The sequence below is a fragment of the Nicotiana tabacum genome, chromosome 23 (assembly GCF_000715075.1).
Source record: "Nicotiana tabacum cultivar K326 chromosome 23, ASM71507v2, whole genome shotgun sequence".
NCBI classification, from domain to species: domain Eukaryota; kingdom Viridiplantae; phylum Streptophyta; class Magnoliopsida; order Solanales; family Solanaceae; genus Nicotiana; species Nicotiana tabacum.
The window spans coordinates 139,464,596-139,536,684 of record NC_134102.1 but is presented as its reverse complement, the minus strand read 5'-3'; the positions used below and the strand labels follow the sequence as shown (position 1 = coordinate 139,536,684).

At 37.4% G+C, this 72,089-nt stretch overlaps 2 protein-coding genes, 1 long non-coding RNA gene and 1 pseudogene across 5 annotated transcripts; 2 read left to right on the top strand and 2 right to left on the bottom strand.

The window, feature by feature from the left end:
* The first annotated feature begins 10,816 nt into the window (after positions 1–10,816).
* LOC107760680 (RING-H2 finger protein ATL20) lies at positions 10,817–15,642 on the top strand. Its single transcript, XM_016578765.2, has 3 exons — positions 10,817–11,396; positions 11,950–12,272; positions 14,912–15,642. The coding sequence occupies exons 1-3, from the start codon at positions 11,008–11,010 to the stop codon at positions 15,364–15,366; spliced, it is 1,167 nt and encodes a 388-aa protein (XP_016434251.1). The 5' UTR covers positions 10,817–11,007; the 3' UTR covers positions 15,367–15,642.
* Positions 15,643–19,136: 3,494 nt separating this feature from the next.
* On the bottom strand, positions 19,137–21,745 carry LOC107760679 (uncharacterized). 2 transcript variants are annotated; one of them, XR_001642435.2, is made up of 3 exons: positions 21,083–21,529; positions 20,866–20,963; positions 19,137–20,534 (listed from the first exon to the last, which is right to left on the bottom strand). It is a non-coding gene; the product is annotated as an uncharacterized LOC107760679 (long non-coding RNA). The 2 variants fall into 2 exon arrangements; XR_012706074.1 differs by having other exon boundaries at positions 19,137–20,963; positions 21,083–21,745.
* Positions 21,746–30,423: 8,678 nt separating this feature from the next.
* On the top strand, positions 30,424–46,052 carry LOC107804881 (mitochondrial inner membrane protein OXA1-like). Of its 2 annotated transcripts, none has more exons than XM_016628821.2 (10): positions 30,424–30,547; positions 31,636–32,136; positions 32,990–33,080; positions 36,699–36,746; positions 37,320–37,378; positions 38,535–38,610; positions 38,709–38,840; positions 39,419–39,526; positions 45,235–45,289; positions 45,433–46,052. In XM_016628821.2, the coding sequence occupies exons 2-10, from the start codon at positions 31,652–31,654 to the stop codon at positions 45,726–45,728; spliced, it is 1,350 nt and encodes a 449-aa protein (XP_016484307.2). In that variant the 5' UTR covers positions 30,424–30,547; positions 31,636–31,651; the 3' UTR covers positions 45,729–46,052. The 2 variants fall into 2 exon arrangements, with proteins under 2 accessions (XP_016484307.2, XP_016484308.2); XM_016628822.2 differs by having other exon boundaries at positions 30,431–30,547; positions 31,640–32,136.
* Positions 46,053–53,799: 7,747 nt separating this feature from the next.
* Positions 53,800–59,178, bottom strand: LOC142177406 (uncharacterized; annotated as a pseudogene).
* Between the last annotated feature and the right edge of the window lie 12,911 nt (positions 59,179–72,089).

Sequence of the window (72,089 nt, the reverse complement as noted above, 5' to 3'; positions counted from 1 at the left end):
CAATAAATTGCTAGATAATCCTTAACTTGGTAACATACTTTACTTCCCCTCAGGAATTTATGCTATCGAGCGAAGGACGATCTAACAATCCTCTAGTGGTTTGCGCTCGTGAATGGTCGGTTAAACTTTGCTCAATATCAAACTTAACTTCCTGGTGGGAATTTGTTATAGAGCAAAAGATTATCTAACTGTCCCCGAGTGGATCTTTGCTTGTGTGCCTTGCTATTAAAGGTCTTATTATTGTTGTCTTCGTAGTATGCTTTTTGTTACTGCGCCATTAAAAACCTTGCAAGAAAAAAATAATTGGGACAAAAACTGAACAAAGGGAAAAAGAGTGTAACACATACTTTCCGCTCGGATAATGTTTATTAGTAATAATATCTTTTGAGGTGCGCCACGTTCCAGTTGCTGGGCAACTTTTCTCCATTTTGGTTATCCAATTCATATGAACCTTTTTCGGTGACAACTGAAACCTGGTAGGGGCCTTCCCACATTGGGCCTAACTTCCGTGCGTTGGTCTCCCTTGTGTTTTGAGTTACTTTTCTTAGGACCAAGTCTCCTACTTTGAAATAACGGAGGTTGGCTCTTCGATTATAATACCGCTCTATTCTCTACTTTTGGGCTGCCATTCTTATATGAGCCAAGACCTTGCGTTCATCGAGTAGCTCCAAGTTGACTAACATTGCTTCGTTGTTTGATTCTTCTTATTCTTGGAAATATCTCAAGGTGTGTTCACCTACTTCTACCGAGATTAAAGCTTCTGCAGCGTACACAAGGAAAATGGAGTTTCTCCTGTGCTCGATTTGGCCGTTGTTCGGTATGCCCATAGAACTCTGGATAATTCCTCAGGCCAATTACCTTTTGCCGCTTCCAACCTTTTCTTGAGGTTTTGAATAATTACTTTGTTCGTTGACTCCGCTTGACCGTTTGCTCTCGGATAATAGGGTGAAGATGTGATCTTCTTTATTTTTAAATCTTCGAGGAACTTTGTAACTTTGGCACCGATAAATTATGGCCCATTATCACATGCTATCTCTTTTGGTATTCCAAACTTGCAAATTATATTTTCCCACAAGAAATCCACCACTTCGCGCTCGCCGATCTTCTGATAAGGACCTGCTTCCACTCACTTAGAAAAATAGTCAGTCAAAATTAAAAGAAATCTTACCTTTCCGGGAGCTGGTGGTCGTGGTCCGACGATGTCCATCCCCCATTTCATGAACGGCCACGGGGACATAATCGAATGTAAGGGCTTTGCCGGTTGATGCACCAGTGGTGCGTAGCGTTGACACTTATCATATTTTTGTACGAAGTATTTGGTATCTTGTTCCATGCGGGGCCAATAATATCCTGCCCTTACCAACTTCAGCACTAAGGAACCTGCGCCCGAATGGTTGCCGCATATCCCTTCGTGAACCTCTCTCATGACATAGTTAGCTTCGGATTCCCCTAAGCATCGAGCCAGCGGACCTTGGAAAGATTTTCTATACAATTGACCTCTCTTGAAGCTATATCGTGCTGCTTTGGCTCGCAGCGCACATGATGCTTTGGGGTCTTCGAGTAGCTTTTCGTGCTCGAGATAACCGATAATTTCATTTCTCCAGTCCCAGAACAAATTAATAATCGCATTTACCTTATAGTAATCATCTGTATCCAGGACTGAGTTCATCAGTTGTACTACCATCCCAGATTTTGATCCCTTTATTCCCGTCGATGATCCAAGGTTAGCCAATGCGTATGCTTCTGTGTTATCTTCCTTCGGGATATGAGTAATCGACCACTCCCGAAATCGCGCCAATAGAGCATGTAACTTTACCACGTATTGTTGCATGCGCTCCTCTTTGGTTTTGAAGATCCCGTAGACCTGATTTACCACCAGTTGTGAGTTGATTTTTATTTTGATGACCTCGGAGTCAAGTCCCCGGGCCAATTCGAGCCATGCAATCAAAGCTTCATATTCTGCTTCATTGTTAGTTAAATAGGACGTTCTAGTGGCTAGCCTTAGGATTTCCCCCGAAGGCGTGATTAAGACTATACCAAGCCCGTACCCTTTAATATTGGAAGCTCCGCCCGTAAATAAGGTCCAAACCCATTATGTTGATTCCGACACCATTACTGCCTCATTGGTTGCTACAGACAGTAATCCTAGACTGAAATCGACCATGAAGTCAGCCAAGACTTCGACTTAATTGCAGTCCTTGGTTTATATTAACTCGCTAGTTCGATGACCCATTTGGCCAATCTACCCGAGAGCTCAGGTTTATGGAGGATGTTTCGCAAAGGGAAAATGGTCACCACGACTATCATGAGGCATTGGAAGTAGGGCCTCAACTTTCGAGCGACGACCACGAGATCTAAGGCCAGTTTCTCCAAATGTGCGTAGCGAGTTTCTGCTCCCGTTAAAATTTTACTAACATAATAAGTGGGAGATTGCATACATTCGTCCTTACGGACTAACACCGCACTTACCGCGACTTTCGAGGCCGCGAGGTAGACTAACAATGTTTCACCTTCTTTTGGTTTTGAAAGTAATTGAGGGCTTGACAAGTAGGTTTTCAAATACCTCAAAGCCTGCTGGCACTCCGGGGTCCATTCGAAATTATTTTTCTTTTTGATCAGTGCGAAGAAATGATGACATTTTTCTGATGACCGGAAAATAAACCTGTTCAAAGCTGCCAATCTCCATGTGAGCCTTTGGACTTCCTTCATGTTTGACAATTGGTCCCGGATGTCTTATATGGCCTTAATCTTATCGGGGTTTACCTCAATTCCCCTTTGCGATACCAGAAATCCCAGAAACTTCCCAGAGCTGACCCCGAACGCGCATTTCTCGGGGTTAAGTTTCATATTATGCTTCCTTAGGATGTCAAAAGTTTCTTGTAGATACTTAAGGTGATCAACTGTATTCAAAGACTTAACGAGCATATCTTCTATATAAACTTCCATAGTTTTTCCTATTTTATTTTCAACCATCTTGTTCACGAGCCATTGATAAGTGGCTCTAGTATTTTTCAAGCCGAAGGGCATCACATTGTAGCGATATGTACCAAAATTTGTTATAAACAAAGTTTTTTCCTAGTCCTCCGGGTTCATCTTAATTTGGTTGTACCCGAAATAAGCATCGAGGAAACTCATTAACTCGTGCCCGGCCGTGGAATCAATCATTTGATTGATGTTTGGCAGTGGGAACGAGTCCTCTAGGCATGCCTTATTAAGATCTTTATAATCTACACACATGCGAAATTTATTGCTCTTCTTAGGAACTACTACTACATTGGCTAACAAGTCTGGATATTTTACCTCTCGAATCGAACTGATATTAAGTAAGCGGGTTACCTCTTCTTTGACGAATTTATTCATGGATTCGGCGATAGGGAGTTTCTTTTGTCTTACCGGAGGTATGGTGGGATCCAAACTTAACTTGTGTACGACTACCTTTGTCGGGATACCTGTCACATCCTCATCCGATCATGCAAAACAATCGGCATTAGATTTAAGGAATTTAATAAAGTCAGACCTGAGATCCGGGTGTAGTCCTGTCCCCAAGTGGAACTTTCTTTCTAGGAATTCTTCTAACAATGCAACTTGCTCAAGCTCTTCTGCTCTGGATTTCGTTGCATCTGTCTCTTCTAGAACCTGGAAATATCTCGGCACTTGAAAATATTCTGACACCTCTGCCCCCGGGCTAACTTCATCTACTTCTGGAGCAGGTGCCGGTTCCTGTAATTGCTATGCCGCGCGTTCCTTTCCTTTGCTAATGGAGACCAAAATTGCATTCATCTCCCTTGCCGCCGGTTGGTCACCCCTTATCTACTTAATTCCTTCGGGAAACTTCAGGAATTGATGATATGTTGATGGTACAACTTTCATCTCATGCAACCATGGCCTTCCCAGAATGACATTATATCCCATATCACCATCTACCACTTTAAAAAGAGTTATTTTCATTACTCATTCGACGTTTGTGAGTAATAAAATTTCTCTTCGAGTTGTCACGTTCGCGAGGTTGAATCCAGCGAGGAGCTTTGTGACTGGAATAATGCTTCTGGTGAGTTTAGATCGCTCCAATACTCTTCATTGTATGATATTAGCCGAACTTCCTGGATCCACTAGAACATATTTAATCTTAAAATCTAGCACATTTAAAGAAATTACCAGTGCGTCATTATGTAGTAGCAGCAATCCATATGCGTCTTCCTCCGTAAAAGTGATATCATCTTCTCGGAGCCTTTTGCTATGAGTTATTGACACTTTTGTCTTTTTTGCTGCCGAAAAGGTGACCTCGTTGATCTCGTTTCCTCCGAAGATCATATTGATCGTTTGGCGCGAGGGATTTTCTTCTTCTTTCGAGGGTTCTGCATCATCCCGGTTACAACCATAATTGTTCTTAGCCTGGACACTCAAGAATTCTCTGAGGTGACCATTCTTCAATAATATTGCCACTTCTTCACTGAGGTGTCGCCAATCCCCCGTCCGATGGCCATTTGTCTCATGGTATTCACACTATAATTTGGAATCCCTCTAGCTAGGATAGATCTCATTGGTTTCACGGACCATGCTTCTTTGATATTTCTCATGGCTGACACCAACTCCATTATACCGACGTTGAAGTTGTATTCCGATAACTTGGGGTAAGAAGGATCCCTTGACCCTGACGCTTCTTTATCCTACAATGATCTATTGTTCCGACCGCGATCAGTCTTTCTATCCACGGCGACCTGTCCACTATCCGAAAGCCTCTGTTGCGGCCTTCAGTCCGTTCGTAGGGCCAAAACCAGCCCCTCGAAGTCCGTCTGTCCATGTCGTAATCATCTTTTGATTTTTCTCTGTTATTCTCACGTCCTTTGGTCGACGATGGAAAACCAACCTGATCATCTTCGATCCTTATCTTAGACTCGTACCAGTTATGGACACCCGCCCAAGTCATTGCTTGAAACTCAAGCAGGCTTTCCTTCATTTTTCGGAAAGCGTCTGAACTTCTCGGATTCAATCCCTTGGTGAATGCTTCAGCCGCCTATTTATCCGGGACAACTGGGAGCAACATTCTCTCCTTCTAGAGTTGGGTAACGAGTACTCGTAGTAACGTGCTCCTGAGGGTTTGAAGTTCTATCATACTTTGGCACATCGTACATTTTGAACCGCTTCGGGATTAATTTTGGTGCTGCACTTGGCTTGTATGGCAATTGAGTATACTTCTTTGAGTCCGGACTTTTAGCACTGGTGGCGCGCCCAGGATTTGGTCCATGCGGGCGTTCACTTCCCTCATAAGCCGTAAAGTTCATTTTTGAAAGGATCGTTCTCGTTATTTAGGCCGGATCCGCCCCTCCAGTCCGATCGGAGCCAACTTTGCCTCTAGGAGTATTGTTGTCGACCCTCTGCGTTGTTTGATTCGCGGGAGCATCGAGAGGAATCAGATCTCGTCTATTCACATTAGTCGAAGCCCTCGACAGTGCCTGGTTCAACTCCGGCATAACCTTATCCTGTCGCATGAGATGGTCTAGAATGATCACTTGCTGCTCTTGCAAGACCCTTACCGCGTCAATGACTTGCTCATCTTCTGCATCATCGGGAGTTGTCTCTCGAACATGTCGAAGATACTGCCTGTCATGCACCGGTGTATCGTCATTCCCCTCATTGTGGGTGTCACTGATTGAGTCCTCAAAATGAGACCGGTCCCCTCGAATCTCGGGATTGTGCGTGTTGTTAACAGTGTTATCTGTCATTTGTTATGATTTTTTCTAGGACAAAATAATCAAATTACGTTAGTAAAAAAGACAAGGATCAATTTAATCGCACGACTGTCTAGGCCCCACGGTGGGCGCCAAACTGTTTACCCGTAAAATGGTACAGTTGAATTTATACGTGATTTTTAGACAAGTGAATTAAATTGATCCTGAAATAATAAAATAATTGAAAATTTATGTAATACTTAGCGTTGAGATGGAGGCGAAATAACAGAAATAGCAGTTTCGGGAATAAGATTTACGGGCACAACAATAATGAAATCAAAAAGCAAGAAGATAAGTTTATTAAGCTTTGAATAGAATGTTGCACGAGTTTGTCCGAAAAATTCCCTTTTACAATGATAACTGAGCTCACTATTTATAGCTACGTTTAGAGAAGGGGGTCCTAGGATCGTACCCCTCTTTAATGTCAATTATGAGTGTCATTGATGAAGATGTAAGTGTGAACATTAATGCCAAATTTTCTGTAACGGGTAATCGTTCTTAATGCCACAGAATATTCTTTATTAAATGCTAGCGGGTAAAGAGTATTCATCACATCTTTATGATCGTTATTCTTTCTGGTGACAAACGGAATAATTGTCTTCGATCTTAGCCATCCCCCCATCTTGGATTCCACGTGTCCCTCTATTGGGTGGCCACGTGTCATAGCATATTTTACCTTATACGATTAGCCAAACAAAGTGTGTGTGTGTGTGTGTGTGTGTGTATATATATATATATATATATATATATATATATATATATATATATATATATATATATATATATATATATGATATGCATGTACTTACTTTATTTGAGCACAATCACGCTTTGTCCACTAACCTCATTGATGATTGCGGGTTAATGATTCACTATTTGGATGAGCACATAATCTAGCACTCGTAGATGGAGCAAAATCATATAGCAGATAGTTTAGCAAAACATGAAGCTCACATGCCCCTCGGAGGCAGCTTGGAACTTTTTGATGCACCACATCTCTTTGTCAGAAGTAGATCTAGAATTTTTATAACATGGGTGTATCACTAAAGAAAGGAGGGAAAAAAAGTATTAAGTGTGATTTATTTCCTGCTCCTCTAGGTAAATAATTCAGCATTTAACCAAGTGCATCATTTAGTCTCTTTGGAACATGGGTGCCCGTAGATAATATTAGACCAATTCTAAAGAATATGTACATAAATTACCTAATTTGGCAAAAAAATTATGAGTTCACATGCCCCATATATTTGCCTATAAATCCTCGACTGCTTTTTCTCACTTAGATGTAACAAGTTGACTATGTGGAGATTACCATAACAAGACTCGTTAATGCTTGTTTTTTTTTTGACAACACTCCCCTATTCCCTCCGTAAATCCACCAAAAGTACTAGTTCCTCCGTAGTTTTGTAGACATCTTTTGTTGTAATGAGCACCATAGGGGCGTAGACATATGTACTAATATCCAAAACTTAGTTGACTTATAGTATGTTTGGTCCAATGTCAAAAATATTTTTTTTAAATGTGTTTTTTTTTCTTTTCAAAGTTAAAGTGTTTTAACTTTTAGAGGACAAAAAAAATACTTTTGAGTAGAAGCATAGAAAAATAGTTTTTCCAAAAATATTTTTTGGGAAAAATACACTTATATGTACTTTTTAAAAGTTTGGCCAAGCACTAATTGCTACCCAGAATTATTTTTCAAATTAATTAGTCAAACACAAACTGTTTTCACTAAAAATATTTCTGAAAAAAATACTTTAAAAAAAAATATTTCTCAAAATAAACTAATTTTTGAGCTTGGCCAAACTCTCTATTAGTCACTATGGTGCCTATTGAACAACTGTGAAACCATGTACTACTTTGTTAACTTGATGCAATATTTCTTTCGCTTTATGACCCCAAAAATTATGATAGCATAAGCTTTTCAATAGTTAGTTCAAAATCCAAACTAAATGCAGTTGCAAATTTAATCAACAATAGACCTATTAGTCTTTTTATATTAGGTTAAGCAAAAAAACATTACTTATACATGGTGGTTGCATGAAAATCACACCAGAATGTGTATTATCTATAGTTATAATTAAGTGATAAATGACAGACACATATTATGAGCACATATTATGTACTTATCAATTCCCGATTAATCAGAAATTGATGTGTAGACGAGATTCTTGCGCAACGCTTCACAGCTTGCTTGGATGGTTGATATACACCGTTTCACAATATATCGTATCGTATCGTATTATATTGTACTGTATCGTTTGATGAATATAATGTTAGGATAGATTGTATCGTTTGTTGTTGTTTTATGATATCACACAACAGTAATATAAAGAATTAACATGCAATATTATAAAGAAAAATTATGATACGGGGTAAATTTATTATATAAAAAAAAGGGTAAATGATAAAATAAAATTATTTAAATGAAGGGTGAGATGAGAGAAAAAGACAAGATAAGGACGCAACCACACCAAATCGGTTGTTACATAAAGTGACACATTTCGTTATTACGTAACGACGTATTTAACGATAAGATACAATAAAATTTAAGTAACAACCAAAACAAACATCTTATTTAAAGTAACAATATGATACAATACAATAGGTAACAACCATCCAAACAAGCTTTGTAAGGAAATTATTAGATTGATAATTATAGAATTGCTCTTTTTTCACATCTTCTTCTTCAATAGAAACAACTCTTGACTAGGAAAGTAACTAGAATTAGCAAGAGAATTTGAAAAGGGAACTTGACCATTGACCAATAATTCCTCTTATTCCTTTTCTTTTCTTTCAAATTCTTAATCGCTGGAAATGTTTAGTCGTCTTGAGTAATTAGACCTTCACTAACTTGACCAACACACATAAAGACCAAATAACGAGCTATTAGAGGATTAAAGACCTTTGAGTAGTCAGAAAAATTTAAACAAGGCAATTAATATCGCATAATTTAATTAGGGGGAATTGAAGTTTTCAACTGGTCAATTAATGAAAATACATAAAAATAAAAATAAAAATCTTGGTCGATTTTATTTGATAATTATAGTCTCACCTAATAAAATTTTTATTTGCACTCGATGTTTACTTTTGACGATCCATTCAACTATCGTCACATCCATCATTAGAGCCTTAGAGGAATAAAGCTTTTATATATAGAGAGATGTTTGTGTTAATATTAAAATAATGTAACATATATGAGAAGTAAATAGTGAGAAGTTATGGTGTTAACACTAAAAATCTGGATCCAGCTTGCACTTTTTCCAACCTAAAACACGCTTCAGTAGTTAAATTTTCACCATCAATTAACATTACGTTGCAGTTGCAATGCAATAGCACAATAAACAAGTGCTTTCATACATATTGACAATTTGTTTTAATGGATATACAACTTTTTTGTCATTTTCCCTTTTTCTTTATTTTTTCCTTTTTTCTCTTAAACAAATAAACTTTTTTTAACAAAGGAATAGAAAAGGGAAGCATCCTTGACGAGATTTAAATTTACAATTAAGTAGAAAAAAAAAATGACAACCAGGTGGCCACGACTCTAATAGGTTTATTTAACCCTCTAAAATGATAGTGCATATCCATATTTTATTCGAAAAAAATGTATCCACCCAACCAAGATAATTAATATAATTTAGTATAAAAATCGGGTGTTAATAAAATATTTCCTATTCAATTTCGTAAAAGTTATACTAATTCCACTTAGTCGTAATGACATCTAACCCAACTCACTAGGTAAGACAAATAACAGCCAACACAACTCTAATGAAGATCATAAATAATCAATAAATAAAATAGTCGAGTTTCCATACAATAACTCAAGGATTGGTAATAAAAGTCATGAGCGACTAAAATTTAGATTTATAAATGCAATCCAGCAACCATTTCAACTAGATACCATTAAGAGAGCAAGAGAGGAGGAGCAAATGAAATTCTTTCGGAGTTCTTCCCCGCTGACGTCTAAGCTCTCAGGGACTCGGATTAGTCAACATGAATGAAATATAAGAAAGCTGGTAGCTCGAGCGAAGAGCGGAGCCTAACCCTATAGCTATAGGCTATATAATATTCTATTTTCTCTGCTTTGAATAGTTAGAATCAAACTCATTGCTCATTAGCGGCATATTTTCCATTTTCCCGGATATAAAAATTAGGTCACTAGCAATTATGGAATGAACTAACTTTTTATTCAATAGAAAGACTTCCTTGCAATATGTTCAACTTCAAACACCTACCCTTTATATATTTTCTTTCTTAGCCATCGTAATCCTTGTCGATGTGTAAATGATTTGACTATTAAAACAAGATTTCGGACCCTCTCAATTTAATTAATAAAATAAGATGGCTATGGTTTATTTATATAGTATTCTATTTTGCATAATGGTTGAGCCCCGTGCATGACTCCCCACCTAATTCAATTTGTCTTTAACCTACACATTTCTTATAACATTTTAGAAAATGACTATTAGTAAAGTACAAGATCTAAATATCTATAGAATTAGGAAAATTATACTTTTATATATTGTAAGTTTTAATGCCACTATACAACGAGCATAATAAGAACTTCGAAGAATAATCTTCTTCTTTGTAAAAAAAAAAAAAGAGAGGAAAAAGTAGTTACTAATAAAACTCGTGAAATAGTTAAATTTGAAAAGTATTGTTTTCCTACATAATTAACACGAAAGACAAGAAGACTCAACCGAATATTAACAATTAAGAAGTTAATATGTATGGTTGTATTATATATATTAAGTCCCCGTTTGTCCATAAAAAAATTTCTCTTTTTCAAATTTTTTTTTCTTTCAAAAATGGGTTTGTCTGTGAAATTTTGAAAGTTTTTTTGGAACTTTTTCAAAAATGAGTTTTTCAAACATTTTTCACCACTCATAAAACTACAATATTTTTTCAAGTAAAATGCATGTCCAAACATAATTTAAAATTTTAATTTTTTTTTCAACTTAATTTCAAATACTATTTTTTTTCAAAATTTTTAATTTTTATGTCAAAATGCCTACTAATTATTAACTTGTGCCGACCACTAGAGTTACAATGTCTATATTAATTTATTTCCAACTGAGTTTTAGTGCTTGTAATTTCAGTTCATTGCAGTTGACTTCATACTACAAATTTGGACAATCAGAATTCATCTAGAAACTCAAAAAACCCAACATTTTAAACATTAAAATTTCCAATTTATCACAGAATTCAAATCCCCCTCAGCTTAATTCTCCTCTCAAATACCCATATTCTCACTTTCCAATTTCTCATTTTTGTAAAGAAAATGGAAACCACAGAGCTTAACCTGAAGATTAATCTCATAATCTTCTTTTTCTTCCTTAATCTTTTTCCAGTTTACTCTGTTGATGTTTGCAACCCAACTGTATGTTCAGAAGTGGGTATGGGACCGGAAATCCGGTTTCCTTTCCGGCTAAAAAACCGGCAACCGGACCGGTGTGGGTACCCCGGTTTTGATCTTTCATGTAATGAGAGAGGCCAAACAATTATAACACTTCCTTTTTCAGGTGATTTTCTAGTTATAGATATTGATTACACTGCACAATCTATTATACTTTATGATCCAGATTTCTGCCTTGTGAAAAGACTCATCGATTTCAATATTACGAATTCTCCCTTCAGAGCTGCTCATCAAAGAAATTACACAATTGTCAGGTAATTACAAATCTAGCACTTCTCAACTGTTTAATTGAATTTATTACTTTCAGCTCGTATAATTTTTTTAAAAAAAAAAAGAAGTTTCTTCTATAACAAGGAGAGGGGGATAAATGAGAACTGATCCACACCTATTGTATTTGTGCACGAGAGTAGATGCAGATCCAAGATTTAAAGTTTATAGGTTCAGAATACTATTGAAACGAGTTAACATTTGAGTTACTGAGTACGGAATTTAATAATTCTACATATTTAGTAGATTTTTTAACGCATACAATCAAAGCTACTAACTAGGTTAAGTCGAATCCAGTAACTTTAATGGTGCATCTAGCCCGTGTGACAGAATTTTGCTGGTATCACTAGATTGTAAGCTTTGATTAAGCTCATACAATAAACAAATATTATAATTTACTTTAAATTTTGTAATAATTACCGGGTTCAGTTGCATATTTTGAGAATTTTCTTTTTCTTTTTATTACAAAAATATAGATAAATATCAATGCATTTAGTTCAAACTATTGACTTTAGATTCTGAATTGGCGTATGTTGTTAGGTGTACTTCGGATGATTGGCTAAATTACCCAAATTATCAGGTGGCGATTCGGTTATCTTGCCGGGGATTTTCGAGCAGAAATCAGGCGATTTTAGCTATGCCACCAAATATGTATGCACAAGGAAAGCCACCAGGTTGCAAGTTAATGTCAAAGGTTTCAGTTCCTTTGCAATTGGAAGATAACTTTTGGTCTCCAATGGAGGGTCTTTTGCTAACTTGGAGTGAACCCAGTTGTAGGATTTGTGAAAATCAAGGGAAACTTTGTGGGTTTAAAAGTGATACTGGATCTGATATTGCTTGTTCTAATCCTCCCTCTTCTAAAGGTATGTTTTTCAGTCATTTTTCTGTTACTCCTATTAGTATGTTCTTGGTGGATCAGTTTGTGCAATGTGGGCATTGTACTCTGTGTTAGAATGTTTGTACGTTATGCAAATGTGTGTGTGTGTGTGTGTGTTTATTCATCATTTAAGGTAGGGAGAAATTACAGGGAACACTCTCTCTCCGTTCCAGTTTATGTGAACTTATTTTCTTTTTTATTCGTTCCAAAAAGAATGACTCATTTCTAAATTTGAAAATACTTTAGCTTAAACTTCCGATTCTACCCTTAATGAGAAACTTTTATAACTACACAAATACTATGGACCTCTTTTTGACTTTTTTAGGACCACAAATTCTAAAAGTTTTCATTTTTTCTTAAAATTCGTACCCAGTCAAATAGGTTCAAATAAATTTCTTAAAATTCGTACCCAGTCAAATTGGTTCAAATAAATTGAAACAGATACGAATCTGAATTAATCAATGAGTGAATATCGAATATCAAATACAGTAGTAGTTATAAAAAAGGGTTATTCATCATTAATGTAAGTCCGGTTTTTGTCTCTTTTAACCCCTTTAAAAAATTAATTTTTTTAATAATGTTTGTACGTTATGCAAATCTGTGTGAGTGTGTGTAGGTTATTGGTCATTTTAAGTTATGGAGAAATTCCCAGTAGGGAGTTCCCCTCTAGGAACCTTACTCAACACAAATCTAAATTAATAGCTAGTGAATAGCAAATATTAGATAGTTATAAAAAAAGTTATTCATTATATGTAAGATCAATTTCTTTCTTTCTTTGAACCACTTTAAATATTGAATTTTAATAAACTTTGAAAAGATATAAGAAAGTGTTGAAAAGGGTACCAGAGAATTTCAATAAAGGAGGTGTTGGAATCAATTATTTATGAAGATATGCAAATACTTTATCATTTTGCTTTGATTTTGATTTCCTTTTTTTAACAAAAGCTCTTTCTAAAAAATTTAAATTGATTCTTGTTGGGGTTGTTGAACTTACATATGTGTTAGTATGTCACTTGTCCAGTGTCCCTATCAATAGTGTTGCATGGTCCATGTGCTTGTCATGTTACATCATCTATACTATTTTATAGTTGAGGAAAGGAAATATTAAGCAATTTGACAATTTTGGCTGTGGGGTCAAATAATTGTAGCTTACCTAATGAAAGTCGTAACTTGCTTTTGGCTGTTTATTGATCGAGATTGAGTCATGTATGAGGCTCTGATTTCACAAAGTTAAAAGTCTTAGCCATCCATATGCCACCGCACATAATATGTTATTTCTGGAAACCCCATTGACCCCTCAAAGCTACCATAAAATTCAGTTCCTACTACTAGGGGCGGTGGACGAGTGAGGATTGGCCGGGGAGAGTCGTCTCAAATATTGATACTATTTTATAAATAAGCCAATAAAAAAAAGACAAGTAGAAGCCAGTGAAAGTGAAAGAGGAGTAAGCAGGGTACGACGAAGCCCTAGGCCGACTCAACATTATTTGTGGCCTAAAGCGAAACTTAGAGGAAGCTTTAATCTTTTATTTTGATATATATATATATATATATTTAATAGATTTTATTTTCTAATTATTTGAAATGCAAATTTATTCATAATTCCCTTTTTAATTTATAATATAATCAATCCATTTTATCTCACTTGACACATTATTGAAGATTTATCAATTTTAATTTTTAAAAACTTTGCAAAGACAGTTGTCACAGAAGGTATTAACATTATTTTAAATAATATAGGCATTTGAAAAAGAATTAATTTATTTTATCCCTTAATACTTTTAGTTTGAATTAGTCTAAGCCAACACTCTCATAATGACTATTTTCTTTTAAGAAACTTTCACGCTCAAGGCATTGTTTTTTTAGATTCTAATCATTTACTGATCTTAAAGTTTCACCACTAAATAGAATTCTTTTTTTAATATTCTCTGAATTTGTTAAAATATATTTTGAAGTGAAAAATGGTTGTATAAGAAGTAGAAATAATTAACTTAAAAAGATTTTTGAGATTTTGTCATTTTATTGTCAATATTATGGGCAAATTATTTTTAAACATGTTCTCGTTATTAAGGCATTGTGTTTTATATTCTTCTCAGATGCAATCAAATATAACAGTAACACTTTTAGTTTTGATTAATCTTCACTAAATCTACTAATTTCAATAAAATATCTCTTATTTGTGAAGTTTTGAGACCAAATAATCCATTTTGAATTTTTTATTTATAGAAAAAATCCACTATCCTATTACTTATAAGATTGGGGGCCCCAAAATATGAGGCCTAAAGCCGTCGCCTCACTTGCCTAGAGGGTGAGCCGGCCGTGTCTGCTACTTCCAACCAACACAAGTTTAGATAAATTTAGGTAGATCCTAAATCTTTTGTATTTACCAGAATTTGAACTCAGATCTCCCATCATTTTTCAGCCTTTTCTTTGAAAGCTAAGCCACTTCCTTTAATAGATTTCTTTACTTCAATGGCCATCTCAAATAAAGTGAGGTAGATATACAAGATTCATATAATTAATCGTAACTAATTTGGATTAACGTTTAGGTAATAACTTGAATATTGGATCCTTCGACCGTTGGGAAAACTCATGGTTTAACAATCGTTAGTATTCTTTGTGCAGGATTACCCAGGGGTGCCAAATATGGCATTATAATTGGAGTTGGAGTACCAGGTTTTGTATGCTTATTAGGATTAATAAGCTTTGCTTTTGGTAAGATCAAGGTTTATGCCCTCCGCCGTGATTTGAACTCTGATCTCCCTACCACCATTAATCTACAATTAGCAATCGCGACGACAGGTCTTAACAAGGCAACCATTGATTCCTATCCCAAGATCGTGCTCGGGGAAAGCAAGCGCCTTCCTAACCCCAACGATGGCACATGTCCGATATGTCTATCAGATTACCAGCCTAAAGAAACCTTAAGAACCATACCAGAATGCAACCATTATTATCATGCTCAATGCATAGATGAATGGCTTAAGCTCAATGCTACTTGCCCCTTATGTCGAAATACGCCAGATGGTTCTTTACATCCTTGCTCATCATCAACTTCTTTGGTCTCATCTTCTCCATAGATCTCACAAAACTCTATTTTAATGTCTTTCATTGGGAATTTTTGTTGTATATAAGTTGTGATCTCGGTATTGTAAATGGAAAGAAAATAAAGCTTGTAGGATAGAATTCTTTTTTGGCATTGTTTGTTTAGAAAAGGAAGGGAAAGGAAAGGACAATTACGTTTTACAAACGAAGTGCTAGTATACATATCGCTTGTCCTCCTAAGTATAGGGTTGAAACTCGATATAGAAATGGATGATTATGTTCTCTACAGTAAAAAATCCACTTGTTGCTCCTTTTTTTCTCCTTGTTCTTAACTCGTAGTATTTGCTTAATAGTGGTACATAGTTTCTACATAAAAAGCAATGCCTTGACCTCAATAGCTGTCCCGAAACAGTCTAACTGGATTGTTAGGAAAATAATCGAAGCAATGAAATGGTTTCCAAATGTGGATGCTCGAGCAGAACTACAACACTATTATATAAGAAATGCGAGACGACTTCAAAGCCACAAAAGAGAAATAGCTCATAGAATCAGAGAAATTGTACTACAACTACATATTAGAGGACAACAAAATCGCCATTGGAGCAAGTTGTTAAGTAGTTTAAATTGTTTTCCTATCTTGATGTAATACGATACAAGGCTTAGTTTGTCTTCATAGATAGATAGATAGGTAAGAAATAGTTGTCTTTTGGAGCGCTAGTTCGAGAGTCAAAAAGAACTAGCTGATGTACATTATTATACCTGGTTGAATAAAAAATTAATTCAGTTTGACCAAAAAAAAAAAGTATTCGCTTAATAGTTATAATTACAAGCGCACAATTTTGTAATCCTTAATTACACTTCTTATTGACTTATTTACTAGTAAGTAGTAATTACAAGCGAAGGTACATTGTATTCTTTATAAATAACTATAAAAGCAGTTCCTAATTAGCATTACACGCTAAAAAATTAAAATATCTATACTTGAAGTTTCTTAACCAATCGATTTCAAATTGATAAAACTAGTTTCCTTAATAAAGGACAATATGACCAATTTTTGCAGTTATATCGGATTTAGATTACTTATTTTGAAAATAAACTAGTATCTGGGCACGCGCGCGCGTGTATTCTATATTAATGAACATAATTTTTTTAAAATTAAATAAATATTGTTAAAGAATATTTTTGTGTTATAAATTAAAAGTTAAAGGAAAAAATTCAAGTTCCTGAAAATGGTAAATTTTAATCTTATTTAGCTAACAAAGAAACCATCCCCAATAGAAATCCTCGAAAATAGATGTAATGAAATTAATCCATCATGTGTTATATCGTTAGTACGTAGATCATCTTATGTACAAATTTCTTTCATTCTATGCTCCATGTGTATGTTGGCTCAAAAGTCGACAAAATTTCTATACATGTTCGATAACACAAAAAGATAAAAGAAGAAAATACGTACACACACAAAAATACAATCTTGACGTACAAGTTTCAACAAATACGAAGCAAAAAAGTATGAGTTGTGCAATGAAAATAATGTTAAAAATAACGAAAAAATAAAGAGAAACATGCACGGTGCTATAGTTCTTTTGCACGGTGCTATATGAGATAAAAACATATAATGCACTACCCCCGACCATCCTTCTTGTCTCCTCTATTATAGACGTACTTATGACACAAATTTTGACCATTTGCAAAATTGTTATTTCTTTACTGTACACTATATATATATATATATATATATATATATATTGTAGCAGAAAGAAGAGGATGTCGACCAAGGGCATAATGATCATTTCAAATATATTAGTGCATTGTTTGCTTGTATACTAGGCTCAAAAATTTGGTTGTGGGTTTTTAATAACAAGAAAAGCCAAAACTAACGTGGTCATAAGCTATTAAATTTTTTAGATGGACCCACTTTCCATTCAACCATCACTATCTTCATTAAATTGATTACTTGATTGTTATTATTATTTTTTCAATAAGTACTTTTAACTAGAAAAATTATCTTTTTGGTAATTTTATAATTCAAATGTTCATTTGATTAAAATTACTATGGTAACATACATTTATATATGACAATTCTATTATCTCCTTAAGAAATATTATTTCATTTATTTTATTTATTAACTATTTCAGGTAAAGAAGATTTTATTAAAAAATATTTTAATGATAATTTATGTAGATTTACATTCAGATGTTCTCATATTATTATCAATTGATATCATTTTATACAAAGTTCTCATTAAATTGTAATTTCAATTGGAATACTTTAAAAAATTAGGGAAAAAATATTTAAGAATAAAATATAGTTTCAAGTCCCCTTTTTTGCTATAGAATATTGAAATTTGTTCAAATTGTATATAAGTATCCCCTCTCTAAAATGTGATTTGAGAATATCTGAAGTAAAACTTAAGACAATTAATTTATGAATTTTTTTTCTTTTAAAAATTATTATATATTAGGAAGTATGAGAAGTATCGTCATGCAGGATCATACTTCTCCCTCTATGATGGAAGTTAGTTGGGTACTTCCTCTATTCAATAATAATTCAACATTATATAAATTTCAAAATACATAAATATATAATTAATTATTTTAAACAAATCTCAACAAATAACTATTGTGATGAAAATTGTATTATACCCTAAATAGTATCTCAATCATATCAAATGAAACTAAAAAAAACTGCAATATTTTAATTTAAGGTCAATTTGATTAGTATTTAGAGGGATCGAGAGATTAATTTATTTTTAATATTATGTCATTAAACTAGAACAAAATACAAATTTTCTTGAAAAAATTCTTAATAATAAAAATCACGATTATTATTTCAAAGAACCAAAAAATACCTTTTCATCAACTATTTGGGAATAAAAATTAATATGTTTTATTATTCAAATTTTGATTAGTATAAAAAGAAAAAGTAATACATTAACACAACTGAAAATACTAAAAGAATAAAACTATATATCATTCAATTTAAACAATGAGAAAAATACATCACGACTTATTTTTCAACTGACTTTTTAATCATTATTTTATAGTAATTAATTTTAAATTTGGTGGTGCAAAAATATTTTAAAATAAAAAAGTGTAGACCCTATGTAAAAATAATTTAAATTGTACTTGAATTATTATCTAATCATTGTATAATAAAGTATCAAACTTCGACAAGTATTACAAAGTGATTGGTACAGTAATACGATTTCAGGGGAAAAAAATGCACATAATGTAAAAGATAAATAACAATACAGGTAATCGTGGTTCTAGACGTTATTACACAAAAGCCTATTCTCTTTCTTCTTTCCCTAAAGGCGTAGAAAGTGTGTGTGTATATATATATATATATATATATATATATATATATATATATATATATATATATATATATGGGACGTAGCCTCTACAAAATGCCTTCATCCAGTATTTTAGAATAAATTCCACCTCTAATTTTTTTTCCTGTGTTGTTGGCTAGTAACTGTCAAATAAAAGCATGAATGGATATTGGAGGAGAAGATAAGGACAACTGAAGGTTGCGGGTCCAACATATTAAGCCTTCTGCTTGGAATACTGCTTCATTTATAGATAAGAAATTGGACTATCATAACCAGTAGTTTTTTGACACATCATACAAAATAGTAAGATGGTACAATATCTGCACATAAAAAGAATGTACAAAGCTACCAATATCCAGTACCACAAGTAACGATTACAACCAGGTAGTTACCATGTCTGGAAAATTAAAATGTGCTTGCAAATGTGCCAAGTAAATAATGTAGAATTGACCAAAAAATGATTAAACTTCAGGAAATGCAGGATTATTTTTAATAATCTGTACTAACACCCTTATGAAAGACAATAAGGGTAATGCAGTATGCGTTTACCACTACATTAGATGAACAAGCGAGGGCTAATTTTTACATCAACAAATATCCATCATACAAGAAACTTAAAAGAAAGAGTTATTAGGAAGGACTGGACAGTCCGTGTCTATCCACCAGTCCCAACAAAACGGCACCAGCTACTTAGAGAAAGCATCAACGAACAACAAACAGAGATGTAACAAGCTAATGTATATGATCTTCTCATTTAAGATGCATCATCAGATAACCCAAAGGACAGTAACAACCAGCTTCTTTCTTTAGCATGCTCCACATAAAACGTGAATTTATCCTTTGCATTCGGAATGTCAAGAGCCAGATCATCAAGCCCATCCTTGATCCTCCGAAAGCCTTTAGTCATCTGGTTGATGGTGATAAGCCGCACACTTGCAGCAAATCCAGTATCCTCTCATTCTTCTTCTCGATTGCCATAACCAAAGCTTTCTTCACTACCTCATGATTGAAGAATGGCATTCCGATCTCGTATGCACTGGCAAGCTTCACTGAGAACACCACTACTTTCAAATTCCTCAAGGAGCTTTTGTATCTTATCCTTAGCATCCTCCACAGCCATCCAGTCCCACCACCCCAACACCTTAGGATCCTTTCTCCAGCATGCTGTGCAAATAGAAGTGATCGAGCCATACAGACGGTCTCCAATCCACTGCTGCAATTTGGTGGCAGCCTGTTGGCGAACACTCTTCTAAATTCAGTGGAACAAGGACATCATCTATTACGGCCCTAGCAAGGAAAAACAAGGAAAGGAAATGGCATCTGTTTTGCTTTATGCACTTCATATTAAGATTTTTTTCAACTGAAGACATAGTAAATGGATTTGTGATGCTACTGGAATCTGCACAAGATACAGCACTTGACATTTTAGATGCTTCCACTATAAACCAGCAGGATATATAGTTTAAGTGATCCTTTCCCCTAAAACAAAGCTTGGGACTTGTAGACCTGAAGAGCTGAGGAAGGCAATGCAAATGATATTGCTTTTTCAAATATTAAAATACCAATCTTTAAGAATAGGCAATTTGTAAGGATTTGAGGTATCTTTGGATTACCTGAAAATCTTGAAATTGTCTCCACTATATCTACATCAATTTGGACTACTTGAAAATCTTAAAATTGTCCCCTACATCTAAAGCAATCTTAAACTCTACTGTGAGATATGTATGTTTTTTCTCATTAATAAATAGAATTGTAAAAAAATGAAACATCCCCACAATGAAAAACACAAATCCATGAAATATGAAAAACAAATAACAGTTGTACCTATTTAGAGTAATGCAAAGTAAATGTAGAGTACAACGTATCTGCACAAGTGAAACACAAATTCACTAATAAAAAAAAATTCCAAGTAAAGAAGCATGAGGAGTAGCTAATTACACTCTCGAGTATCAGAAAGCAGAAATCCCCTAACGGCTAGTCAGAAATAAAAATTGTCGAGTTCACTAAAAAAAAAAAAAGATGAGTCAGGCATATCATCAAACACTTGAGTGCATAGTCCATTTCAATGATTATTATTAATAATCACATTTTGAAAATAAAAAAGGAGAGAAAGGGAAAGAACTGCAGAAAAATATATATTTGCACTTCATTTTTTCCCATCAGAGAAGAGATTCTCAAGCTGAATAGTAATCATACCAGGCGTATATTGGCGGTAACCACAGATCAACCATTCTCCCTTTTTCCTTGTTCTGTTGTTCGTCTCTCATTTCAGAAGGTTGAGCATCTATGTAAATCTGAAATAGGGCAACGTCAAACAATTTTTTTCTCTAAAACATAAATGTCAACCAAATCAGGAGCGGAGATGAAGCTTCGTAGTACAAATCAGTGAAGTAAATTGATATTAAGTGATTACCTTGATGCAACAAAGTTAGAGCAAAGAAGCCCAAACCCCAATTTATCTTGAGCTTCCACAAACGGAGTTAATTAATTTGAGTTATGTATGTAAACGTAGTGCAAAATCCATGGACCAAATTTGAGTTGAAGAGTGAAATCATAGAAAATTCAATGTTGTATTTATTTAGTATCAGAAATGACTTCTCATATGTGTAATTATGAAGATGAATTTGGTCTTTCTAACTACTGAATGTAACAACTCAAATTCTCCACCTTTTGAGAGGAACAAAGAGAGCTACTTTAATGTACCGTTTTTTTTAATTTAATTTATTAGAATGTATAATTCCATCTTTGTACAAAAAATGCTCATATTCTTAAATACCGTGTAGTCTGCTTGTAGAACCCTATTGATTTACTTAAACCTTTCCATGCTTGCTAATAAAATATATCTTTTCTTATGATGGAGATTAAAGCACAATAATTATATCTTTGTAAATTTTTTTAACAAATAACAAATATCTTGCCAGTAAAAAGAAAAGGAAAGATATATGTATGATCAATACGTGCGATACTCTTAATTATATAAAGTAAGTACAATTGACTAAAAGTACAACTATAATATTTAAATAAGAAAAGCAAAACACTATGCGCTAGCTAGGCTAATGAAACATGAAAATCACTAGCAGTGATATAATTTTATTTTTGTTTTTTGTCTCAGACGCCTTATGCTCTACCAAGAAGAATAAAATATTTTGTGCCATGACCATAAGCATCTTCTTCCTCAACAATTAATGCTCCCTTGCAATAAGAATGACAAATCCTGAAAAAATCCACCAAAACTCTAAGGGGTCGTTTGGTTGGGAATTATTTCGGGATTAGTTATCACACCCTCCCACGTGGATAAAAAAATATTAAAATCACGGGATAACTAATCTCGGGATTAGTTATCACACCCTTTCATGTGGATAAAAGAATATTAAAATCGCGGGATAACTAATCTCGAAATTAATTATATCACGATTTTATCCCAACCAAACGTGAGATAAACTCATTTTAAATTTAATCCCGATATTAATTATCCCTTATCCCGTACCAAACGAGCCTTAAGAGCATGTTCAACAGCCTTAACCATTTAACCTTAGACACACTGTCTTGTCCCATGAGAATATTTGATAACCAGAAGGAAGTTTTAAAGCTTAAAAAGATGGAAAGTTTTAAATATTTGAAATATTTGAACAGACCTTTGATCCTAAAATGAAACCCTTCCTTGATTTATATACTCCCTCCGTTTCATGTTATCAGTCGTGGTTGCTAAAAATAATTGTCTCAAATTATTTGTCACTTTAGAAGTTCAAGACAAAATTGATTATTTTTTTCTTTTTTTACCTTAGTAATAATTATCCTTGAAGACTACATACATCTAAGTTTGTTCAAATACTAATGAAGAAAGATTAAATATTAAGACATAAATAAGGGTAAAGTAATCAAAATCTCATCCTGATTAATTTTTCTTAAGGGCGTGTACAAAAGAATCATGACATATAATATGAGAGGGAGGGAGTAGTTCTTTCTTAACTGGTGTCTCTCGAGCTTCCTTCACACGTTATTAATTGAAATATTATTGTATACGGTCAAAACTGATTTCGGCCTCCGTACGACTGGTCGATATGAGAACATAATGGACCGAAGAAAGTCTTCATAATATCGAGACGAGATCCGAAGAAGGCACAAACGAGCTTCGAGTTTCAGGGACAGATCAATTACCGAGCTCGAAGTCATTATCAAGCTCGAATCCAAATCGAACTATGATGAGAAGCGATGGAATCGAGCTTAAAAGCCAGAGGCTAACCAATACCGAGCCCGAGTCAATACCGGACCCCGAGTTAATATCGAGCTCGAGCCCATATCGAGCTCTAAACTTGAAAACCGACCGATACCAAGTCCGATCAAGATCAAGCCAAGAGACAAGAGCTGTTACAGCCGCACTAAGAAAGGGAATCTCGGCGGAAATTAGAAAAAACTGATTTATCATGGGCTCCCTACTATGTATTTTTTATTTTCAAAGTAGGATCCCTCCACTATAAGAGAGATTATTCCTGCAAGGGGGATCAGGTCATTAATACACTATAACTCAAATACTGTTGATACATTCCCATATTAAGAGATTATCCTTTTGAGCTTCACACATAATTTTATTTTGCTTGTTCATAAATCATCTTCCTTTCAACTCGGTTTGTATCTTTTCTTTATAGTCAATATTTGATATTTCCACTTACTCTTATGATTTGTGTCAAATTATACCACGTACCCTTAGAACTACGTATAAATTCAACTCTATCCGTTTTTCGGGTAAACGGTTTGGCGCCCACCGTAGGGCTAAGGATAACAGTGGTTATTTGATACGAATCTGAAAAACACACTATTTTATGCTTGTTTTCGGAAGTGTCTTTGATTTCGGATTAGCAACGATGAGCTCTCAATTAAATAGCCTTACTAACGACAACAAAGCTGGCCTTCAAGGTGAGAACAACAACTTGACGCCCTAGGCCGAAAGGCCGTTTGTCGACGTCGTTGGAGCCCAAATCGAAGTGCCATTAGACGTTAATTTTCATGTGGTCATTGAGGCAAACCTACGTTCTGAACCTAAAAATAACATTCATGGTGGTACTCGATCTGCAGCTCGAGATACCCATAACGTTGAGGAAAACAGAATCAACTTGCGTATGATTTTCGAAATATTGCAAGTTCAACAGGCAGCAATAGTTCAGTTGCGAGTCAAACCCAGATACCGAGCAGGCCGAAGCCCAGTCCACCCCGAGAAGTCACCCACAGAACAGAACCACCTATAGTAAGGTCAAATGAGCAAGAATCGGGGGCTAATCCCGAAATTGCTAAGATGTTTGAAGAACTAACCAAACGAATAGAATCAGGAGAAAGGAGGATCGAGGAAAACGACAAAAAGGTGGAAACATATAAATCCAGGGTTGATCAGATCCTGGGGGCACCACCGATATTGAAGGTCTTAGATTCCAAAAAATTCGTACAAAAGTCTTTCCCCCCAAGCGCGACTCCTAAATCGATTCCAAAGAAGTTCCGCATGCCCGAGATTCCTAAATATAATGGAACTACCAACCCCAACAAACATATCACCTCTTACACATGTGCCATTAAAGGGAACGATCTAGAGGACGATGAGATCGAATCTGTATTATTGAAAAAATTTGGTGAAACCCTGTCAAAGGGAGCAATGATATGGTATCATAATTTACCATCTAATTCTATCGATTCTTTTGCTGTGCTTGTAGATTCTTTCGTAAAAGCACACGCTGGGGCCATAAAGGTTGAGACCAGGAAGTCGAACCTGTTCAAGGTAAGACAAAAGGATAACGAGATGTTAAGGGAGTTCGTATCTCGTTTCCAAATGGAACGAATGGATCTACCACCAGTCATAGACGATTGGACTGTTCAGGATTTCACTCAAGGTTTGAACGAACGAAATTCGATGGCTTCACGGCGGTTGAAGCATAACCTGATCGAGTACCCAGCTATTACTTGGGTCGACGTGCATAATCGGTATCAATCGGAAATTAGAGTCGAATACGATCAGTTGGGTTCTGGACCTGCTTTTAGAAGGGTCATCAATCGAGAACAAGGGTCGATCAGGGACCGATACCGACCATATAGTGGAGACCATAGGGGGAATGAATCGAGATTTAACCCCAGACAAGGCAATAAAAGAAATGATCGAGGTCAAGGGTCTCGGGGGCTGATGAACATAAATGGGTTTGATAAGCATACCGGACCTAAGGAAGCACCACAGTTATCGGAGTATAACTTCAGCATCGATGCATCCGCCATCGTATCGTCTATCGGGCGCATCAAAGACACTAAATGGCCTCGACCCATGCAGACCGATCCTGCCCAGAGGAACCCCAATCAAATGTGTGAATATCATGGCATCCATGGCCACAGAACCGAAGATTACAGGCAACTAAGAGAGGAGGTAGCATGGTTATTCAATAAAGGGCACCTTCGAGAATGTTTAAGCGACATGGCCAAAAACCATTTCAAAAATAGGGATTTCGGTAGGCAAAATGAATAGGAAGAACCACAGCACATCATCCACATGATCATCGGTGGTGTCGATACCCCTCAAGGGCCGGTGCTTAAACGCACTGGGACATCGGTTATGAGAGAGAAGCGACCTTGAACTCAGGATTACGCACCCATAGGAACCCTGTCCTTTAATGATGAAGATGCAGAAGGAGTCATGCAACCTCACAACGATGCATTGGTAATATCCGTACTTATGAATAAAACTAAAGTTAAGCGTGTATTAATTAATCCAGGTAGCTCGGCCAATATTATCAGATCGAAGGTCGTAGAACAGCTCGGTCTACAGGACCATGTCGTACCCGCAACCCTGGTTCTAAACGGATTCAATATGGAATGTGAAACTACCAAAGGCGAGATAATTCTACCGATAAACGTGGCCGGGGCCATCCAAGAAACGAAGTTCCACGTAATCGAATGTGATATGAGGTACAGCGCCCTTTTTGGAAGGCCATGGATCCACAATATGAGAGCTATACCTTCGACCTTCCACCAGGTTCTTAAATTGTCAACATCGGAGGGAGTCAAAATAATGTACGGGGAACAACCGACCGCAAGAGAAATATTTGCCATCTAAGAAGCAATTCCAATATCCTCGCCTTCGTCAACAAAGGGGTCGGACTCGAAGGGGGAACATGATGCCAAATAGCAATCACAGACGTCTGCTTCGCCCCAACTAGAAAATCAGAAGATTGACGAAGATGATGAGCGAGGGATCCCTCGATCCTTCGTGGTCCCCGATGATTCTGACGCTACCCAATCAACGGTTGAAGAGTTAGAGCAAGTCATACTAGTCGAATATCTGCCCGAACGAAAGGTATACCTGGGAACGGGATTAACCCCCGAACTCAGGAAAAAGCTTATTCAATTTCTTATTGATAACATAGATTGTTTCGCTTGGTCCCATTTAGACATGACAGGGATCCCACCAGAGATAACGACGCATCGGCTCGATGAAGCAAAAGAGAAGACCCCAGTCCGAGGTAAAACACGCATTTATAAAGGACGAGGTAACTAAACTTCTCAAAATAGGGTCCATTCGGGAGGTGAAATATCCCGAATGGTTAGCCAATGTAGTTGTAGTCCCTAAAAAAGGGAACAAACTTAGAATGTGTATAGATTATAAGGATTTAAACAAGCCGTGTCACGACCCAATTTCACCTATAGATCGTGATGGCGCCCAACACTACAGCTAGGCAAGACAAGTTAATAAATTAAGCATATATTGATAAAATTTAAAACCAAGAAAAATAATAAAATCCAAATTCTACCAATATGTGTGCCAAGACCTGGTGTCACAAGTGTATGAGCATCTAGTAGATTATACAAAACCTCAAATACTGTCTGAAATAAAATAGACAGAATAAAAAATACAAGGAGAGACACTAGTAGTTGCAGAACGGCTCAGAAAGGCAACTCACCACTATGCCCCTGGATAGCGTGGGTGTAAGACGATAGGTCCCCCACTAGTACTTGTCTCAGGTCCTGCACAAAAAGTGCAGCAAGTGTAGTATGAGTACGTAAACAACGTGTACCCAGTAAGTATCAAGCCTAATCTCGAAGTGGTAGAGACGAGATGGCCGATTTTGACACTCACTACGGGTCAATAATAATAATTGAAATACAACTAGAATATTTAAATCAGTATGATTTACAGAATTTACAATAATTTATTTAACCAACGAAAATAATCAAATTCCTTCAAATGCAACAATTCTCAATATATTAATTTAATTTCTTTAATTCAAATAATTTTTAATTTATCAATTAAATCTCATTTACAGGAATAACAATTTAATTCCTTAACAAGTAGGCATAATAATTCATTAAATTTCAAGGATTCTCAAATTTATCAATTAGTTTCAAAGCTGAAATAACTATTAAAGTATCGTGTAATTATTATTATTAAGCACGATTTCTGCCGAGGACATACGGCCCGATCCAGAGTGTCGTATACACTGCCGAGGGACGTGCGACACGATTCATAGATACATCTATCCTGCCGAGGCGTTCGGCCCGCTCCACAGGAAAGGAGGATATTTTCTTATGTGCCTCTGGAAGGAGAGTATATTTATTATAAGATAAATTCGGGAGGAAAAACAATTTCTTTTAATAATTAATTAATTTAAACAGAAAATCTAGCATATATAAGATTTCCATCCTTTAATATCTTTATCTAACAATTCACAATATATTCACACACACACACACACACACACAAATATCTTTATCTAACAATTCATAATATAATCATATATATATCCATTAATATTAATTAAACAAAGAATACAATGTACATAAGTAATTCATGCTTTGAGTCCTAAACTACCCGGACTTTAGCATTAATAGTAGCTACGCACGGACTCTCGTCACCTCGTGCGTACGTAGCCCCCGCAATTAGCAACAATTATTCAATTTAATCCCTATGAGGTAATTTTTCCCTCACAAAATTAGATAAGAGACTTACCTCGTCTCAAAGTCCACTTTCCAATTATCGCGTCACGTAAAATTCTCGATTCGATGCCGAAAAATCCGAAACTATCCAAAAGTTATATAAAATAATTAATATATATTCAATAATTCAAAATTCACCTATTAAATAAATTACCCTATACAAAATGATAAAATTCTTAAAATTCACCTCGGGCCCACGTGCCCGGATTCCGAAAATTTTCGGATGAAAACGTTACCCATAATCTCAAGAACTCAAATATATAATTTCTATCCAATTCCATGACTATTTTCGTGGTTAAAATCCCATTTTTATAAAAATCTAGGTTTTTCATCTAAACCCTTGATTTCTAAGATTTACTAGTTATAATCTACCCATAATCTATGTATTTAACTCAAAGGGTGTAGAATTAACTTACCTCAAAGTGCTAGGTGAAAGCCCTTTTCCAAAAGCTCCAAGAATCGCCCAAGAGATGAAAGAAAAGTGAGATAAATGGCCTAAGTCGCGCATTAAATGAGCTGGGCACATGCCTCTGATGTCGCATTTGCGACACCAGGTTCGCAAATGCGACACAACTCTCGCAAATACGAAGCTTGACCTTCAGCTGCTGGGGTCGCAAATGCGACCAAAGAGTCGCAAATGCGAACTCTGCTGGGATCGCAAATGCATCAAATGTGTCGCAAATGCGAACACTGCCTAGGTCGGGCTTCTTCGCAATTGCGAAGCCCTTCTCGCAAATGCGAGGTTCGCATTTGAGAACAATTTCTCGCACTTGCGAGACCTGCAACTGCTGCCAAGAAACACCAGAAAACTGATGTATTTTCGTTCCTTCCGAACGTCCGAAACTCACCCGAGCCCTCGGGGCTCCACACCAACTATCCACACAAGTTTAATAACCTCATACAAACTCGCTTGAGCGATCAAAATCCGGAAATAACATCAAAAACCAAGAATCGGATGTCAAAACGCATGGATTGACTTATGAATTCAAAAACTTCTAAAAAGTCTTCTGCTCGTCCGATTCTTATCAAATCAACTCGGAATGACACCAAATTTTGCGCACAAGTCATAAATGACATAACAGAGCTATGAAAATTTTCGGAACTAGATTCCGACCCCGATATCAAAAAGTCAACTCCCCGGTCAAACTTCCAACCTTAAATTCTTATTTTAGCCATTTCAAGCCTAATTTAGCTACGGACTTCCAAATAAAATTCCGAACACGCTCCTAAGTCCAAAATTACCATACGGAGCTGTTGGAATCGTAAAAATTCTATTCCAAGTCATTTTCTCAAAATGTTGACCGAAGTCAAACTTGGTCTTTTAAAGCCATCTTAAATAACCAAATGTCCCGATTTCAACCCAAACACTTCCAAATCCCGAACCAACCATCCCCGCAAGTCATAAATCATTAAAAACACATACAGAAAATTTTATTTTAGGGAACGGTGTAACAAAGGGAGAAGGTTGGAGGCTCGCTGTAGCATATTTGATCATTTATGGTGTCTATTGTTTACCAAAGTGTTGAGTGTGATTGGGGAAATGACGTTCTAAATTGAGGCATGGCCGACATATAAGACAAATAAATACGAATTCTGGTTCCCAAAACGTCATGTGTTGGGACTATGTAAAGCCATTTGAAACGGTTGATTGTCCGAGTAATTCGAAACGGTGTTTCTCATCATAGAGCAACAATATACCTTAACTGTTTAGATTTAATAGTTGAATATTGGTACTAAAATTAGTGAAAAAAGTAGATTAACGTATTGATTTAATGAAGGGTATTATAGTCTCTTAATTTTAAAAGGTTATTTTAGTCTTTCAATCTTTTGATATGGGCTTCACACTTATAATATAATATGATATGATCATTATGAAACTCTTGCATATAAAATTTCAGCATATTATGTTGGAAGTTCAACGCATTATGCTGGAATCTCATATGTAAAAAGTACGAATTCCAATATATTATGCTGGATTTTTTTTGATTTTTTAAGGATGTTTTTGTTCAAATTTTATCTTTATATAAAAAAGTGACTAAATTGTGATTACTATTGAAATGGCGTGGGATAGCCACTTTTTAATATGGTATTTAGTTTTTATCCAGTATTTTTAATGTTGAGCAAAAATAGCCACTACTCTATTAAAATTAATACGAAAAGACGTTTTTACCCTTTCTTCATGAGTGTTGTGTAAATATTAAGGACATTGTGTCCTTAACATTTACACGACACACATGAAGTTAAGGACACCATATCTTTAATATTTACACTGTACATACGAAGTTAAGGACATGATATCCTAAAGTTTAACAACGGAAGGTGCAAATACAGGACACTTTGTTCTTAATATTTACACAACATTCATGAAGTTAAGGACACGTCCTTAATATTTACATAACACCCATGTCTAGCACAAGGGTATTTTTGTTCGGGCGGGTAAAAATTTATTAAGCACTGGCTAAAGAATAAATATATTTTAAATAGTGGGTAAAAAGTAAAAACATCTCTAATTAGTGGCTAGCTGTACACTTTCACTTATTTCTGCTCCCCCCTCCCCCCATATTCCACGTGTTTTCACGAAATTGGGCCGCTTTACAGCCCATTTGTAGTCTAATCCAACTTCCAACCGGCCCAACAAATATCTGATAAGACGAGAATATGCTAAAAACGCAGGATACAGCACCCCAAAAACTGTCATGAAATGACTAAAACACCCCAAATATGGTAACAAGCTCATCGGAGCCCGAAACCCGAACGGGTCAAAATAAAAAAAAAAAAAAAGGAAAAAACATTGTCTGAAAAAGAAAAGAAAAAATCCAAAGATTTCACTCCTCTGTTTTTTACTTCATAATAATAAAACCCCGTAAACCCTTTCCTCATTTCCCTTCTTTCTTCGAGCTCACAATCACATATCACTGTAAGTCTTCAATTTTAAAACTTATGTTTTCATATATTCTTCGTATCACCAATCATAGTAATTTGGATCTGAACTCTGATTCATTCTAAATATTTTGTTTTTGTGTTCAATATGTTGTGTGAATGACCGTAAAATTTTAATCTTAGGATTCATTGTTTCTGTGTATTATGTTGTGAGAATGACTGTAAAGGTTTCATCTTTAGGCAGGGCGAATCCAGGATTTTAATTTATGAGTTCAGAATTCGAGGTGCTAGGACGGTGACGTTATGTTATCATTACATAATAAACAATTATATTAGCTGTAAAAAAACATTTTCAGCAAAACATTATAAATGCATATAACCTTTAGATAGAAAGTTGGGTTCGCAATTAAATATTTATACATATAATACAAATAAAGAGTCTAAGCAAAAGCTACTGGGTTTGTCCGAACCGGTAAGTAATAGTCTAGCTCCGTCTCTGAGTGGTCGATATAAGCTAAATTATAGCGCTAAGTTTGAAGGCAAAAAGAAAGTATAGTGCTAAGCTTTGTGAAGAAAAGGAAGAGAAGCAATATCATTTGAAGAAGCAGGGATAGTGATGCTTTACAGTAGGGACAAACTAAATAAATAGAATGATGCAGCAGAGAATCGAACTTTGTATCTCCGCATTAAAAACCTATGCTTAAAGCCCGTTGGCGTTGAATCCATTGCACCTCTTGAGATATGGGCTCAAATTAGCCATTTTGACCTGTTTTTTTTATATCTATTCATAGGCTGGGGCCAAACTTTATGGGTTCAGTCGAACCCAGACCTCATATGGATCCGCCACTGTCTTTAGGATGTATTGTTTCTCTGTTTTTTGTTGTATGACTGTCTATAAAGGTATCATTTGCAGGATGCATTGTTTCTGTGAATTGTATGTGCGAATGAATGTGAAGTTTTCATTTTTATGATGTATTGTTTCTGTGTATTGTGCTGTGTGAGTCACTGTAAAGGTTTCATCTTTATGATGTATTATAGTCTGTGCATATGTTGTGTATATACTGCAATGGTTGCCTAACTATGATGTGAGATGCTAATATTTGCTGCTAAATCTGTTTATTGAAGGAAGCAAATTAAAAGAATGGCTTATAGGCGCAACATAACGACACGAGCGAAGCTTCTTTATCAGCACCAAAAAGTTACCCCTGCATTTTCTTACTTTCATCATGATGATAATCGTAACAACCCTGAACCCGGTTTTGATAGTTCAAGAATTCCCAGTTTTTCCCAGTACCGTTACATGGGAAGTGCAAGGGGGATTAACAGCTTCAGTGGCTCAAGAAACCCATTTCAAGACAGGAGATTTTGTGCTTCAGGCCTTATGATTCCGATGAGTTATGGGTCCTTATTGACCAGGAATATGTCAACTGATATTGGTGGTGAAGCGAATAAAATAGACTACATGACTGATGTTGCTGAAGTACTGGCTGATAAGGCTGTAGAGGCTGTAGTTTCTCAAGCTCCAGCTGTGAACGAGATGGCAATTGCTGCTGCAGATTGTTATTTGCCGGTTAAGGCATTGATGTATTTGATGGATTACATTCATATGTTTACTGGGCTTGAATGGTAAGAGTAAATGATGTTGCCTCTATTTTTTTCTAATTTTCTCGCGAACATGTATTTGCTGTGACTTTTTACAGCGTGTTTGGATTGATTTAATAGGAAAGAGAAATGGCAGGTAGAGACCTATCCCCCCCCCCCAAAAAAAAAAAAAAACAAAAAAAAACGTATGGGTATCTTTATTCTTCTCTTGGTAATTTTTAGGTGAGAGAGAGAGAGAGTGATCACTAGATATAAACAACTCAATGCACTCCCGAGTTGGGGCTGGAAGAGTTCAATGAACTCTTTGTTATTCCTGAAGTCCTTTATTAAAAATATATACATCTTTTTAACTTATTCATAGAGCGTTAAAATATAGAATTTTAAGTTGAGATTATGATTGCAGTTGAAGCAGCTCACATGTATTCGATTTGGCTTGCAGAGTTTGTTCTTTTAATGTCCACAGATATTTAGCGGGACTCCATAGCTGCAGATTTATTTCATTGAAAATACTTGAACTTGCTTGGGATTTAACATTAGTAGTGCCAGACTGGTAGTAGTAGCTCTTGATTGAGAGATATGTTCGGAAGTTTGAGATTTTACATTTTAGCTGAAATACAGACTTATTTAAAAGTCTCTCTCTCTCTCTCTCTCTCTCTCTCTCTCTCTCTCTCTCTCTCTCTCTCTCTCTCTCTCTCTCTCTCTCTCTCTCTCTCTCTCTCTCTCTCTCTCTCTCTCTCTCTCTCTCTCTCTCTCTCTCTTTTGTTTCCCCGCAAATAAAGTTTGCAGAAGTTAAAATCTAGTCGTTTTGCTATGTCTAGTTATTAAATGACAACTCTTAAGGCCTTGACTTCATCTTGAAATTTTTTATGTTGTTCAGGTGGGCATCCATAATTGCTACAAGTATTATTATTCGGTTGTTAACTCTTCCAGTTATGATTAATCAGCTGAAGTCTACTTCACAACTAACGGTAAGCCTCTGTAGTGCATCTTAACCTTGCTACATGTCCCAGTTTGTTTATTTTAATAACATCTTAAGGCAGTTGGTGAAGTAACTATACTAGACTACATATTATCTTACCCTCATCATAAAAAGAATATGATCTTACCCTTTCCTTTAAAAAAAAAAAGACTCCATAGGATCTCATGTCGACATAGGACCTCCTTTATATGCACAAAATTTAATGAAGGAAAGTGAGAAGAAATTCAAGTTCAAGTATGTCAACGTATATGAGTTACAAATATCGCCGAGCAACAAAAGTTTGTCCAATTGTTTTCCTACTTGTCTTTTATTGGGCTAAAGGAACTTATAAAATCCTAACCTCACGCCAATTTCATTTGTTAGCTAGCGCTATCTTGCAGCCTGTTTTCACTCTTCAGTAATTTCTTGGTCTCTTCCAATCCTAAATTTAGACCAGAAGCAGGTAAAATAAAGCACCTGGCTCATACATCAAAGTATCTGCTAGAATGAACCCTGAGTGTCATGTATAATTGTAGCCTTGGATTGGAAATATCCTTTTTCACTTGTAACCTGAAAACCAGTGGCAATAGTGTAGTAACATTAATTAGTTAATCATGTTAAACCCATTTTTTTGTTCCGGAAGAAGTCCTTTGCAGTCATAGATCAGTATAAAAACCTGTGACTTCAAGTATTAGCAGTTTATTCTGTCTCTGCGGACCATTTAAATGACAACATCACAGTGTTTTTAGAAGCAAAAAGCACAAGGCCCATGGAGGCTGAAGAGAAAAGCATGAAGTGGAGTGCAGACTTCTCAATGAAGCGAACAATTTTTCGAAAATTTAAAGTACCAAACACAATCAATTTAGTACTATAACAATCAAAATGCAATAACAATACAAACTAATTTCAGTATCCATTACACAATAAGATTGATATTAATCCAAGTCCTCACGCATGAGAATTGACTATAACCCCTCGCTTTCTCCTGATACAAGTGAGAAGTGCACTGTACATGAATTTTTCGTTATGCCTACTTGCTCATTGCTCAAGCTTGACTTGAATAGATTTTATCTTTTTAGAGCTTAATGATCTCATATAACAACATGCCCAAGGGTGTGGCTTTGTGGTTAATGAAGTGGGTTGAGAACCTTGAGGTCTCAGGTTCAAATCTCAACTGAAGCAAAAACACTAGGTGATTTCTTTCCATCTGTTCAGGCCTTGATGGACAGAGTTACCTGGTACCTGATGCTGGTGGGAGGTGGTAGGTGTGCTGCAAGTTGGCCCGGACACCACTGTTATTAAAAATACAACATGATCACTTTTTACCATTTAATTCATTCTTGTTCAAGTGACACGCAAGTATTTAATTTGAGGCCAACTGGTTCTGTTCAATGTCTGCGCGTTATACAAAATGGAAATATGTCCTTTCAAAGACTAGGAAGTTAGGCGAGGTATACTGCCTTCTAGGTTAGTAGACCTCAAAGCTACATTTTTGTTTATCTTTATACTGCGGTTTTACACTTATCTTCTTTAACAGTGCTTGGCCTTAAAGAATGATGGCCTTATTTCCTTCTTTTGGATCTTAGTTTGTTCACTTCTTTACCTAATAAAGTGAAAAGGGAAATAAAAGAAAAAATGATTTACGTGCATCGGCATTTCTAGTTTTCTACCCCTTTTTTAATAAGTCAACAAAGTTTATTACTTTACTAATAAGCGCCAAGATTGTTGACATTCCTACTACTATGCTGGATGTGCTTGTTTTGGCTCACTTAGGTATTTTCTATTCCTAAATTTTGTTACCTTAAAGTAAATGGAATGTGGTGTCGAGCTTCTTGTTTAAACTGTTCGTTTTTTTATTATTTTATGATGGTGGTATCCGAGCCTGCTTGCACGCAGACTATTTCATCGGTTGTCCCTTACCTGTCACCAAAACAAGTATTGGGTAACTCTGCCTATGAAGGCTTTGGCAAATGAGAAGAAATCACCTAGTGTATTTTTGTCTCCATTGGGAAAGAACCTAAGATCTCATGGTTCTCCTCCCACTTCATTGATAAAGCTATTATAACTGCTAAGTGATAAAGCTACAGTAGCTTCGAGAATATCACGATGAAACCTTTTTATGTAACAAACAAAAATTTCTCAGAAGATCATGGTCAGTACTTTGGCTCGTGTTGTGGGGTTTGAGAACTAGCTGAGAAGGATTTGCTACTTGCTATAATCAAGTCTTGTGATCTTACCTCTTTGACACTTCATGTAACAGACCCCATCTAGTCTCTCCTTTTTTCTAAATATGTGCTTCTATGGTGTTTAGTCTTGTGCGCAATGCAAGCTTGGTGGTTATAGTTGTGCTTTATTTGATTCTAAAATTACACCAAGCAATCATATCAGGTGAAGCAAAAATTTTATTGACTCATTTATTCTCAAAAAAATAAAAAAGTAGCGACTCATATCATTTCATTGGCTCAACATCTCATTGATTAGAGGCCACAGAGTTCACTCTGTGTTGTTAGGTACCCTGAAGTTAGGTACAGGGTACGCTGGACACTTCTCCACGCTTAGTTGGCAGTTCAGTGTTGGCACCAAAGCACTAACACCTGCACATTAGTGTCCATGGGTTCTGAAGAGAGCAACAGTAGTATAGCTGACAAAGTGCTATATAATGTTATGCATGTATATGTTATTGATTCAGAATATGAAAATAGAAATATATGTCAAGAAATATGAATGAAATTGTAAAAGCTGTATTTTGATTTCTGAATCAAACATTTAAATTAGTCTTTTGAACTTGTTTGACATGACTCTTATTTTATATATTTTTAATTAAGTTTTTTCCATCCCTTTGTCCATATAATTGTTGTTTGTTTTTATAGTTATAGTTTTTTACTACATTTATCTTTTATTGTTTTCTTCACCTGTGCCTATCTTTAAAAAGCACTTGCTTTAAATCTGTTTTGTGCTTAAAGCCCCCAGATCTGGCGATCCTCGATACTTTTCACCTTTGACTAGCTGGTTTCACTGTAATTGAGTAAGTTCAGGCTAAATTTTCTGTGCCAAAAATAAATTTCTTTTCAAACTTCAAGAAGTAGGAAAGGGATGTCCGAACATTTAGTGTGCAGTGGATGCAGCATAGATATCTGCTCCATTGTGATTTGTGATGCCATCAAGTGATTTTCTATAGAGATTCTTTGTTTTAAAGAGAACTTTAAACATGTATTATTCAAAGGAAGGTTTAGTACATCTTTATGGTTCCAGTTGTTGCTCTTTATACTTTTCTTTCTTTCAAAAGTTATGCTTGATGGTTGATTCTCATTTCTTCATTCTTTGTTGACTTCTCTATTCATTTCATTTGCGGAGATTGTTAAAATCTGCTATGATATGTTTACCTTTACCAAAGCAAGCTTCTGTGAATTACTGTGTAGTTGGTGAAAATGTTGAAAAACCAGCTTTATGTTTATTAGAATCCATTGCGTTGTAATATTTGGTCTAGATTTATCATACACAGTACTAAAATAGAATATACATGAAAAGACTGGCAATTTTTCCTTCTTTAATCTCCTTGCTTCATCTTTGTTCCGATTTTCACTTCATTCACTGATTGTCCATTTCTTAACTTGCATGTCTTGTGCAGCTTCTGAGGCCAAAGATGGAAGAGATAAAAGAAGAGATGCAAAATAAGGTAGGTTGATACGAGTCTCCTCTCATTATCTTTCCTTTTTGATTGAGCTAGCTAATCACTTGAATGAATTTCCGACCATGTCATGTACCTTCTAGTAATGACATCTGAAAAATATTATTCTTTGTGATGGTTATCAACAACAACTATAAACCCGGTATAATCTCACAAGTGGGATCTGGGGAGCGTAGTGTATAAGTAGATCTTACCCCCTACCTTGAAGGTAGAGAGGGCTGTTTCTCATAGACCCTCGGTTCAAGGAATTGATGGTTATAAAGTAAATAAATAAATTATTCTACGTGATCCAGTTACTGAGTGTTCAATACTGCTTTAAACTTTGTTGATGGTTAAACTTTTACATGTGTCTTAGACTCTAAAACCTGCCTATTATCATCTCTAAGTAATTGATCCATGCACATATAGGCCATACTCACGTGTCTTCTTTACTGTCAGAATTTTTGCCTTAAATTATTAACAACTCATGTGTTTCCTTCCCTTTTGGAGGCAAGAATTATGTGGTTTATATTTGTACCTGCCAAAAGTTCTTCATTGGTTTATCTTTTTACTTCTTAACAGGGTATGGCGCCAGCAGCAGTTGCTGAAGGTCAACAAAGAATGAATGAATTAATGAAGGAGTAAGCAACTTTTCCTTGTTGACTCTAATGAACTACTATATGCGCTGTTTTGGACCAAAAATTCTTGAAAAACTTAACTAGCTTCTCATGTGAAAGCATTGGTGAATATAGCTACCAGGGGTAGGTTCCAGCGAGCCGGCCTTGTCACCACCATTTTTAGAAAAGTTAACCAGCTTGTCATAATCCACCAGTTATTTCTTTTTCTTCTAGTGTTCTTTTATGTTTTTTCTTCTCTTGAGCCGATTTTAGAGCTACTTTGAGTTGCATGTCTACCCCATTGCTATTCCCTTACTTAAGAATTGAACTTTCCGTTACATGCATCTGGCTTCCTTCACAACTATAATTCTGAGATCTCCGTATTCTCAGATTATTCATCTGCAGTAGTTCAGGTGAACTTCAGAATAGTAGTTTTATTAAGTGTTGCATGTTGTGCCAGTATTATTAATCTGTAGATAATGCAAATTTCTTTCAAAAGGATCGAAATGATACCTCCAGTACTTTAAGCAACTGACAAAGCTGAATGGGCATTCTGATGAGACTTGTAAATATATATGTTGTAAATCAACCATGGTAATATGCACTCTTTGAAAGATACATATTCCAATTTTTGTTGAGCTTGGTCACCTTTACATAAGTAAATATTTCCTGCGTTATAGCAGTTCAATGATGTTATTGTTTCTCTTAGCTTCACTACTTTTCCAGTTGACTTTTTCCTTGTTTCGCTTCAGTTATTTTTTGCTTTGCTACTTTAGCTCCTCTTCAACACTTTCTCAATGTTATCATTATGGTATTGGTACTTGCCGACAAATGATGATTAAACAGGTTCCTGTATCTAATTATCACTCAATCCGATTGCTGTGGAAAAACAAAACTATCTAGCCTTCAGCTTTGCTGTTTTTTTTTGCTTGTTCAAAACATACATGGTCACATATTAGCAAAACATTACACTAATTATGTGTGGTTTGGACAAGAAGTCGATGGGATGCTTTGATTATCCGATGTAGATTTAAAACATAAGTAGCTGCAGTCACATACTTCCAAAAAAATTCCTTTGATAATACTTTCGGTGAAATATTTGATATGGTGAATCCATCTCAAAAAAATATAAATATTTGATATGGTGAATGTGTTTATAAAATCAATGTCATTCTTGCAGACATGGAGTTTCAATGTTCACTCCCTTAAAGGGACTACTGATACAAGGCCCGATCTTTGTCAGTTTCTTTGTTGCTGTAAGATTATCCTGTTCTGCTATCTGTATTGTTCTTTCTCTCTATCACTCTCTGTCCCTTCCGTTATTAGACCTTCATGCCATCTCTCGAAAATGCAGATTAGGAACATGGCGGACAATGTTCCTTCTCTCAAACAGGGAGGAGCATTTTGGTTTACTGATCTAACTACTCCAGATAGTATGTATATCCTTCCAGTTTTGACGGCTTTGACATTCTGGATAACGGTGGAGGTAAAGTTATCTGTTATCTCAGTCTATTTCTTTTCATTTTATTTTTTGATTCATTGTTCTTTTTTCTAATGGTCCAATGGATTATTATTCTGTATGACTGGTGATCGTTTGATGTTGTGTTGGAATCAAATGAGAATAAAATATCTAATACTGTTAAAGAAAGAAGACAGTAGGGAAAGTTGTCCTGAAAAGATCATGAAATTTTAAATTTTTTGTATCAGAGATCCATTGTTATCTTGGAGAATCATTAAAGATATTTGTTTAGATTGCACCGAGCAGCAAAGGAATCTGCCCAAAACAGAAATAAAGGAAGAAAGGAAGTAAGGGAAAGGATAACAGAATCTGCGCCTGTAAATATGGTTTTCTTTTAGGCGCCTGTAAATATGGTTTTGTTTTAGGCACCTGTAAATATGTCGTTATCAAGTTAATGTTGAAACTTTTTATAGATCTTACGTCAGTTTTAGTTGATCTCGAGTTCATACTCTAGCCATCATTAACAGCTGTATCTGTCTTTCTTAACAGTTCTTTAGAGCATGTTATTCTGGTCAATTTTGTTGACTAGAGTTGTTCTTTTGCAGTGCAATGCTCAAGAAGGATTGGAGGGAAACCCTGCCGGTAAAACCATAAAAAATGTTTCACGGGCCTTCGCTGCGCTTACTATCCCATTCACTGCTGGTTTTCCTAAGGTGGGATATCCAACCAACTTGTGTATAATGGTTCATAGTTTATTTATCCTTTTTTCACATGATGACTGATCTGCAAAATCGGTTTACCCCAGAAGTTTATGATGTGTATTTGTTGCCAACTTCCTTTTCTCTTTTTTTTTTCCTATTCTTTTTCCTGGTAGTCTCTAATAGTAATTTTTTTTCCTTGTTGAATTGGTGGGAACATGCATAACCTTACTTCCCTTTGATGCACAAGTTTGTTTTATATATACCACTTGTATGAAAGGTATGGTGGATGGTGCATGCAGTGTTATTAAAGGCGGGCATACTTTTCCTTGCCAATGAGCGTAATTCCGAAGAGGCGACACTAAACAACTGATATTTCACTTTATCATAACTTTTTTTTAATTTCCTTGTCCATATATTTGGTATTCATGCTTATAGATATTAGTCTTGGACTACACATACATATTTGTAGTTTTTCTCCATTTGCGCCTTTCTTCATTAAAGCCCACGCTTTATTTGCGCTTTGCGCTTAACGCCCCAACAAACCTTAGAACTTTTTTGTGCTTTTTGCCTTTGATAACACTGGGTGCATGGTGGCATATTGTTGGGAAAACGAAGGACAAGGTCAAAGGATGGTGGCAGAACTATACAATTGGGGGCAGTCCAGATTTCATTCTAACTCAAAAATTGAGAAGTTTGAAAAAGGACATTACAGTTTGGAACAAGGAGTCTTTTGGCAGAGTGGAAGCACAGAGGAACAAACTGCTAGAGGAACTCGCATTATTAGAACAAGCAACTGAAACAAGACATATGTCCCAAGCAGAAAAGGAGAAATCCATGCAGCTGAAATTGGACCTCAAAAGAATGGCAAAGGCTGAGGAAGTCTCATGGAGACAAAAGTCCAGGTGTCTTTGGCTCAAAGAAGGGGATAAGAACACCAAGTTCTTCCAAAGAATGGCAAACTCCAATAGAAGAAATAACATCATAGATAAGCTAATGATAGAAGATGAGCTATGTGAAGACAAGGAAGTCATTAAAGCAGAAATTTTGAGTTTCTATCAAGACCTTTACACTGAGAATGAACAATGGAGGCCAGAATATAACTGTTCAAATCTACCAAGTCTTTCTCCCACAGAGAAGGCATGGTTAGAGAGAGATTTTGAGGAAGATGAGGTGTGGGCTGCAATCAACTCTTGTGCTCCAGACAAAAGTCCAGGTCCGGACGGTTTTACAATGGCTTTTTTTCAAAGGTCATGGGTCTTTGTTAAATCGGATTTAATGGGTGCTCTTAATCATTTCCATCAACACTGTTATATGGTGAGGTTCAATAATGCTTCACTGTTGCAAGCACCGGTGAGTATCACAGAAAAACTGGAGCGACTTCAAAGGAACTTTCTGTGGGATGCGGCGGATGGAACTAGAAAGTTTCATCTAGTGAATTGGCAGACAGTCACTTCCCCAAAGAAGTGGGGTGGACTTGGAGTGAAAGATCTTAGGGTATTTAACAGAGCTTTAATGGGAAAGTGGTTGTGGAGATTCGGGGTAAAATAGCATGCTCTATGGAGGGAGATCATAGTAGAAAAGTACGACTCAACGGGAGGGGGTTGGAGGACCAAGGCGATCACAACACCTTTCGGGTGTGGCATGTGGAGGAGCATCATGAAGAATTGGGAAGCATTCAGTGGCAACATCACTTACAGGGTGGGAGATGGAAGGAGAATCAGCTTTTGGAATCATAGGTGGTGTGGAGAGGATACTCTGAGAGTCTCCTTCCCCCACGTCTTCAGAGTTTCAAACCAGAAAGAACTGATGGTCCAACAGATTCACAAGGAGCATGAAGGGGGGTAGTATGGGACATCTCATTCAGGAGGAACATGCAAGATTGGGAGATTGCGGAGCTCCAAGTTTTGTTGGCGCTGCTATACGGGCAAGACAGGCTTCAGCCATCCTGCGACTCTTGGAGATGGGGCTTGCGTGGCGATGGTTTCTTCACCGTAAAGTCCTTTTACTAGAGTATGTTGGTGAGAGAGGAGACCACTTTTCCATACTCCCCGATCTGGATTCCTAGGGCGCCCACGAAGGTGTGCTTTTTTGTATGGCTAGCGGCAAGGGGAGTGATCTTGACTGCTGAAAATCTCCGAAAGAGGGGAATTACACTTGTTAGTTGGTGCTACATGTGCAAAAGCTCAGGGGAAGAAGTTGATCACCTTATGTTGCATTGCCCTGTGTCCTCTGCTTCGTGGAGGGTAATCCTGAATCTTTTTGGTGTTCAATGGGTGATGCCAAGCACTGTAAAGGAAATGTTACATAGCTGGGGCGGTTTTCGTAGAAGAAGAAAGCAGAAGGCGTGTAAGTTCGCCCCGTTAGCTCTCATGTGGGTAGTATGGGGGGAGAGAAATAGGAAAGTTTTTGAGAAGATTGAGTCTCCTTTTTCACATCTTAAGAATAGTCTTTTATCTTTGATCGCTTTTTGGTGCACTCATTTAGCCCCTACTTGTATAGAAGATTGAGCGTTTTTTTGTAGAGAATCATGTTTTAATGTAAATTCTCTACGTCTTTGGTATACTTCGTGTATACGTGAGTTCTCTCCCTTTTGATTAATACAATTTACTTTATCAAAAAAAAAAATTGCTCTAGTTCCCAAGAGGAAAGGTGCTATAGAGCTTAGAGATTTTAGGCCATAAGTCTCATTGGAAGTGTCTATAAGATAATTGCTAAACTCCTAGCTGAGAGGATCAAAACAGTCATCGACAAGCTGATTTCAAAAGAGCAAAATGCTTTTTTGAAAAATAGACATATCATAGATGCATCATTGATAGCTAATGAGCTGCTAGATGGGAGGTTGAAAAGTGGTGTTCCAGGTATTCTTTGTAAGTTGGACATAGAAAAGGCCTGTGATCAAGTTAATTGGTCCTATCTTCTTTCTATTTTGAAAGGAATGGGGTTTGGTGACAGATGGATAAGATGGATCAGGTACAACCTTACTACTGTTAAGTATTCCATCTTGGTGAATAGAGCTCCAGTTGGTTTTTTTTCACCACAGAAAGGAATTAGACAAGGAGATCCACTTTCTCCTTTTCTTTTTATCCTTGCAATGGAGGGTTTGAGCAGAATGCTTGATAAGGCAAAACAAATGCAGTGGATTGAAGGGTTCAGGGTGGGAAACAACACAGTTGACCTAGTTGACCCAGTTGCAGTGTCACATTTACTCTATGCAGATGATACTTTAATCTTCTGTGGGGCGGAGAAGCTTCAGGTTCAGTACCTAAATTTGACTTTACTGATTTTTGAAGCTATCTCAGGATTACACATTAATATGCAAAAAAGTATGATTTACCCTGTGAATACAATGCCTAACTTGGAAGAGTGGCTAGTATTATGAGTTGTGTAATTGGCTCATTTCCAACAACATATCTAGGCCTTCCACTGGGAGCAAAATACAAAGCAATAGGGGTTTGGAATGGAGTTCTTGAGAAGGTGGAAAAAAGATTGGCAACTTGGCAAATGCAATACCTATCCATGGGAGGAAGAATGACACTGATCAATAATGTCTTGGACAGCCTACCAACCTATATCATGTCCTTATTCCCTATGCCTAGAAAGATCCAGAGACAACTGGACAAAATCAGAAGATCCTTTCTTTGGAAAGGGAACAGTGAAGGCCACAAGTTTCATCTTGTAAAATGGTCTAAGGTAATTCAACCTAAAGATCAAGGTGGATTGGGTGTTAGAGACTTAGCCAAGCACAATAAGAGTTTGCTTATGAAGTGGTGATGGAGATATGGTAGGTAGGAACATGTTTATGGAAGGCAGTAGTGAATGCCAAGTACGGGAAGCTAAACCACTGGAGTACCAAACAGAGTAGAGCCCCTCATGGTGTTGGTCCTTGAAAATTTATCAACAGTCTGAAAGAGGAATTTCGGGACGTTTCATTTAGAATTGGAGATGGCACCTCAGTTAGGTTCTGGAAGGATAAATGGCTTCACAATCAACCATTAAAAGACACTCATCCAGCCCTGTACCAGATAGCAGTCGATCCGGACTCAAAAGTTGCCCAATGTAGATCAAGGAACATATGGGACCCCCTCTTCAGAAGACACATGCAGGAATGGGAACTTGGGGAACTCTTTGATCTTTTCCGACCACTGGAAAGCTTTCAAATGAATACACAAGCTCAAGACAGTTTAAGGTGGGGCAATCTGAACGAAGGTTGTTATTCAGTCAAGGAAGGATACAAGAAATTGTGTGCTAGCAATGAAGTAACTGAGCTTTGGCCATGGAAGCTCATTTGGAAGACAACTCCCCACAAAGGTCATGTGCTTCACCTGGATAGCTCTTAAAGGTGCGATTTTAACCCAAGACAACTTGTGTAGAAGGAATTTCCAGCTGGTGAATAGATGTTACATGTGTCTAGACAACTCAGAATCTATAAACCATTTGCTATTACACTGCAGAGTGGCTGCAGATTTGTGGCACATGTTCCTTTCAACGATTGGCATAAGTTGGACAACACCACAAGGGATAAAAGAAGCAGTTGAAAGTTGGAGTCAGTGGAAAGTTGAGAGAACCATCAAGAAGATCTGGCAGATGATCCCAGCAAGTATATTTTGGTGTATTTGGGCAGAAAGGAATCGCAGATGCTTTGATGGAATATCCACTCCCAACAGCTACCTGAAAGCAAAGTGCCTTAGGAATCTATATAGTTGGAGCAACCTTTCCTCTGTAAATGATTTAATTCCATTTCTAGATTTTATTAGCTCTCTGTCTTTGGCTTGATTGACAACCAAAGGCTTTTGGTGATTCTAGTTTTAGCTCCCTGGTCAGAATTGTATTTTTGTGTAAATGGAGCTAACCAACCTCTTTTGTAATGATTTGCATCTTCCTGATGCCAGCAATATGACACCTTACTTCATCAAAAAAAAAACTAAGGATACAAGCTTCGCCTGTCAAACTTGAATTTTGATGTTCATATTTGCTGGCTATATAGATCTTTTGCTGAAGATGAATTGGCTGTTTCGTGAAGGAAATCAAGATGAATAATTAAATTGGCTCCTCTTTAATTTTTATAGTTTCTTTGATGGCCTGCCAGCTGTATGTTTATCCATTTGCAGATTTGAAACGTACCAAGTGTTTTTTTTCCGCTTTCTTTTATCCATTTTATCATTTTAAACATTCTATCTTTACTTAAATTTTAATCTCACCTGGACTTTTATGTTTGATAAATTGCTCGGGCATACTCAAGTACTCAAGATTATGTAATTTCAGTTTTAGTCTTTGAGCATGCAATCAGCATGTCAAAAACAGTAAAACACCTGTTCCACATGCCTAGAGAGATGTGGGAGAGAGAGAGAGAGAGAGAGAGAGAGAGAGAGAGAGAGAGAGAGGTTCTAATATTGCTGGAACACGTTCGTCAAAGATATTGTCATTGTGATTGGCCGTATGTGGGTGTTGCTACTAATGCCTTGCTGGATTTTCTTGAGATTGTTAATAGGCATAGTTTTATCAAGAATGAATCATCCATCTTTTGCAACAAAAAGGTTGGGCATAATCGAGAATCTTGTACATTGTTTACATCTGTTACATGCATGTTGTATTTCATGGATGTTTCTTTTCTTGTGCATGTGTATATGTGCAACATAATCCTTATACATGCTGTTTCATGTATGGTATTTGTTTGATTATTCATAATGATTTGTTCGTTCATGACATTTGAATAATTGCAGGCAATATTCTGTTACTGGATAACTTCAAATCTCTTTTCACTCTCCTATGGTTTGGGTTAGTATGCTCCTTTCATTCATGGTGAAATATTCATCTGCTCATTGCAATCTTTGCTTTTCAAAAGTGAAATTTGGAATTTGCTATGGTGAAGTAAACGCAATCTCTCTATAACATGTCTCTCTTTTCATCGTGTGTGTCAGTGATAAAAAATCACGCAGTCAAAAAGAAACTAGGTATTCCTATAATACCTTTCAGTCCTCCAAAAGAACAAAAACCGGGAGTCCCATTTTTTGAAGCACTTAAGAAATACGCAGCAGCACAACAATACGTAGCAGCGAAGCAGCGCGCAGAAAACCAGCAGCCGGCTGTATCATCGCCTCCTTTGGAAGAATCAAAACCCACAAGTAAACGAGTACCATCATCGTCAGTCCTTAGTCAAAGGATCAGAAGTTTAGAGAAAGAAGTGAAAGAAAGAAAGAAGAACAAGAAGAGGTGATAGGAGGATATTGGTAAAACTTGATTGCTAGTTATAGGTTATCGATAGTTCATATACGCAATTAAAAGCTGTATTTGTTGAAATAATCGAGGCAGAGAAGCTCAATGATTTTTGGCAATTTAGTGAGTTTGCACCCTTGAGGGTCTTGGGGAGTAAGCAAGTTTTGTTTTCTTTCAAAGTATATCTCATAGAGATAACTGTAACCATAATATCTTTATTTCTCCGCATCAGTCATAATTGGAGAAAGATTATCCCTTTAAAAAGCTTGTAATGTCGCTGTAATTGGCAAATCTCTCTAATGCTATTTGCAATTGTGAGGCAAAATACTCTAATGCTAATCTGTTGGAACTAATTGGAAATGTTCCAAGTTTATTATTAATGATTATATTTCTCGTGGAGGAAAGTGTTGCTTCAGTAATGAACAGCGAGGATCGTTGTACCTCAACAACTAATGCATTATATAGAGTTTTGTTACAGCTGAGAAATGATCTTGGGCTCAATATTTTTGGTAGAAAATGTAGTGTTGGAATCATGTTCTAAAACGCAATCAATAACAAAAATAATCGTGTTTGGCACGCACAATATCTTCAGACTGTTGAAGGATCTAAAATTTTACTAGCACTCACTTTTATTTATCTTTAAACAAATGTAACAGCAGTGGCAATGTGTGAAATCTGTATTCATTTGTTTTCAAAAAGGGAAGAGGATAGCTGCAAAAGAAATGTACGTATATTTTGCTTTTAGTCGAATACTACTCTACTATGTAATATAATTTTAGGACTCTATTTCAGAAAATAAATAAACATTTCTTCTTATAGTAGCGGGCAGCTTTGTTATCTACTGAACTTAATACTTACAAATTTATTTGTAAAAATATATTAAAACTGCAATAAATACTTTTAAAATATAACGAATTTTTAATGTATGAATCTTAAAGGTTGAATCCGATATAGCTGAAAAATTATGTAGAGCACAAGATTTGTGTTAGAATGGGAAGTCAGGATTGAAATCTTAGTGTGACAAGAAACGCTAGTTGATTTGCATAAACTTTGACAAGTAGTATTACTCGAGACTTATTCTAGTGGGAGGCAATTACCCGGTAAAACTTTGCATAATCTTTTCAAGAGGCATTGGGTACACGAGTAGATCTTAGTATTGCATTTCATCCACAAACATGCAGTCAGTCAGAACGTACAATACAGATCTTGAAGGATATGTTGAGAGCTTGTATTCTTGAGTTTGGAGGTAATTGGGACGCATATCTACCTTTAACTGAATTTGCTTACAATAATAACTTCCAATCCAGTATTCAAATGGCACCGTACGAAGCATTATATGGTAGAAAATGTCGTTCTCCTATCGGACGGTTTGAAACTAGTGAGACTAACTTATTGGGATCCGACTTAGTACAAGAAGCTATTGACAAGGTCCAGTTGATCAGACAGAGATTACTCACAACTCAAAGTAGACAAAAGTCTTATGCATATAAGAGAAGAAAAGATTTGGTGTTCACAATTGGGGACAAAGTGTTCCTACCAGTCTCCCTTATAAAAGGTGTGATGCAGTTTGGGAAAAGAGGCAAGTTGAGTCCCAGGTTTATAGGACCGTATAAGATACTAGACCGAGTGGAAGCTATGGCTTATCGTTTTGCACTTCCTCCTGAGTTGTCTTTTATTCATCCAATGTTTCATGTCTCAATACTAAGAAAATGTATATCAGACTCATCTCATGTGCTTGAAGCACCGACTATACTACTCGATAAGAAGTTGTCTTACAAGGAAGAACCGGTGGCTTGTTGACAGACAAGTAAGAAAGCTACGGTCAAAGAAAATTGTGTTTGTTAAAGTGTTATGGAAAAATCATACTATTGAAGAAGCTAATTGGGAAGTGGAAGATGCTATGCGAGTCAACTATCCTAACTTATTTCAGTCTACAGGTATATACCTAATTTAAATCCGGGGACTGAATTTCTCAAGGCGGGGAGAATATAATACCCTATTTACTAATAAGGCATAAAAGTCTTTAACTAAAGTCAGAAAAAAAATGGGGGATAGTAGGAGAATGGGCTAAGCCCATGATACCAAATTGGTATCGATTCAGCAATGAAGCAGCAGATAAGGAGAAAAATGAGAAGGAGTAGGAAGAAGAGAGACTAGAAGGAATTAGAGAGAAGATCAGAAACTCTTTAGCATATCAAAAGTGTGTAATAAGAGTTTACCACTTGCTACTTATACTCCTAAATAATTTACTGAAATGCAAAATATGCTGAAATTACATTCTAACTAAAATTCGCGCCAAAGCAGTAAAATTCAAAAAGTAACAGCTATTCAAATTATCCTACTCAGCAGCTGAAGTGGCATCCACGTCTGGCATCTCTAAAATATGTGTATCAATACTCCCCTGATGAAAAGCACCCTTGTCCTCAAGGGTGAATGAAGGAAATCTGGTCCTCACGAGTGAAGCGAACTCCCAAGTGGCATAAGCAGCATCCAAACCCTTCCATTTAATCAAATATTGCGCGATTGCTGTCACACCTCCTTTTTCCCGAAGAGGATATGGGATAAGGGAGTTTTTCCAAATTAAGTTACATTAATCGAAATGAGATTATTTATTTATTTCAGAGTCGCCACTTGGAATAATTTATGGTGTCCCAAGTCATCGGTTTATTTTAAAATCCCAAATCGAAGAAATTTAACTCTATTTATGGTCCGCGAATACAGAAGACCGGGTAAGGAATTCTGTTAACCCGGGAGAAGGTGTGAGGCACTCCCGAGTTCCGTGGTTTTAGCACGGTCGCTTAATAATTAATACTTGGCCTAATTATCTGATTTATTACATGTTTGAAAACCTATTGTGCATTTTTAACTTTTAAAACCGTTTTTAGTATTTATGGAATTATTTATGGAACAAGTCACGATGTCGTACACTTGTCGTTTTGGTACACATTGCAAACCGCGCCACATGAAATGCACCCACGATTTACGACATATTTATTTTTATTAATATTTGAAGTTATAGTCGAGTCACGTGAAACGCACACTCGAATTGGGATTTGCGTATCATAACTATGCCACGTTAACCGTACCCATAGTCACAATGATTTATTTACGCGCCTAAAGCAATCTACAATTATAAACAAAGAGGATGGCCTTGAAAAATTATAATTACATTTTAATACTATGTGAAGCCGGCAAGAAAATGACAACTTAAAGATATCACCTAAATTTTTCTCAAACACATACAACCCATTTACCGTTATTGACAAAGTAGGGCCCAAATCATATGCAACAAATCATATCAGTCCATTAATCTTAGTTAATAAGAATACATTATTAAAGTGAATTATATATTAAAATAAAAATATTTTTGGTGTTTTTTTTTTAATGTTATAAATATTATAAAATACTAATAAGCTAAAAAAAACGTTATAAAATTATTTTTTATGTTTTCAAACTTATGTTTTAAAATTAAAACTAAAAGTTTACTAAAATCCTATTAAAAATAAAAATAAACAAATATTTTTGTAATACTACTTTTAAAAGTTGCGCGGGACTTGACAAGATTTCAGCTTATTGGCCCAATTTGTCTATTCACTAATCTTTTAAGAAAAAGGGAAAAGATTGAAAGAAAACGCACAAATACCCACGCTCTAAACCATGTGAATTCTCATATCCAATTTATGAAAAAAAATTCAATATACTACTTATCATTCCCTTTGGCAGTGAGAAAATAATTTTGGCAATATTAGGAACCAAATTAAATTTCAATAGAGATAAAAAAAAACTATGAAGGAAAATGGTCAGAACTAGATGAATCAAGATATCCTTGACCAAAGTTTCACCTAAAGCAAATCTTGAAATTTCTTATAAATTAAAACTCATATGGAAAACAGATTTTATAACTTTGTATAATACTCCAAATTTCTAATGACTTCATCAAGAACTTTAACCCAGAAGAATTAGAAGACAATGGGCCAATATCATGCTTAATATCACATAACAACACATGGAGTTAAACTTGAAATAATAGAGGGATAAGAGTAGGAACCTCTGGTGCGAGTCTTCTTTATTAAATAAGAGAAATAATCCAACAGTTACAAATGAATCTGATGCCGCTAACTCGACTTAGAATACTCCAAATCAGCGACAGAAACCGCGAACATCCGACGGAACCAACGAACCTGCGACCTCATATAGGAACTCGACTACCAGAGAATTCAAAAAAAAACTCGGATCTCTCAACCAAATCGCATTTTTATTGCTCAGCCTCGAATTTATTTCAACCTTTAAGAACGACCTTGGAGGCCCTTTGTTCTATGGTGTTAATAGTAAGAAAATCAGTGGAATCCTCTGTTCTAAAGTGTTGTTTCTCACTGCCTATTCATCCCCTCTCTGTATTTTTCCGTCTCTGTTTCGCCCCTCCCCCTTCTCTCTATTTTCAGATCTATCTTTTGTGTGTTGGGTGAGTGAAAAATATATAGGTCTAGGTATAGGGATTAATTGGTGGCCAAGAAAAAGAGTGTGTATGGGCATGTGCATTTTTTTGAGAGAGCATGTGAGTTTGTTACAAAAGATAAGGAAGAATCTTGCCATATGGAAATGACTCATTGACTCTTGCTTTAATTAATATATATTTTTTACGAGTGTAAAATAAAAATACTAGCTAAATATTTTAAAATCAAGAACATATAATTTTTGTGATTTTTAATTTTCTTAAATAAAACCTACTAAAAATGAAGTTAAGGTTAAAATATGTAGATTAAACTTAAAATTATTTACATACTAAAAAGTGTTGAAAAATCACAAGTATGGTAAAAAATTAGGTGCTCACAGCTGCCCCTCTTTGCTTGGGAACATGAAGAGTTTTCAGGCAAAGACAAAAGTGAGCCGTGTGACTAATTTTTTACCAAATCTTTATTCAAAAGGGAAAATAAACAAAGGAAAGGGTGCAACCGAGTCCTGATTCTGGACAGCCTACATATCCCGGGTCATATGGAAATCAGATTGCGTGTAGTTCAAGGGGAGTGATGGAATGATGGGTTGAAAAGTCGAGTGAGGTTTCGTCGAGGCTCCAGTTCGTTGTCCTGTTATTACATAAAAATCAAAATCTAAAGGAACTAAACAACCCTATCAGCTATGAGTTACAAGATTCCTATCTATAAGTCTTCTGAAGCTTGATCTTGAGTCTTGAATGGTTCTTCATACAGACTTTTGATTTGAACCTTGATGCTTCCTAGCTGCAGGTGCTAGTTCATTCTTCTATGGTTTCTTCGGATCAAGCCGCGACATGCAAAGCTTTTGACTTCAGTCATGTCTTGAGCAGTTCACATCTTTCAACTGCTTCTGCGTTTTGGATTCACTTCTTTTTTTTCTTTTATTCTGGATTGAGACTTCTTCTTTAGATCATCTCGGACTGTCGACTTGCATTCTTGAGGCGATCTTCTGTACTTCTAACTTGAATTGAAATTTAAGATAACTTCCCTCGTTCTTCAGGTGGGCGCCTGCAACTGACTTGAAATTTAAAATAAATTCCCTCGTTCTCCAGGTGGGCGCCTGCTAATGACTTGAAAATTGAAACAAATTCCCTCATTCTCCAGGTAGGCGCCTGATGCTGACTTAAAACTTGAAATAAATTCCCTCGTTCTCCAGGTGGGCGCCTGATACCTTAAAACTTGAAATAAATTCCCTCGTTCTTCAGGTGGGTGCCTGATGACTTAAAACTTGAAATAAATTCCCTCGTTCTCTAGGTGGGCGCCTGATAACTTAAAACTTGAAATGGATTCCCTCATTCTCCAGGTGGGCGCCTGCTGACTTAAAACTTGAAATAAATTCTCTTGTTCTCCAGGTGGGCGCCTGATGACTTAAACTTGAAATAAATTCCCTCATTCTCCAGGTGGGCACCTGATGACTTAAAACTTGAAATAAATTCCCTCGTTCTCCAGGTGGGCGCCTGCTAACTTAAAAACTTGAAATGAATTCCCTCGTTTTTCAGGTGTGTGCCTGATGTTGACTTAACACTTGAAATAAATTCCCTCGTTCTCCAGGTGGGCGCCTAATGACTTAAAACTTGAAATAAATTCCCTCATTCTCCAGGTGGGCACCTGCTGACTTTAAAAACTTGAAATGAATTCCCTCATTTTTCAGGTGGGCGCCTGATGTTGACTTAACACTTGAAATGAATTCCCTCGTTCTCTCGGTGGGCGCCTGATGTTGACTTAAAACTTGAAATAAATTTTCTCGTTCTCCAGGTGGGCGCCCAATTTTGACTTAAAGCTAAAATGAATTCCTTCGTTCTCTAGGTGGGCGTCTGATGACTTAAGACTTGAAATAAATTCCCTCGTTCTCCAGGTGGGCGCCTGCTATCACAACAACACAGACAAAACAGAGAAAATTTTCTGCCCCAGTTTGTACCAGGAACATTCATTGATTGTTAGTTGCATCCCATTATCCAGGAGGGTCCTGAAAACTTAAAACTAGATCCCATTATCCAGGAGGGTCCTGAAAACTTAAGACTGAACTTATCTGGAACATGCTTTCCTCATGGGGATTTCCTGGCAAAGCGAAAAAGATTTCTTGCCCCTGCTTAAAATAAAGAGAATTTTGTCAGTTTGAAAATGTGGCGGTTAGTTTGTGGCATCCTTGCTGAAAGTGTCTGCTTCTGCCACTATCCCGCTTCATTTTGATTAGATGCTTCGGGCTACAAAGAATTGTTTGACCTTTCAATCGGACCTCGACCACAAAACCTCTGAATGACTTGCATCCCTTATACTCAACTCGTCGTATGGCACTTTCATTCTAACAACTATTGAACCTTTGCATTTCCTACAAATTCACGAATCACTTGGCCACATGAATTTCAATTATCACCGCATTTCTCATTCTAAATCATGCCCCTTGTGATGTGCCTGGCCGAATTTCACTTGGTGCAAATAAAAAGCTGGTAATGAGCTTTGAAATCCTTTCTTGCTTGCTTAACAGAAGACTAATTTGACAGAGACTTAGAAAAATAGACCCAAAAGAAACGAAGCGAAGTGACTTCGAGAATTAGGAATAAAAAAGAAAAAACAGAGATGACTATTTGAAGAAAAATGGAAAAGAGACTTATCTGAATGAAACAACTGGCTCCAATGATCATGACATGCATTTCGGATTGATCAGCCTAATCCATCCAACTAATCACATTTCAGTTCATGCCATGTCTTCATACTTCAAAACCGGGGTTTCCATAATTTAATTTCTCTGTATAGTCATGAACCCCATTCGGCTTGTAATGTCCCGAGGGGTTTTCACCAGTAAGTCTCTCTCATTTGCTCCTCTCTCAACTCACTGTCGCCTTACAGTGTCCATAAGGGTTTTCACCAATAAGACTCTCTCATTTGAATTTTCTCTCGACTCATCATCGTCCTATAGTGCCCGTGAGGGTTTTCACCAATAAGACTCTCTCATTTATTCACTTTTCCTTGTGCCCATGAACAAAGGTGCTACCCATGATGTAAATCGTACCTCCATCTCACTTGACTTGGCATCCTCAAAGTTGATCAGAAGGTCTTTCTTTGGACTGTAGTGTAGGTTTTGGATAGGGTTAGAAAGAAAGGGTGGCATGAAGGCTCAAAATAATTTAAGGTGAAGGGGTTCGAAATTACAACTTTTGGAATCAAATCTTCTTCTTTTTTAACTAAAACTTCTGCCCCAGTTTCTTCGAATCTGGGGAATTTTAAATTTTTATTTTGATGGGACCGAACCGTGTAAGGCTGCCTACGTATCATTAAAAGGAATCAGGTCGAACGTAGTTCAAACATAAGAGTTTTGTTTTTGTTACTTTGCTTTTCTTTTTCTCCTTTCTTTTCTCTTTTCTTTCTTTGGTTTTCTCTTTTCCTTCTCTTTGTTTTTTCTTTTCTTTTATATTTCTAACTCTGCTTCTGATTCCAAAAGAGGGGTATGAAAGAAAATAAATAAGGCTAAAAAAGGGGTAACAAATGATAAAAGTGTTTGGGATAGCAGAATAAAATGCATTCGTCATTCCAACTTTGAACATACCTAGTACAAAATGCGATTGAAGATAAGCAAAGAAATCATACATAATATCTCTTGACTGCATCAGAATTGATAGCCATATCCACACATTTACCTTCTATGTCTGTTAAATACAAAGCACCATTGGGCAACACCTTTGTCACAATGAACGACCCCTTCCAGTTTGGGGCGAACTTGCCTTTAGCTTCAGCCTGATGTGGAAGGATGCGTTTCAATACCAGCTGACCCACTTCAAATTTTCGGGGACGTTCCTTCTTGTTGTATGCTCTTGCCATTCTTTTCTGATACAATTGACCATGACATATTGCTGCCAATCTTTTTTCATCAATCAAACTCAATTGCTCTAGCCGGGTTTTGACCCACTCATCATCATCAATTTCAGCTTCAACAACAATCCGCAGGGATGGAATCTCAACTTCCGCAGGTATAACTGCCTCGGTTCCATATACCAGCAAATAGGGAGTTGCACCTATTGAAGTGCGACCAGTAGTGCGATAACCCAGTAAAGCAAAAGGTAACTTTTCATGCCATTGCCTGGAACCTTGCACCATCTTACGAAGTATCTTCTTTATGTTCTTGTTAGCAGCCTCAACAGCTCAGTTTGCCTTAGGACGATACGGAGTGGAGTTTCGATGCATAATCTTGAACTGTTGGCATACCTCTTTCATCAAATGACTGTTGAGGTTAGCAGCATTATCTGTGATGATTACCTTGGGAATTCCGAACAGGCAAATGATGTTTGAATGAACAAAATCTACCACCGCCTTCTTGGTCACGGACTTGAAAGTTACAGCTTCGACCCACTTGGTAAAGTAATCAATGGCTACCAGAATAAACCTATGCCCGTTTGAAGCTGCCGGCTCAATTGGTCCAATGACATCCATGCCCCAAACAATGAAGGGTCAAGGTGCAGACATTGTGTGCAACTCAGATGGCGGGGAATGAATCAAATCACCGTGCACCTGGCATTGATGACATTTGCGAACGAAGGTAATGCAATCTCGTTCCATGGTGAGCCAATAATAACCTGCTCGAAGAATCTTCTTCGCCAAGACATACCCACTCATATGTGGCCCGCAAACCCCAGAATGCACTTCGGCCATGATAGTCGAGGCTTGTTTAGCATCTATACACCTTAGTAATCCTAGATCTGGAGTTCTCTTGTACAATATTCCCCCACTTAAGAAAAATCCACTAGCCAGACGTCGAATGGTTCTCTTTTGATCGCCTGTGGCATGTACCGGATATACCCCCGATTTGATGTATTCCTTGACATCATGGAACCAAGGCTCACCATCAAGTTCCTCCTCAACCACATTGCAATAGGCATGCTGATCACGGATTTGGATATGCAGAGGGTCGACATAAGTCTTATCCGAATGGTGTAACATTGATGCCAGAGTAGCCAAGGCATCGGCAATCTCATTATGAATCCTAGGAATATGCCTGAATTCTACCGACCTGAATCGTTGACAAAGATCATGCAGACATTGTCGATACGGTATGAGCTTCAAATCACGAGTCTCCCATTCTCCCTGAATCTGGTGAACCAACAAATCTGAATCTCCCAAAACCAATATTTCTTGAACTCCCATGTCTATAGCTAGCCTCAAACCCAGAATGCATGCCTCGTATTCAGCCATGTTGTTAGTGCAATAAAATCGAAGTTGAGCTGTTACGGGGTAGTGATGCCTTGTTTCAGAAATAAGTACAGCCCCTATTCCGACACCTTTCATGTTAGCAGCTCCATCAAAGAAGATTTTCCAACCTGGCTTTTCATCATGATCAGCCTCGTCAACATACATCACTTCTTCATCAGGAAAATAAGTCTTCAGTGGCTCATATTCTTCATCCACCGGATTCTCGGCCAAGAGATCGGCGAGGGCTTGGGCTTTCATCGCGGTCCGAGTCACACAGATGATGTCAAACTCTGTGAGTAAAATCTGCCACTTTGCCAATCTTCCTCTGGGCATAGGCTTCTGAAAGATATACTTTAGAGGATCCATGCGAGAAATGAGGTAAGTAGTGTAGGATGACAGATAATGCTTCAACTTTTGTGCCACCCAAGTCAGGGCGCAACATGTCCTTTCAAGAAGAGTATACTTAACCTCATAAGGAGTGAACTTCTTGCTGAGATAATAAATGGCTTGCTCTTTCTTGCCCGTGATGTCGTGTTGACCCAACACACAACCAAAAGAATTATCCACGACCGTCAAATAGAGGATTAAAGGTCTCCCAGGTTCTGGCGGGACCAGCACAAGTGGGTTTGACATGTAACTCTTGATCTTACCAAATGCTTCCTGACACTCATCAGTCCACTTAACCGTAGCATTCTTCTTCAGCAAAACTTAAAGATGGGCTCACAAGTTGTCGTGAGTTGAGCAATAAACCTGCTGATGTAGTTTAACCTTCCGAGAAGGCTCATCACCTCGGTTTTGTTCTTTGGCGGTGGTAATTCTTGGATGTCTTTAATCTTTGATGGGTCCAACTTAATACCGCGTCGACTGACTATGAATCCCAACAGTTTCCCGGACGGGACACCAAATGCACATTTTGCCGGATTGAGCTTGAGGTTGTACCTGCGGAGCCTTTGGAAAAACTTTCTCAAGTCTCCAACATGGTCGGACTGCTTCTTTGACTTTATGATCACATCATCTACATAAACCTCAATTTCCTTGTGTATCATGTCATGAAATATGGTAGTCATTGCCCTCATGTAAGTTGCCCCAGCATTCTTCAAACCAAATGGCATTACCCGGTAGCAGTATGTCCCCCATGGTGTGATGAATGCTGTCTTTTCTTCATCTTCCTCATCCATCAGGATCTGGTGATATCCTGCGTAGCAATCCACAAAAGACCCAATCTCATGCTTGGCACAATTGTCGATCAGAATATGGATGTTCGGCAATGGAAAGTTATCTTTTGGACTTGCCTTATTGAGATCACGATAATCAACACAAACCCTGGTCTTACCATCCTTCTTTGGTACTGGTACGACATTAGCTAACCAAGTGGGATATCAGTGACCCGAATGACCTTTGCGTCAAGATGCTTTGTGATTTCTTCTTTGATCTTCACACTCATGTCAGTCTTAAACTTCCTTAACTTTTGCTTGACTGGAGGGAATGCCGGATCAGTTGGCAATTTATGAACTACCAAATCAGTGCTCAAACCCGGCATGTCGTCATACGACCATGCAAAAATATCTTTATATTCAAACAGTGCTTTGATTATTTCTTCCTTGCTTTGTGGTTCCAGATGCACACTTATCTTGGTTTTCTTGATATTATCTTGATCTCCTAAATTGATTGCTTCACTTTCATTCAAATTAGGCTTGGGTTTTTCTTCAAAGTGATTTAGTTCTCTACTGATTTCCTGAAATGCTGCTTCTTCATCATATTCTGTTTCATCATCACACTCTATTTATTGGATTGTTGTTTTGGAATTAGATTGGCTTTTAAGATTTGACTGAAAATTCCTCATGCATGTCATGTCATTGAAACAAAACAAAAATGAAACGCTATCAGGAATAATGGAAAACGGGAAATTGTATTTCATTGAAAATAAAAGGATAGAAGGGTTTGTACATCAAAACAAGCAAAAAATAAAAAATCTGGATTACAACCGTGGAATAACCCAGATAACAGAAAGGAAAACAAAGCAAACTACCAAAACTCCTTCGGGGTGGGGAGAGGAGTAGATTTCCAATTGCTAAGCTTCACATTTGGCCCAACGAGCTGCACATCGGCATTACTGGAACCTTCCCCGATTTCCACCATGTTAACCTCATCAAACAAACTCTGGAACCTCTTGATCAGCTCTTCATCAAAGTCGACCACGGGTTTTGGGACCGCTGATATTGGGCGTTTTGCGACCCCTGGCTTGACAAAAGACTTGGAGATATGTGGAACAGGCTTAGGAAGTGACCATGCCTTTCTTTTCAAATTTTTAGCCTTTTTCATGTCCTTCCCTGTGAGTGTGAATCCCAAACTAAATGTACCAAAACTTTCACGTGGACACACCGGATGTGCAATACCCTGCAGAGACGAACCCAGGCCTTTACCCAGCACAAAACCATTCTTCAACATTTCATTTGCTACCATGAAGGACACGGATGGTAGCTTCGGACCTGGAATGCATTCTCCTTCAGGAATCTTCTCGACAGACACTGTTTCGAATGTTTGGTAAACCCAAGGCCCTTTATCATCTTCAACTTCAATAAATGGAACAATTGTGTCATTGTAAGCAGATAAGTTCTCATCACCGTGCACAACTATTTCCTGCCTGTCCTATTCAAACTTCACCATTTGATGCAGAGAAGACGTGATTGCCTTGGCAGCATGTATCCAGGGCCTGCCCAACAACAAGTTATAGGAAACAACCACATCTAGCACTTGGAACTCCATAGTGAACTCAACTGGCCCTATTGACAATTCGAGCATTATATCACCAACAGAATCTTTCCCTCCTCCATCAAAGCCTCAAACACATACATTGTTCATGTGGATCCTTTCAGTGCCGATCTTCAACTTTTGCAAAGTGGACAGAGGGCAAATATTTGCACTAGAATCGTTATCGACCAGTACCCTTAAGACAACAGAATCCTCGCATTTCACTGTGAGATAAATAGCTCGGTTGTGCTCTGTACCCTCCATAGGAAGTTCATCATCTGAGAAAGTGATCCTGTTTGCTTCGAAAATCTTGTTAGCAATCTTTTCCAAGTCGTTTACTGTGATCTTATCAGGAACATGGGCCTCATTCAAAATCTTCATCAGGGCTTTGCGGTGTTCATCTGAATGTATCAGCAAAGACAAAAGAGAGATCTGAGCTGGTGTTTTCCTTAACTGCTCTACAATGGAATAGTCTTGCATTTTCATCTTTTTCAGGAACTCTTCAGCCTCTTCTTTGGTGACCGGCTTCTTTACTGGGATGTGGCCATCCTTGAATGGCTTGGCTTTCCTCAGTTCTTCTGGGGTAAAACATCTCCCAGAACGAGTCAGTTCTCCGCTTTCATTGACTTCTTCCTCTACTTCTTTCCCTTTATATGTTACTATCACCTGTTTGTAATTCCACGGGACGACCTTTGTGTCAACCATTGGTAACTGGGTCACTGGCTTAATAATAACGGGGGTAATACAAGCTCCTTCCACAATTATGACAGGCTTGCCCGGGACCCCTGGTACAATCACTTTTTGCTTTTCCTGGTTTGCTTCAACATCAATCGAAGGCCCTTTCACAACCAATACAGATGGCTTCACGTCGAGCGTGCTAAGCTTCTCCGACACCCCTTCAACTATCAAGGGCATTGCTTTTGCAAAATCTGGAGCTTTAAATGGATTACTTTCGCTAGCCCGGATCATCATGACAGACTTGGAAGAATTCTTGGGCTCCCCATCCTTATGAACTATCTCAATCATATGTGTCTCTGCATGAGCCGGCAAAGGATTTTGGTTGATGTTTGGCGCCTCTGGGCTTTGGACCACAATTTGATTTGTATCAATAAGCTCTTGGATCACCCTCTTCAAATGCCAACACTTCTCTGTGTCGTGCCCTGGGGCATCAGAACAATATACGCATCTGAGGGAATAATCAAGGTTCCTTGGAGGTGGATTTGGTGTCTTTGGCTCAATCGGCCTCAAAACGTCCAACTGCCTCAACCTTTGAAACAAATTGGTATACGACTCTCCAAGAGGGGTGGAGGTTTCTTTCCGCTACTGCCTCTCTTTTCTATAATCCGGCCTCGATCGAAAGCTTGGACCAGTAGGGTTTCGGTATGGTTGTGGGGGTGGATAAGGATTTTGTGGAGTTGGAGCACGCCATTGCGGGTAAGGAGGGGTTTGCACATATGACTGTGCATGGTGAACATGGTATTGGGGTGGTTTGACTGAATATTGAGGGTCTTGTGGTGGGAAATAATGTTGTGATGGATTATATGGAGCTTGGGTATAGGCTTGAGGTTGGGGTCGAGGTTGGGTGTACTGGGGAGGCAAACCCCTTGGGCCACGCCCTGATCCAGAGACAAACATAGCGACATCATCTTTCTTCTTTTTGCCTAACAGGCTTCCGGTGCCACTTTGAATTGCCTGTGTGGTTGCTTTTATGGCAGAGTAGCTCATGATCTTGCTTGACTTGAGTCCCTCTTCCACCATTCCTCCCATCTTTACCACATCGTTGAAGGACTTACCTATGGCTGAGATCAAATGGCCAAAATAAGTAGGTTCTAAGGCTTGAAGAAAGTACTCGACCATCTCATATTCTTCCATTGGAGGATTGACCCATGCAACTTATTCTCTCCATCTGAAACCATATTCCCTAAAGCTCTCACTGGGCTTCTTCTCTACCTTGGTCAAAGATAGGCGATCCAAGATAATGTCTATATTGTACTGAAAGTGCCGAGCAAAGGCCTGAGCCAAGTCGTCCAATGTGTACCACCTACTAGCGTCTTGGCGGGTGTACCATTCCAAAGCCGCCCCACTCAGACTCTGACTGAAATATGCCATTAATAATTCGTCTTTCCCACCGGCGCCTCTCATCTTGCTGCAAAAGCCTCTCAAATAGGCCACGGGATCTCCATGTCCATCGTACAGGTCAAACTTGGGCATCTTGAACCCAACGGGCAGTTGAACATCAGGGAATAAGCATAAATCCTTGTAAGCCACACTTACTTGGCTTCCTATCCCTTGCATGTTCTTCAAAGATTGTTCTAGACTCTTTACTTTCCTGAATATCTCATCCTGCTCCACGTTCCGGGATGGTTTCTCAGTTTCAACAGGAGGTTCAAAGTGAGGGGTGTAGGAATAAGGATCCGTGACTTTAAAAGTTGGTTCCGGAGCATAATATTGGGTATCTGGAGCTTGGAACGCGGGTTCACTAGAAGATCGGTGGAGGGTAGCTCGCGGAGGGGCTACGAAAACAGGAGCAGATGTCGGAGCCGGGTATGCGGTTGTTTTGGCTGTGGAGCATGGAAAGTTTGGGACGAGGTGCCGGGGTAGTGGTGGAAATGGGTAAAACCTGGTGCGTGCTGAGGGGAAAGATCAACGGTAGTGGGATTCTGGGCTTGTGCCAGTGGTAGGATGAAAACGGGATTTTCTGTGTAGTTAGCGGGAAATGAAGGTGGAGGATGCCCCCTGATCCAGGCTTAATACATTTCAGCCATTTGATGCTTCAACCTGTGGACCTCCTCTTTTAATTCAGACTCTGATTCTACAATCTCCCTCGGCGGGTCAACAACACCCGTGTCCGACTCTTTACTAGTCATGACTGCCTTGCACTTTGATCTGGTATTATAGGGGTGACTTGCTAGGATGCCAACAAACTAACCACCTAAACAAAACCTGTCTAATTATGCACACACACTAACTTGGTCAGTTTTGAAGCATTTAACAGATAGGGAATCGCATATTGGGGATGCAATGCACCTGAGCAGTTAAACGTTTCTAAATGCTTTGCGACGGCTTATGTGCTTCATCCCGGCTCTTTTCCCAAATTTTGAATCCTGATTTTTTCCTCTCTCCTTTTGCTGTGTTTCGCTCTTTTAATTCTCATTCTTTTTTTCTTTTGTTTGGCCCCTCTTTTCTTTCTTCCCTCCTTTTTTATTTTTCTCTTCTTTTTTTTTTCTCTATTTTCTTTTAAGACTATGATCGAATCCTATGGGGATTGCCTACGTATCATTACGCCGCATGAATCAGATCATTACGTAGTTCAGAGAAATAAATGCGAAATGATTTTTTTTTCAATATTTCATTAATAAAAGACATCTATTGGATTTTCTATTACAAGGACTTAAAAGTAGTGATGACTACAAAAGAAAAATCTACAGACTCGAAATAAAGCAATAAGCAACCTTGACAAGGATGAACATAACTCAAGGAAAGTAAAATACAGACTCAAAAACTAACTAAAAAAAAAAATCAAAAGTACATAAGAGCCTCCACTGGTACTCCGGGGGCTTGAGGGACATCAGCCGGTCTCCGCACGGGCCTACGGGCAATATCTTCTTGAAGGTGGTCTAGGTCAACCATCACCTGTCGAACGAATGTCATTACAGAAGCAAAAAATATAGACTTGGTCATGTCTTCACATTCATGGCATTTCATTACAACATAATCAGCTATCTCTTTAATCCTCATTCTGATGACACCCTTTTCTTGAAGCAAACGTCCAATCTGCTGGGCCCGAGCCTCTAACACTTGTGTATCTGTGTTGTTTTGGTCTTGTAACTGTTGCAGGCTTTCTAGTAGTTGGTAAATCAATGCATAGCAATGCTCTCTTTCTGTCTTGAAATCCTTTATTTGCTTGACCATTTCCGGGCAACCAGCTTTTTCTGTAAAATTGCTACTTCTTTGTCATATTTCTGCTTCAACTGGTGGGCTAATCTAGCATGTTCTTCTGCACTTTTGGCCAACTTTGCTTGAGCATTTAACAAGTCCTTTTCGGCCTTTGTCAAGTCAAAACCATAATCATGCACTTTCCGCCTTAGGTTGGTTATAATTTTCTCATCTCTCTCACTTCTTACCGGTATCTCAGCGGCTATTTTCATTCTCTGGATTTGGACTCGAAGGGCTTCATTTTCCCTAGCCAACCTCTTCTTTCCCCCTTCATCTTCAGCTGCCTGCAAACTACTATCAAATTTGATTTTTTCAATTTGTTCTTCTAGTTTGTTTATAGTAGTCCGGTATTCCTTTTCTTTAGCTAACCAAACCCATTGCTCTCGTGCTTCATCGGTGAATTGTTAGACATGGGGTCTTTTGGCGGGCTGTTCTGGCTCTTGATCGACCCGACTTCTTTTACCATACCATATGGCATAGTTGGATCCTACTTCACCCATGGACAAATCTCGTACTTGAGTCTGTGGTTCCAAGAACCTACATTGGTGTCAAATCTGACGAACCCTTTCTTCTGGAAATGTGGCTTTTGGGCATAGTTCAATAACCTGTGGACTCAAATCTTCGTCATAGGAGACTGTTTGGTATCTGCCCAATTGGCATAAGACCCGATGTGGGGCATATGGCTGAATACTCCGAAGACCCATTAATAAAAGAAAGCACACTCCGGCAGACATGTAAATAACTTCATCGACCGGGAGACAACCGAAAGTCCACTCAATTCGATTTGAGTTTAAAGAACCCAAATACGCGAACCATGCCTCAGTACCTTCTGGCAACTCATGACCGTTTACTCAGTTTTCATATTCTTCGATGCAATTGAGTCCGGTCAGACTGTAGTTCATGTAACCTGGGCGATGACAAAGATGTTCTACCAAGCACATTTGTAAAAGCAAGTTGCAACCCTCAAAAAACTTTGTCCCGGCTCGACAAGCGGTTAAAGCTCGGTAAATTTCTGCGAAAATCATCGGTATGATAGTGCCATTGGCCTTTTTGACCATAAAGTCAGCCACTCCTGCGAGCCCCAATTCTATATGTCTGTCACTCCTTGGGCATATCAGAGTGCCTAAAAATGCCACCACAAAGGCCAAACCCCTGCGTGCTTCCCATTTGTCTTTATTTCCCTGATGATTCAAAGCAGTGTCCGGAGCCTCAAATCCGTGGGGGTCCCCATACCGGCTGTATAAGAAACGGAATGTGCAGAATCCTCCGGCTAAATTTTCATCTTTAACCTGCCGGCTAATACTGAGGAGGTCCAAAAACTTATGAGGGGTTACAGTTCTTGGTGCTACTGGATATTGATACCTTAACTTCCCTTCGAAACTAGCATAACCTGCTATCTCCTCTAGTGTAGGGGTCAACTCGAAATCAGAGAAGTGGAAAACATTGTGTGTCGGGTCCCAAAACGGTATCAAAGCTTCGATTATATCAACCCTTGGTTTAATTTCCAGAAGACCAGTGACCCCACCTAAAGCCTTTGTCACAGAACGCTTGCTGACCTCCCCCAGGTCGTTCCACCACATATGGAGTCCTAGTGGAATCTCGTTTATGACTCGAAAAGGTATATTTTCAACAGTGCTCATCCTGGACATTTTTATTTAAGGCGACTGGTTAAAAACAAGTGATTTTTGATTTTTTTTTAATTTTTGACCCCAAAAGAAAGATTATTTGTGCAAAATAAAACTCAAACAACTCAAGGCCACCTTTGCAAATACGGCCCTTCAGCCCTTCAGAAATGAAGATTTTAAAGTTGTGCTTGCTAAGTGGCCAAAATTAGGAAAAGAGCCATAGGTGGCTATTCTGGTAAAACAAACTTTCTGCGTCCCGTCGGGACGTTTCTGGCTATTTGGACAGAAAGTGACATCCCCTAAATTTATTTATGACAAAATGACGCATTTTCATATTTTCTGGTTATTTTTGCAAAAACGGGACCGGACCCGATGAGGGTTGCCTACGTATCTCACATCCGGTGAGAATCAAACCCGCGTAGTTCGGTCCATCTTGATGCACAGAAAGATATGATTTATTTTGAAATAATTTTTTTCTTCTTCTTTTTTTGAAACTTTGGCAGAGTAACGGGATTTTTGAATATCGGGATTATCAAAACTGGGCATTTTTCTATCCTACCTCACTCTTGGTTTTTCTTTTTCTTTTTTTCTTAATTTTCTTTCCTTACTCTAGAAGCTGGTCAACATACAAGCCAAGCAAATTAATGCACAAGTAGCACGTAAAGAATGCATCAGGATGGTCTTTTGATTTTCGGGTGCACCTATCCTAGACGGACCCAACCCCTGTGTTGAGTCCCCTAAGTCAAATGCACGTGATGCAAGCAAACGTACCTACTAGGGATCCGGCATGAGGCTGTGTTATTCTAAGTTTTAAATCTTGGGTGTATTGTTCTAGACCTGGCTTACCCGAGCGGACAACTCGAGCCGAGGGGGGCAGCGTACCGGGAATACAGAAGCTTCACCGGCTTTGCAACTTGTCCGAACCTCGTTCTAAAATTAGAATATGACTCTAACATAAAAGAAGCCACGCGAAGCGCACGCTCCCCAGAAGATTTAGAAGACTCAGAGAGAAGGAGGGTTTCGTAGCAGTTTATATACAGTTCAAACAATATCAAAGCGGTAAAAAGCGGCATTTAGCACATTAGGCTCAAACACGCAAAAATCAGATAATAGACAAAAACCAAGTATAACAGTTATTCTAAGCTCGAATTCTGAACCCTGAACTAGAGATTCTGGGTTCGATCCCCAGCAGAGTCGCCAGAGCTTTCACACCTCCTTTTTCCCGAAGAGGATATGGGATAAGGGAGTTTTTCCAAATTAAGTGACATTAATCGAAATGGAATTATTTATTTATTTCAGAGTCGCCACTTGGAATAATTTATGGTGTCCCAAGTCACCGGTTTATTTTAAAATCCCAAATCGAGAAAATTTGACTCTATTTATGGTCCGCGAACACAGAAGACCGGGTAAGAAATTTTGTTAACCCGGGAGAAGGTGTGAGGCACTCCCGAGTTCCGTGATTTTAGCACGGTCTCTTAATAATTAATACTTGGCTTAATTATCTGATTTATTACATGTTTGAAAACCTATTGTGCATTTTTAACTTTTAAAATCGTTTTTAGTATTTATGGAATTATTTATGGAACAAGTCACGATGTCGTACACTTGTCGTTTTGGTACACATTACAAATCGCGCCACATGAAATGCACCCACGATTTACGACATGTTTATTTTTATTAATATTTAAAGTTATAGTCGAGTCACGTGAAACGCACACTCGAATTGGAATTTGCGTATCATGACTATGCCACGGGAACCGTACCCATAGTCACAATGATTTATTTACGCGCCTAAAGCAATCTACAATTATAAACAAAGAGGATGGCCTTGAAAGATTATAATTACATTTTAATACCATGTGAAGCCGGCAAGAAAATGACAACTTAAAGATATCACCTGAATTTTTCTCAAACACATACAACCCATTTACCGTTATTGACAAAGTAGGGCCCAAACCATATGCAACAAATCATATCAGTCCATTAATCTTAGTTAATAAGAATACATTATTAAAGTGAATTATATATTAAAATAAAAATATTTTTGGTGTTTTTTTTTTAATGTTATAAATATTATAAAATACTAATAAGCTAAAAAAAACGTTATAAAATTATTTTTTATGTTTTCAAACTTATGTTTTAAAATTAAAACTGAAAGTTGACTGAAATTCTATTAAAAATAAAAATAAACAAATATTTTTGTAATACTACTTTTAAAAGTTGCGCGGGACTTGACAACATTTTAGCTTATTGGCCCAATTTGTCTATTCACTAATCTTTTAAGAAAAAGGGAAAAGATTAAAAGAAAACGCACAAATACCCACGCTCTAAACCATGTGAATTCTCATATCCAATTTATGAAAAAAAATTCAATATACTACTTATCATTCCCTTTGGCAGTGAGAAAATAATTTTGGCAATATTAGGAACCAAATTAAATTTCAATAGAGATAAAAAAAAAAAAAAAAAACTATGAAGGAAAATGGTTAGAACTAGATGAATCAAGATATCCTTGACTAAAGTTTCACCTAAAGCAAATCTTGAAATTTCTTATAAATTAAAACTCATATGGAAAACAAATTTTATAACTTTGTATAATACTCCAAATTTCTAATGACTTCATCAAGAACTTTAACCCAGAAGAATTAGAAGACAATGGGCCAATATCATGCTTAATATCGCATAACAACACATGGAGTTAAACTTGAAATAATAGAGGGATAAGAGTAGGAACCTCTGGTGCGAGTCTTCTTTATTAAACAAGAGAAATAATCCAACAGTTACAAATGAATCTGATGCCGCTAACTCGACTTAGAATACTCCAAATCAGCGACAGAAACCGCGAACATCCGACGGAACCAACGAACCTGCGACCTCATATAGGAACTCGACTACCAGAGAACATGTGAATTTGTTACAAAAGATAAGGAAGAATCTTGCCACATGGAAATGACTCATTGACTCTTGCTTTAATTAATATATTTTTTTTAAGAGTGTAAAATAAAAATACTAGCTAAATATTTTAAAATCAAGAACATATAATTTTTGTGATTTTTAATTTTCTTAAATAAAACCTACTAAAAATGAAGTTAAGGTTAAAATATGTAGATTAAACTTAAAATTATTTACATACTAAAAAGTGTTGAAAAATCACAAGTATGGTAAAAAATTAGGTGCTCACAACTGCTTTGTTGCCTTTCTTGACCAATCTGCGACCAATGATAGCCCCAGGAGCAGGGCATAAAGGACTGGAGAGATCCAAGATAGGTGGATGAATTATTTCAGAAGGGATGGTATGGCACAATTTGAGCTGAGAAATATGAAAAAGTAGGATGAATTTGGACTTCAGGAGGAGGCAACAACTTATAAGCAACTGCACATATCTTTTCGATAATGGGGTAAGGACCAAAATAATGGGAAATGAGCTTATGATAGGGGAAGACAGATAGGGTGGACTGCCTATATGGTTGTAGCTTCACAAAGAACCAATTACCCACTGAAAAATATTTGTCAGTGCGATGAGCATTGGCTTGATCCTGCATACGTTGTTGAGATCTAGCTAAATGATATTTAGCCAATTGCATTTTAAATTCTAGAAGCAGCATAATGTTTTCAACCGAATCAGAAGAAGAATCACCAGAAATATAAAGGAGAAGAAGAGGAGGAGGGTAACCATAAAGCAATTCAAAAGGAGAGGTCTGAATTGCAGAATGAGGGGAGGAGTTATACCACCATTCAGCTAAAGGCAGGAAGGAACACCAATCAGCTGGAGAATCATAACAAAAGCAGTGCAAGTAGGTCTTCAAACATCTATTGAGAACCTCTGTTTGACCATCAGTCTGAGGATGATAAGCTGTGGAAGTGTGTAAAGTGATACCCCGAGCAGACAGAAACTCCTTCCAAAAAGCACTGATAAAGATGGGATCGTGATCACTGGTTATAGTAGCAGGGAAGCCATGTAACTTGAAGGTTTGATCGAGGAATATAGAGACCAGAGATTGGGTTGTGTAAGGGTGAACGAGAGCAATAAAGTGACCATATTTGGTCAACCTATCAACCACAACCCACATCATTGTTCTTCCCTTAGACTTTGGCAAGCCTTCAATAAAATCCATATTTATATCCATCCATGGGACTGTAGGCAGAGGCAAAGGTTGCAACAATCCAGCTGCAGGAGTAGTATCATATTTATTCCTTTGGCATACAAAACAATTGTGTACATAGGCAAGTACATCAGTCCTGATACCTTTCTAATAGAAATAAGCTAATAACTTCCTAGTGGTGGCATCAATGCCAGAGTGACCCAGAGGGAGAGGAATGCCACATCTGCTAGTTCTCAAGCCCACACCATTTCCTATGACCAATTTACCTTTTCTCCGAAGCTGATTATTTATCCAGGTAAAGTGCTTCTGTGGCTTCTCCTGCAGGGAATTAATGAGAGTATGTAGCTCAGGGCCATTAGTCCAACTATTCTAGATGCCTGTCTAAAGATCAGCTTGCACTGAGGAGACCATTAAGGTCATTAGTTCAGCACCTGAAATTATTGATAAAGAATCAGCAGTCATATTCTCTTTTCCCTTCTTGTATTGAATTTCAAAATCAAAGGGTAACAGCTTGGCAAGCCACCTAATTTGTGAATCAGTATGCAGCTTCTCCTCTAAGAGATACTTACGAGCTTTTTGATCAGTCTTCACAATAAAGTGTTGGCCTAAAAGATAGTGAGACCATTTGGTAACTGCAAAGACCAGGGCCAGCAATTCCTTCTCATACACAGATAAGGAAACATGTCTGGGAGCTAAACCTTTGCTAATGAAAGCTATAGGATGTCCAAACTGTATAAGAACAACCCATATGCCTGTGCCACTAGCATCAGTTTCAACCACAAAAGGAATGGCATAGTTAGATAATGCTAAGACAAGAGCAGAAGTGAGAGCTAACTTTAACTCTGCAAATGACTGCAGCTTTAGTAGACAACAAAATATCCATCTTTCTTGAGCAACTCAGTTAATGGTATGCCTATAACACCATAGCCTCGAATGAATTTTCGGTAATATCCATCTATCCACAAGAATCCCCTCAATTGTTTAAGTGTAGTGGGAGTTGGCCATTGTTGAACTGCTTGAATCTTCCTTGGGTCAGTAGAAACTCCCTCGCCAAAAATAAAATTCCCTAGATATTCCACTCTTGAAATACCAAAGGCACACTTGGACTGTTTGGATAATAAGCTGTGGGTGACCATAATGTCAAACACATGTTGCAGATGCACCAAGTGATCTTGCAGGCTAACACTGTAGATTAAAATATCATCAAAGAACACAAGAACAAACTTCCTTAGAAATTTCTGAAACAAGTGGTTCATGAGGCATTGGAAGGTAGATGGAGCATTGGTTAAGCCAAAAGGCATTACCAAATACTCATAATGCCCTAGATGTGTTTTGAATGCTATTTTTGGAACATCATCAGTCACCATCCTTATCTGGTGATAGCCTGACCTGAGGTCAATTTTAGAAAAAATGGTGGCCCCTACAAGCTCATCCAATAGATCATCTATAAGGGGTATTGGAAACTTGTCCTTAACTGTACATTGATTCAGTTTCCTATAGTCTACGCATAGCCTCCATAATCCATCCTTTTTTTTTCACAAGTACCACAGGGGAAGAAAAAAGACTGTTACTGTATTGAATTACTCCTTGTTGCAATATTTCATTAACCAATTTTTCTATAATGTCCTTCTTAATTGCAGAATACCTGTAAGGCCTAGCATTCACAGGTTTAGATCCAGGTTGGAGGGGTATTCTATGGTCGAAAGCACCCCTCTGTGGAGGTAGAGTAGTAGGTTCAGCAAAGATCAGTTGATACTGTTGTAGAAGTTCTTCAATAGGAGGAGTATTATCTGATTTGGCCATGTGCAGAGCTTGGCATTGCATAACACTTGCTGATGTAAGTGCACTGTCCATCACCTGCAACATAAAGAATTGCACATCCTCTCCCTTTAGCTTGTTCAAAGATTTTGGACTGGAAACTTTACATTTCTCAGATACTCCTCTTAGCAAATGATACTTCCCATGGTAATTGAAAGCCATAATCAGCTCAGAATAATCCATGGTAATAGGTCCTAGTATTTTCATCCACAAAGCCCCTAAGACCAAGTCATATTTACCTACTGAAAATACAATTAAGTCAGAGAAAAATGTAGTTCCCTACAAGATCCATTCAAAGTTTCAAACCACTCTGCTTCCAAGGTATTGTTACCAAGGCTCACATAGCTTACCCTGGTAGGGCAGATTTGACAACCCAACCTCTTAGCATCTTTTTCATCAATTAAGTTATGAGTACTACCTCCATCAAGAAAGATTTGTATTGGTCTCGTTTTACTATATCCAGTGACATGTATTGTTTGAGCCCCTTGTAATCCACTTAAGGCACATAGGGAGATCATCGGAGTATCCCCTTCCACAGTTGACCATTCTTCACGAGAAGGACTTCCTTCAGATTCCGGCCTAGCAACATCCACACCTTCACCTTCTGAGACTTCTAGATCCATCATAAGTAGCTATTTAGGTAGGTTACATTTGTGTCCAACAGTATACTTCTCATCACAAAAATAGCATAGACCTTGGGCTCTTCTAGCCTGCATTTCTGCAGGAGAAATAGTTCTCCTATTTCTAGGGGCAATGGCATTGGTCGAAGGAGGTAAAACTAGTCTAGGAGCAGATGTAGTGGTAACAGGAGTAGCTTTGGTCGGATGTGGTTCATAGGAGGGCTTTTTGAGGTGTGTGGATGACATAGATGCATGACTACACATTAGTGCTCTAGCATTAGCAGCTAAGGTAGCTTCAGCTAATCGAGCTAAGCGATATATTTTGGACAAGGTTTGAGGCTCATGCATTTTAACAGGGTTCACTAACTCATACTTCAGTCCTCCTAAAAAATAGGAGATAGCCTAGCTAACAGTTAAGTCACATTGAGCTAACAGTCTGGAAAAAGCAAACCGAAACTCATTCACTGAACCAGTTTGTTTCAGTTTCTTCAACTCTAGCATGGGATATGTATATTCTTCACTAAATATTTCAACCAAAGCTTCAATATACTCATCCCATGGTGGAAGGATAGGTGAATCTCTGCACTTCATGTATGATTGATGCCAAGCTAGGGCTTCATCATCCAAATTCATAAATACTATATTTACTTTCTGATTTCCAGTTGTATTATCAACATCAAAATATTGATCGATCCTATACAGCCAACTTTTCAAATTTTTCCTATTAAATCTAGAAAATATCAGATTATGACCTCGATTGTTATGAGCATGGTAAGGATTAGGGCCTAAAATTCTTTGACCTGATTGCAACACATTATCTCGGACATTGGAAGTAGAACAGCTATCCCGTGACTGTTGATGAAGCTGCATTCCTTCGATCGAGTTTTTGAGGGCTCCGACCATCTGTATCATTTCAACATATATGTGGTCCATATCAGCTCACAATTCCTTCATTTTTTGATCGAGAATTGAATGCAGGTCTAATTGCTGAGCAGTTAAATCCTCATATTGCTCCTGCCAATCTAGAGCTGGATTCCCCAGTGTAAGATCAACAACTTTGCGTGGTCCCATGGTGTGGCTCTGATACCAAATTGGTATCGATTCAGCAATGAAGCAACAGATAAGGAGAAAAATAAGAAGGAGTAGGAAGAAGAGAGAACTAAAGGAGTTAGAGAGAAGGCCAGAAACTCTTTAGCATATCAAAAGTGTGTAATAAGAGTTTATAACTTGCTACTTATACTCCTAAACAATCTACTGAAATGCAAAATATGCTGAAATTACATTCTAACTGAAATTTCCGCCAAAGCAGTAAAATTCAAAAAGTAACAGCTATTCAAATTATCCTACTCAGCAGCTGAAGTGGCCTCCACGTCCGGCATCTCTGAAATATGTGTATCAGCCCACCGGAAAGAAAACGAGAAAAGGGGGGGAAAAGGAAAAGGGGGCTAAAACAGAACAGAAGCTAAGCATTAAGAAAGAAAGAAAGAAAAAACCATAGAGGAGGAAACAAAGGAGAAGAAGAAGAAAGAGGCAGGAACCAAACCTTGAGAAATTTTAAATATGTACTGGTCTTACGGGTAATACTCGAATTTCTCATCTAGATTCTTTTCTTATGGTAATTCTTTTTATCTCGTTTATGTATTTGAAGGGTTTCACAAGGTATAAGAAATTTAATACCAATAAGAATTATTACGGGCAAATTATGCAATTGAAAGTTGGCTCAATGCTACTGTAGGATAAATTCACTTGAAAAAAAATGGGATATTGATGTATTTGTACTTAAACTAGTCTCGTTATATATGATCTTTGTTAGGTGTGAATTAGTTGATAGTAGG

Bases quoted from the DNA above. Each gene is read 5' to 3' on its own strand.
- LOC107804881 (XM_016628821.2), top strand. From the start codon at position 31,652: ATGGCTTATAGGCGCAACATAACGACACGAGCGAAGCTTCTTTATCAG. The intron at 32,137-32,989 runs GTAAGAGTAAAT...TATGTTGTTCAG, and splicing joins ATGTTTACTGGGCTTGAATG to GTGGGCATCCATAATTGCTA. The intron at 33,081-36,698 runs GTAAGCCTCTGT...TGTCTTGTGCAG, and splicing joins AGTCTACTTCACAACTAACG to CTTCTGAGGCCAAAGATGGA.
- LOC107760680 (XM_016578765.2), top strand. From the start codon at position 11,008: ATGGAAACCACAGAGCTTAACCTGAAGATTAATCTCATAATCTTCTTT. The intron at 11,397-11,949 runs GTAATTACAAAT...GTATGTTGTTAG, and splicing joins AGAAATTACACAATTGTCAG to GTGTACTTCGGATGATTGGC. The intron at 12,273-14,911 runs GTATGTTTTTCA...TTCTTTGTGCAG, and splicing joins TAATCCTCCCTCTTCTAAAG to GATTACCCAGGGGTGCCAAA.